Genomic DNA, 72,089 nt, shown 5'->3' on the forward strand with positions numbered 1-72,089 from the left:
TCACCAGTTCGATTCAGTTTAAAACATTGTATAGAAAAGAAAATTAAAATCGCAGGAAATTGGAGAACGAGTTAACTATCTTTTTGCACAAAAACTGTACTACTTAAAAAACTTGAAATTTCTGAAATTTATGGGAAAATGTACAGGAATTTCAATGGAATAAAAAATAATTTGTTCGAAAATCACTGACTGTAAAACTTTTTGGAAGAAAAAAAACATACGGCCATAGAAATCCGAAGACTGAGTTGAAATTTAGTATGCTGAAAGGATCATATTTGTTTATGAACTTGGAGTTTTTTGTTTTTCAAAATTCAAATTTCTTCGAAAATTATTTAAATTTTAAGTGTTTCTACTTTTGCGATTTTTTTATTGTTGTTTAAATTACATTCTCTTTCGCTACTCAAAATCTATATGACTTAGAAACTTGAAATCACGAAGGTGTGTAGAAAGTGTACAAGGAATTCGATTGAATAAAAAAGCCAATTTGATTGTTTGTTCGAGAATTATTAACTGCTAAACTTGTAGTAAAAAGAATCATGTTTATCGACCTACTTTTCGTTGAAATGCAACTACAGAGTTGAAATTCCATGCGCAGATAGAAATATTTTTATTGCAATTTTACGATTTTTTTTTTAAAATTGCAATTGATTCAAAGTAATTGCAAATTTTTATTTTATAGACTCTCTTTTGAGTAAATGTCATGCAAAAAGAAACAAAAGAAAGAAAGATTGCATGCTGTTAGATACAAATCTTAAAATTTATGTCAATTTTTAAGAAAAGAAAAAGAAGAAAAAAAAAGCTGATAAAGAGCGATAAAAATCATTCTTTATATGAATTGTTATACGTTTCGTCAACGAGTATACTTGTCATTTATTTCTTATGTTCAATGCCAAAGTTTAACTTCGTTGTCATGTCATTTTGAACTCAATCAGAAGACAAAGGGAGCTCCTACATCAAGTACTGGAAGAAACTTTGCCTTCGTGGAAGACTTTTTGATAGAATTAACCCGAATTTGCGTTGCATAAAGAAGATAGTCACGAAAACCCTCCACGGTTAGCCTGACGGAAAGAGGACTCTAACCTTTGATTCTTCTACCACTGAAGAAATTTTACCTCTGTACTGTGGTCGGAGCAGGCCGGATACGGAATTCGTATCGACCAGCCATCGCTTGGATTCGAATCAGAAATTTTGTAAGAATGAGGTGGTCTGTGCCAATTACTGATTAAAGGGTCACAAGATTGCCGACTGTAAGTCAAGAAGCAGATGCATAAATAACAAAGACACCAACGAAATATATAAATTAACTCTGAGTATTAACCACAGTACTCCTTATAAATTCTGAGAGTCTTATCGACGGGAACAGGTCAACAAGCGAATTAATTATGGATAAGAAGCAAGAACCAATCTCTCATATTAATTTAAATCATATGATGAACGCTAATTCATTGCATGTAGCAGACTTTATTTTTCTAGATATACTCAATGGATCGATTAATGAACAGTATTAAAATACAGACAATTATTTCTCGGGATTTCAGACAGATATCCAAATAATGGCAGGAAAAGCGAGAAGAGCGGTAATTTTTAAAAAGGTCCAGATCGACATTTTTCATGTAACTATTGTGAGGGACTTGGTTGTGGTTGAACAGACAAAACAGATTCTATTTCGCTTCCACCTATGTACCTTCTTCACTGAACTCACGTGAACATTAAACAATATACAGTTTTATCTGCAGAAGTTCGTAGCTTATTCATTTATAATATATGGAGACTTCAATGCTAAAAATTCATTCTGGGATGGAAGCGACGACAACAATGGAGTGGAAGTGATGGAATTTATGAGCGTTCGCCTTCCAGTGAGGTGTATTAATTTCGAATCCGTGCAATGGCTGGTCAATACGAATTCTTCACCCGGCTTGCACCGACCACAATGCTGTGGTGAAATATCCTCAGTGATAGATAGACGGATTATGGGTTAGAGCCCCCTTGCCATCAGACTAACCGTGAGAAGTTTGGTGGTTTTCCTTTCTAAGTAACGCAAATGCTGCTTAGTTCTATCAAAAAGTAATCCCTAAAGGCAAATTCCTCCCAATGCTTGATCCAGGAGTTCTCTTGTCTTCTGCATTGGGTTAAAAATTGCACGGCTACAGAATTGTGCATTAGTAATCGCAAATCCAAATATGGGTCGGCTGTTCAACAACGGTTATAAATATAAAGTAACTTTATTACATGGTAATAGTAACAAAAGTAACTTAATAATACCATGTTACAGAGTTAAAACTAATTCACTTACTGAACAACCTTTATCGCATGGCATTCGTTAAAGAAAACTAAATATCCTGGTCTAATGGAGAATTCACGCAGTACTCATCTGATAGACTGCTGTAAAGAAGAAACTCTTCTTCTCTTTTAGTAAACTCCATTCATCGTATTTATTTCCTATCTATTCTTTTCGATTGTATTCTTTCTTGTAAACCATTATAGGAAAGCTTTTCGGCGAGAAATACATTTCTTTTTCAGTAGAGAGTGAATTGTGTGAGAAAAGTAATCTCGCGGGTATTATACAGAACTGATCATGAACCACAAAAACGCATTTCATCCCCAGAAATATCGTTTATCTTTTCTAAGTGCCTATTGATTTAGTTTTACTTTCTCCCTTTTTTAAAGGAAAAACAAAAGCGGAAAAGTTCCCCCCCCCCTGCATTTCTCGTAGCTAAATACGAAAAAAAATGATGATGCGAAAAAGGATAGCTAAATATTTTTCAGCGTGTTTATTTGTAATTTATAAACTTTTTCAAACGGGCCCTGTGCGAAAATTGGCTTTTGTTGAAATATATGGAAGACATTTTTTTCACTCGAATTTTCTGCTTTTTGAAGATTAGGGATTAAGTTATGAATCTTTTTTTCCCCTTATTTTAAATGAAATTAGTTACAGAAATTGTTCATTTATTTTGTCAGCTTTACAGTATGTTGCAGTGCGCTTGTTTGTCAGACATTAGGGGCATTTTAGTAATCCGAATCTAGCTATTTATTATATAAGTTCTATGGTTCGAGGATTATGAAAAAATAAAATAGAGTCGTATAAAAATGGAATTAAATTTTTTTTGAAGATTTAATTTAAATGACTTGGCGTATAATCACAATCTATCTGTTCATGACATTCAAATTGAGACTAAGCTTTCAAAAAAATTATTTCGAAGTTTAAATAATGCCAATATCTTTCGACATTACGAAATTTTAAGATTCGCTGATTTGGTTGTTCTACTTTACGCTACGTTTTGATTCGCTGAGCGGAAAATATGGTAGTTAGAAACGTCTCAATACAAAGATGTGTAGCAACATGTAGTACATGGAGTAACATGTAACAAAAAAGTGACATTTGATAGTTAGATTGAAAATTATTAGCTGTTAATTTTATATTTAAAAAAAAATGTGTTCTGCAGCACGCTTCCGCAAATAATGCAACTGCAGAGTTGAAATTTGACGTTCTTTATATAATAAGCTAAATAGAGGTTTTTCGTTTAAATAACAATTCATTCAATCATAGTTAAAAGGGGTTTTTTTGACAATTTTTTACATAATTTTAGTTAGCTTCACGCTAAATTTAGTTTTGCTTCTAGAATACTGTTCGAATAAAAAAAAATAACTACGAGGGGGTGCAAACAAATTGAAGTTTGGTGCAATAAAAATATTTTTTTTATAATTAGTTCGAGAAATATAAAGTATTTTAATTGTAATAAAAAATATCAACCACTTTTCAGCCCACAGAATGCAATTACGAAGATAAAATTGAAGGGTTATTTTCATTTATTAATTTAAAGAATTTTCAAAATCCCAATTTGTCACTTCAAGCCTTTATTTCCCAAATTATTGCTGTTATTATTTTAGTTTTAAATAAGGACTGCCAATATTTTACAGTAGGAAAATCCATTATTTATATCGTTCGAACCTTTGTTTTCGCTGTTCGCGTTTAAGTTCACGTCGAACAACAAGACAAATAAAACGCACAAAAACAGGTAAAGCGACAGATAAAGAAGTAAAAACTGTTGCGATTTGTACTCTAATTATGATACAGAAAAACCGTTAAGGATCAAAATTACTTATAATTCATTTCTTTTTATTAAAAGCTTGTACTCGGTATTCCTATGCTATTTTTTCCATGTACGATTGATTAGTTTTCAAATATAGGTAATCCTTCATTTCGCTACAATTCGTTAATTTCATTTCATTACAATTATTTAAATGTTCTTATATATAATGATTTTTATTACCAAAATAATTTTTGCATTTTCGAAAAATAATAACTTCAAAAAAAGCTACGATGCATTATGGGGTTGTCAAGCAGGGGGCGGAACTTCCTAATATTGCTATCATCATCATCATAGTTGATCAGACAGCCCAATGTGCGCCAATGTCTTCCCCTGAAGATTTCTCCACAGCGACTTCCAATTTATCTTTGATCTCCAATTGTTTTCATTAATTGCTACAAAAAAATCAGACTCCCCCAAATCAGCCCATCTCAACCGCGTCCTTCCCCTCTTTCTTGCTCCAGTGTATCTAAAAAGCAGTATCTTTTTTATCGTATTGTCATCACTCATTCGAATCACGTGGGCCATCCAATTCATTCTATCTATTATTATGTATTTAATAATAATTTATAATAATTATTTAATAATAATTCATATCAGGGGACTGGCCCTCCAGGTTGGGGTTGGGCATAGGATTGACACCTCTATCCTGTAGAAACTTCTTGTTACGAAATCCTTAAAATAATATTTTTATGAAGAGAAGAAAAAAAATTTTAGACTCAAAATAGTTATTTAGCTGTAAAATTAACAAACAACACGCGGAATTTTCATGGAGCAAGTTATGCAGTAGCATGAAAGAGATTCTTAATTTTGTGTTAAATTTTACTTGAATGCAAACTACGGTTTTCTAGGAGTCATGGGATCTATAGACCCCAAACAAAAAATATGACTCATTGAGTAATATAATGCACAGTAAGAAAGTAATAAATAAATTCTTATCGAAGTTTGTCTCAGTTGATTGAACTTTATCCCTCTTTCTGCGGTATTTTACATTAAAATTATTATTTTACATTTATCTACATAACAAGACGCGTATTTCTTACATGGGAAAATGTTTTTAAATTTAGAGTAAACAACTTTTTTTTAATAATTCAGAGAATCGATATCTATCCCCGAATAGTACTTTTTCATTTATAGTTTAAAAATTGTTCTATCACACGAATATTCTGAAAATACTTTCAGACGAATTAGTGAATCAAAATTCTTTTATTTTTTCAGATGAAATTATTAAATTAAGACATTCAAAGGTATATATATATAGTTTTTCTTAGACAAAGTCAACCCACAATGGTTTCTAAATTTTTGCCAAAATATTTGCATTTAAGCAAAAGCATTCTTCATCAATACCCTTACATGACTTGTACGCATTAGAATATTTTGAAAGAGATTTCGCTTATTTAGGGATTTGTAATACGTTTATCAGAACCCATTCTTTTGTTGTTAAAATTCTATAAATTAATCATTTGCATTACCAAATATTTGGTTTGAATTAGTTCCTTTTCATTTTTACGGAATGCATTGAATAAATGCGTTGATAAATATTTTGCCATTTTATTTATGTTTTATAAAGCATGAAAGTACATTAATAAATTATAATAAATTTACAGATGAGAAAGTTCAATTTGCATATTTATTACTTCATAAAATTAGAATTAGAATGAGTAAAGGTATTCCAAATATTAGTTTGTGTATTTTATATTTCAATGGCATTTTTCAGGTAATGATATATGCTTAGTTATTTAAAAATGCTTCCATTATAATATATAAATAATGCTAAAAATATAGCGATACTTAGGTACATAATTTAGCAATTCATTAAATATTAAAAAGAAAGGTTATTTTTCAGAATATGTTGCTGCAAAAAATTTTAATTTTGCTAGTCCTCTCTCGGCATGAAAAATTCCTAGAACTTATGATCAAATGACAGGTTTTTATTGTACAAAAATATGCAATTTGATAATAAATATTTATATGCACAGAGTATCTAAAATTAGGCTGATGATTTTCTTAAACTTAAAACTAGAAAACGATTAATGTTGGGAAAAAAATTCTTGCCGCATGTTAATTCGACATAATATATATCTTTACTCCAGTTTAAAAAGTTTGCGGTAAATGGTGTTTTAGAAGCTATATAATATTTTATAACTATTTTTAATAGCTATAGTTATTAAAAACGGCAGAAAAGTTTGTCTACGGCAGATTTTGTTCCGTGGGAATTTGATCAAATATCAATTTTTTTCTGTAAATAAATGAATAAATAAATTAAAAGAAACTAATTTCATAAAATTTAAAGATTCCAGATCTACCTTCTAAAGCTCATACCTCATTATCTAGAATTAATTTTAAAGTAAGAAAGTTTTAAAGCTTGATCCAACATTTTAAAGAAACTGCTCAACTGTTTGGTTATTAAGAAGAGTAATTTAAAGCTGTCAAAGACTTTTGAGAAGAATCACTTTAATATTGATTTTTCTATTAAAAAGATATTTCTGCCATCTGTGTATTTTTCAATCAAAAAAATTTATATATCGGTTCTGATAGTATCCTCAATCATATCCACATTAATTTTCCTGATGCGAGAACTCTCTGTTATCAAGTACTATATTGCTTTAGAAATACTATGAAATATATTAAATAAAAACACAATGTTGATTTATAAAACTGTGTTTAAGCTGCATTAAAATAATAAATCTATATAAAAGATATAAAACGTACTTTAAAATTTATTTTAGCCATTTATAAACGGACAAATTTGAAATTACGGGCGCCATTGAAAATGAAGTAAATTGTATGAGTTTAAAGTGTACATTGAGAAATAAAAGTAGGACTTGTTTATTTTTTTAAACAACGAAAAGACATTTTTATGCGCAAGATGGAGGTTTTTTTGGAAATTGAGATTTATTTAGGGAAAAGATCATTCAGGAAAAAAAAATGCGTTGCAAAGAATTATAAGTAAATTTAAAAATAGGACCTTGTGGGGGAAGTCGCATCGACCATGTCAACCTTTATCTATGACCCCAAAGAATCAAGCTAACATGTCTTACATACTAGTGAATTGGAATTGTATTTTTGTAGTGGTAGACAAACTACAGTACTCCCTCTCTAGAATTATAGCTGTGATAGAATTCGATGATCGGATACGACTAGTTGATTCATTGCTGTTTTGTGAGAAGCCGGGAGAGCTGTATTAAGATCACCATACTTTATAAATACTGTTCGTGAGAGCTGTATTATTAAGTTCACTGTCGTGGTTGCTCCTGTGTTTCCATTAGCAGTCGAGTGTATACAGGCCAACGTTGTGTGTGATCTTGACTGAGTAGCAACGACGCCAGGGGTGGATAATGTCACAGTTACAAGTAGCAAGCCAACTGTTCATTGGGGAATCCATTGAAGTAGGAGTGTTCAAATCGAAGTGGGCGTTTCCGTCAAGGTAGGTGTCCGGGTCACCAATGTGGGAGGAGTCACATCGATCATGTCAATCTTCATCTATGAAAAGGTACTCCGGCATAGAATCGAGTTAACATGTCCTATATACTAGTGAATTGGAATTGTATTTTTGTAGTGATAGACAAAGTACAGACCTGTTAACCATATTTCTACCATGTTATACTATCTCAAACTAATTATTTTGTGCATTTTTAACAACTAAATTAACTCTACGAGTTTTTAAAAAAAATGCTTTTGAAACAGTAATTAGTGATTTGTTTATTTTTAAGTAATAGAAAAAGTTTTTTTAATAGCAAACTCTTCAATATTTGTAACACTCGAAATTAAATTGAAACGGAAAAAAATTGGTAAAAATACGGTACTGTACGATTATGATATTTCTAATAAAAAGAAAACATAATTTTGGTTAAATAAACTAAAATATACGGCATTTAAGCCATTTATTAATTTTTCTGTCCAACTAATAATGGTTTGCCAGAAATAACGCTTTTCAAAATTACAGTTTTTATTACTACACATTTAATAAAAAATACTAAACTGAAATGTAAGTTTAACCGAATAAATGGTTTGTATGCCATGCTTAATGGTACGATAAAAATTACCATTTTTTTATCACGTATCATAAAACCATATTTTATTGTTCATTTTACCAAAATCATTATCAAAGCACTTCGATAAAAATTACCGAGCTTTTTGTTGTTCCCATAGAACCAGAAACATGGTAAAATTTACCATATTATGCTAGTGTTGCAAACACTTTTTTTCAGATAAAAGTTTAAAAAATATGCATCTCGATGGAAAGTATGTAACATTAAATGAATAACTTATTTATTTTTATTCATAATAATAAAAATCAGAAATTGCGTGTCCAAGGTGCAGGGTGCAAATATAGGCCGAATCAAATAATTAAAAATTTTACGTTGTGCATTCGAGTGGAAGCATCACGCATGGTTGCGACATAAAAAGTTAAAGTGGAATTCGTTCGTTTTTGGTTTATAAAATAAAAGTCATTCTCACAAAAAGTCAATCTTTTATTATAGTTTACTGTAGTTTAACTATAGTTAATTATAGTTTAATTATAGTTTACTATAGTTTATATACTAATTATAGTTCAAAAAATTATTTTTAAAAATTAAGCTCTACGTTTTAGGTAGTAATATTATATTTTAATCGAAATTATAACAGTAATTTATAACAATATTTTATAATAATAATTTATAATAATAATTTATAATAACAATTTATAATAAGAATTCATAATAATAATTTATAATATTAATTTAGAATAATAATTTATAAAAATAATTTAGAATAATAATTTGCAATAATAATTTTAATAATAATTTATAATAATAATGAGGATAAAGAATATTTCCTTTTAGCCTGATCCGTAAATTTATTATAGAAAAAGAATTGGATTCAAAACAAAACAGCTATATATAAAGAAGTAATGTTAACTTCAGGAATAACATTTAGTTAGAAAAATATTTTTCAAAAGATTTTTTAAAAAAATAGAGTAAAAAATATTTCACTTGAAAGAAGAGTTAAATTTGCCCATTAAACCTTTTCAAAACATTTGCATAATAAACAAGAATTTTTCAAAACCGCAATTATGTAATAGAATGAGAAAAGCGTTAAACCGTAATTATGATCAAAAAAAGTTAACTCCATAGATAATTTCATAAAGAACAAAAACATTCTACTTGAATTATGTCACATAAGTATGCCACCCCCTTCACTTGGTTTTTTATTCACCGCAGCTCTTCATTTAATTATTTTATTAACAGAAATGAGATACACAACTACTTTACGAAATCTTGGTAAAGAGTTATTCTTTTTTTTAAAAAAAAAAGTCTGGAATATGGTAGAAAAATTTGAATATGTTTCTTTTTATCTTGTGAAATTAACGGTCTTTTTTAAAAACCTAAACTCGTATAACACGTATATTTTCTCAAAAAAATATTTTTATTACTTTCTGAAGTATCAGATTTGTAGATTATTACTTATAAAAAACTAGAGTTTCCATTTTAATGAGGCTGTTTTTCTAAACTTAATTAAAGAAATAATAGGTTAAAATAGTTTGTTTTCCTAAAATATCTATCTTGCGTGTTAAAAATATATGTAAATTATTTTTTAATAAGTAAATTTATTATTTAATCACTTTGATTAAACAATTTATTTCCTTGTAAAATAAGCAATTGTTTAATATGTTATTCGTGTCTTTTTTTTCCTTCTCCCAGTACAGTTTACGTTAAATCACTTAATTTCTCTTTGTTTTCCTTTAATTCCTTAATTCCCTTAATTTTTTTTGCATTTAGCCAATCATTTCAGTATAAAAAAATTAAATAAATTTAACTAAATTCGACATATTAGGGTAAATTTTTTTAACACAACTAAAATTTATGAGCTGTAACTGAATTTATGCATAAACTAATTAGTATCTTTTATACAAATTAAATACCAATATCTCTCATATAATCTAAACATTTATCCTGACATACATATGAAACAGAAGTATGAGGCACCCTTATCAATTTTGTGTAGGATACCTAATTGATTGAAAAATTAAATCAGATTTTTACCAGTGTGCCACATATTTAGGATTAAAATACTTATTAAGAGTGAAAGAGGGAAGATTGTAAAATACAAACTTTATCCAGAATTTTGCTTTATTTGGAGTTTCATGTTATATAATGTCACTCAAGAAGATATCTTTATACATGTATTTTGGTAAAAAATATAAACATATTTTATACAAGGAACTTGTTTCAAAATTGTCAATTTATGTAATGAGTACCATGAAAATGTTTGCTTAGAAAATACGTATTTGCAAAAAAGTTGAATTGGAAAAAATTTACGTCTTTTAACTTTTAAAGTAATATAATTTGAAAATAAATAAAATATTTAATCAATTTATCTAACAATTTTTATTGTATCCATAATCCCTTTGCCGGGGTAAAGAGCTTCTATTTTGCTGAAAAGCCAATTGACACATTTTTTAATCACTCGTTGAACAGTTTTTCTGCATCTGAGGATCCAGTGTTGTTCTCTTAGAACTGACGTTACAATTTGAGTTCCGGCATGATTTAGTTCCTTGTGTTTATCAAGTATAAGACAGTGAGTGACATTATGGTCAGATGGTAGAACAATAGGATACTTAAATGTTCTCAAATCCTTCCGCGTGGCTATTCTTGTTCTGACTCGTATAAGGCCTTCATCATCCGTTATAGTTTGTAATGAAGCATAGCAAGGCTTGGTTTCTTCTGCTAGGCATCTGTTCTGCACGTACTTTAAAATGACCATTTCAGCGTCTTTCATTTCTTCAATAGTCAGCTGTTTTTCGAGGTTTCGTTCATCCGTAGCACTCTTGATGTTTCGATAAAATCTGTAAATCCAAGCAGTTACTCTTATCATTTTTCGATATGATGTTAAAGTATCATATAACAGAATTTGCCCTTTGAATAAATTTGCTGAAGTCACTACCGTTTTTCTTCTTTCAGCGTTGATAATGTCCAAATCTGGATCGATAATATCTTTTGGCCAGAGCTGTGGTGGATCTTTCAGCCACATAGGCCCTCCCACCATTTAGATTGCTTAAGATGCTCTGCAGAACATCCTCGTGAGGGAAGATCAGCTGGATTAAGAGTTCCGGGAACATAATTCCATTCTTCTGGCAAACTGAGAGATCTGATTTCTTGAACTCTGTTGTAAACAAAAGGGGCCCAATTTTCATTCCTTTTTATCCAGAAGAGGGCATTTACTGAATCTGACCAGAAAAATGTTGGAATATTTTCAAGTCTTAAGTCTGATTTAACTCCATGTGCCAGTCTAGCTCCAATTGTACAGGATAAAAGTTCAAGTCTGGGTATTGTGACGGGTTTTAGAGGAGCTACTCGAGATCGAGCTTTAATGAGCTGTCATGATGTCGAGTCTTCGTTTTGGCTTCTCAAGAATATGCATGTAGCATAAGCTACCTTGCTCGCATCACAAAAAATATGTAAACTTAAATTTCTCGAACCTTCAGGATTGTCCGAGAGACATCTCGGAATCGTTATATCTTTCAATTGACTTAGTTGTTTTTGCCATTTTTCAAACGTTTTTCTAATAGAAGATGGTAATTCTGCATCCCAAGTGCATTTTAGCTTCCAGCACTCCTGAAGCATGATCTTCGGTATTAATGTTACTGGACACGTGTAACCAATGAGGTCGAATACTTTGTGAACTTCAGACAGGATTTTTCTTTTGGTTAAAGTCTCAGAGGCCTGTGATGTTTCCTTTAAGTCCAAAGTCAATGAATCAGTACTTAACTTCTAAATCAGTCCCAAAACTGGCACTTTTCCTTTTTCTTCAGGGATGGCTACTTCTTGTGAATTTAGAATGCTATGCTCCCACCCTCTTAGATCGAATTGAGCTCTCTTCAATATATACTGCGATTCAGTAATGAATTTGTGCAAATGTTCTCTATCTTCAACACTGGTTAAGCAATTATCTACATAAAATGATTCTTCTAATTTAACTGCAGTTTCCAGCATTGATTCTGGAGCTTTCTTCAAATGGTACCATAGGGTGACTCCTAATAAATACGGACTACAAGTCAAGCCAAACACCACTCTTCTATGTTGGTAAATTTTGATCTTCGAAAGGTCTCCATTTTCACACCATAGAAATCTTAGGAAAGGTCTATCAGCTTCACTAAGTTGGATCTGTAAGAAAGCCTTTCGAATATCTGTAATGACTCCAATCTTATTTAATCTAAATCTGTTGATCACTGAAGGAATGAGCTCCACAGGATTAGGTCCTTTTTCAAGACAATTATTGATAGAGGGGAAATTTTTTATTTTGGTCGAACCATCAAAAACAGGTCTGATCTTGGTAGTAGAATTTTCTTTTATCACTGCTCGGTGGGGCAAAAAATGTTCATTGGTGGCTGTATCGTCTGGGTCAACCTCTTCGATAATTCCCTCTTGCAACCATTCTTTAAATACCGCTTCATAATCTTCTAATATTTCTGATTTCTTTAAGGACTCAACGCAGTTCTTCAATCTTCTTTCAGCAACACTTCTATAATTAGGCAAAGTAGGGTGATTTAAGATCCACGGAAGACTCACTTCATATCTCCCATCTTCAAGTACCTTTATGTTGCGATTAAAATGGTCTTCGGTAGCTTTTGCAATTTCTTCTCTTGATTCTTTTTCACCTGGGTCTAATATTCCTAACGTATCTAGTTTCCAGAGATCCGAAATTTTAGCCTGAGCCACATGAAGGGACAAAACTGTGTTGGTACTATTACTGTTTTCTGGCTGACGAGTTTTACCCATAAGTGTCCAACCTAATCGCGTTTCGAATGCAACTAAACTTTCTGAGACCGATTTAATAATACCTGTGAAAAGTTTACCGCAAACGTCGGCTCCGATAAGTAAATCAATTTCTTTAGTTTCCGAATTCACCCCTCCTATGTTTTTATAATCGCAAAATTTAATTCCTATCTTATTCGCTTCTTTAATCCACGAGCCGTCTCTTATTTTAGGAATTTATGTACAAATTTTTTCCTGATCATAAACTTCAAAGTTACAAAAATAATCCCGATTTAAATCACTCAAAAAAATTCTGTATTTATTATGCTGATTAGTTCTTTGTAATCCACCGAAAAGACTATGATTTAAGTTTTCTTGCCCTATTGATTTGTAACCTATTTTATTTATTGTTTCTTTTAAAAGATACGACTTTTGGGACCCCGTGTCTATCAATCCGCGTATAATTATTTCCTTTTGTCCGTTTATTAAGCGAATTGTTAACGTTTGCATTAATACTTCCGGATTACAAGTTTCATTCGATAAAACCGTACTTTCCACTTTACTATCTGTTTTCTTTTCCGGACACATAAATGTATAATGACGTCTAAAACAAATATCGCATTTTACAAAACTCCTGCATTTTTTAGCCGTATGGCCAAAGCGAAAACAAATAAAGCAACAACCGCTTCTCTTTAAAATATCCATTTTCTCATTCATTTCTTTCATTTTAAATGCATTACAATCCCATAAATTATGTCTATCGTTACCGCAAGAAATGCATTTATTTTTCTTATTTCTCGATTCATTCAATAAACGTGACGCCGTTGATATGCGATTCTTATTTTGTTTATGCGAATTCTCGCCTCCACTGCTACGCTTTGAGGAGGGGAAGGGGGAACATTCTGAAACTCGTGTTATAGACGAACTCAAGGCCGTAGCTTTTTTTCGGCTTATTACTTCTGTTTTTAAAATATCGAGGATCTCTGATATTCTCCACTCATCATCATTGCTATATTTTTTAGTTATTTCTAACACTATATCTGAGGGAAGTAATTTAATAAGTATAGGACAGAGTAAAGCCCCGTAATTTTCCTGATTAATTCCCAAAGATTCTAAATTTCTTATTTCAGTTTGACAAGAATCAAAAAGTTTTCTTAATGAAAAAAATATCTGTTGATTTTTCTACTGGGGTTAAACTCAACAATTTATTCAAATGAGAGTTAATTATCAACGTTTTCTTGCCAAAGCGTTCTTTTAATGTTTCAATTGCTGATACATAATTATTATTTGTTAAACTTAATCCCTTAATCGCATCTGAAGCCAATCCCACTAAATATGTTTTCAAGTAATTAAACTTTTCAACATTCGACAAATCAGTGTTTTTATCTATGGCAGATTCGAACTGATCGTAAAATCTTTGCCAGTCTGAAGGATCGCCAGAAAATTTCTCTATAGTTAAAAGAGGCAGTTTCACAGAAGAAGTTTCATTTATTCTTATATTAGTGTTTATCTTCGGTTCGGAAATGTTCGAATTTAACTCAGAAGACACTACCGAAGTCGACAGTTTTTCTATTTTTCTTTTTAATCTGCTTTTACTTCGTACAATATTTGTCAAATATTCATCACACTTTATAATTTCTGTATCGATTTCATTTACATCCGTAATACCCTGCTGAATTTCGAGATCAATTTCTTTCAATTGTTCTTGTTTTAACATTAATTCAGACATTAACTCATGCAATTCATCTATTGTCACCTTATCATCTTGATATATGTTTTCGATTTTGGTTAATAACTTAGTTGTTAATGACCTTATCGTAGTACGTTTTTGTTTGGATTTCTCCATCTTAATTTATAAGCGAACTATTTATACACTTAAAGTCACTATTCTATGAAACTAAATTTCTAATCGAAAATAAACAAGAAATCTCTTAATGGCGGTCCCTGTTCGGGCGCCAGAAAATGTTCAATCTAAATGAATTCTTGTTTTCAATATGAATAGTGGAAAATGTTCCACTTACCTTTAGACCGCCAATTTGATGATTCATAAACCTTTATTGGTTTTAATTACAAATAGATGAAGATGAATTTACATGAAATGGTAAATGATGATTATAAAGTGATGAAAACATTAAGTTAAGTATTAGCGCTGCATGGCGCGTCTCTAGTTACATTACATCAACTTCTACTGTTTTAAAGTTTTTGAAAAATAAAAAGTTATAACTTCTGTTGCGCCAGCGGCGCCATCTGGGGATAGTTTTCTGGTATGAGGGGGATGAGGGCTCGTTACACCTGCTATGTTTTAGATTCCTCAGATTTCCTGCTATGCTGTAGCGTGGCGGACAACTGGCCACCTTTGGCGGCTAGTAGATAATAAACGGAGATACTGTGTTAAAAATATACTTGAGGGTGCCCCTTGGCGAAATTAGCTACTTATGTTTGGCACCATACTTGTTTGCCCGGAACGCCGTGGTAACAGGAATGGCGGTCAAAACATAATGATATTTCAATGAAACATAGGAAAATTTAAACAAAACTTTTCAAAATTGCAGTGAACACAATAGAATCAAAATTAATAAACTCAATAAAATGCACTTTGAATGTAATGAAAATGCACTTTGAAGAAATGCACTTTAAGCACAGAAAGAAAAAGAAAAAAATAATTCACTTCTTCATAAAGCTTGAATATCCTCAGATTTTGGAGCACAGAATTCTCTAATTACAGTTAGGTACTGTCTAAACTTATCTTGAGTAGAATCGCTGTACCTCCATCGCCATATAAATTTGGCAAAATATGAGTCGAAAATGGCGTCAGTGGTACCGGACTGGCGGTGACATTTTTTTCTGAAGTCCCTTTTAATAACTGCCCACAGAACTTCAGTCTTATTGGTATGAGCACCGTTTCCGGATCCTCAAATGTCTCAGAGAGGTTTACTGATAAGTGCACGAACCGGCTTTCCGAAAGACAGTCGTACGATTTCCAGCAATCGGACATTATCGTTGTTCCGGGTAAAATATTTTGTTGAATTATAATCAACAAAGTTTTTTTTTTGTACGATCTGGAACAACTTCAAAAAAGCGCCTTCTACTTCCTCTTTCAACTCCACCAAACACCCACTTTCCATCCACCCGTTTACCCCTATTGTATTTTCATTTCCCAAATTTACTTTCGTCTATTTCTACAAATGTCAGGTTCCCCAATCATTTCACGCTTTCTTGTACATATATCCACACACACATCCCTACAAAAATTCTTCCAATCCGTTATAGTTTTTTCATTGTTTATATTGAGTTCTGTTTTAATAATTTCGCAATTAGCTTCATACACCCACAACCAAGTAAAAATTAAAATATAAATCATACTCAAATGACTCTCCTCAAACCACGATCCCTTTCTAATGGATCGTTTTATGTGATGAGCATTTGAACCTTTCACACGACGAACCCATTCAAAGCCATCTGATCCATCTTTAAGTTCAACGAAAGACATATCTTTCCCACAAATAGGACATTTATATCTATTACTAATTAAACCTTCTTTCATACACCATTCAATCACTGCTTTTTTCCACTGTTATTCAAATCGCACAGAAACTTAAGATTTATCTTATTGACAGTATTCATTTTTAGTACCAGAAGCAAAAGTAACCTTACCAGCCGGTATCCAAAGTAGAACTAACGGATCTCTGAAATTACATTTAAAAACAACGCTAAATTCTAAACCAATCAGAATCACAATTAAAATCTAAACCAATCAGAATCACGATTGGTTTTCAACATCGCCCAGCTTGGCGATCAATCGCGATCACAACTTGGCGAGAATCAAGGGGCACCCTCTAATATAGTCTACCCCACATCTATAATGGGAAAGTGATGTTACTTTAAAAATTTATATAAAATCACAGAGTGGGAACAAAATTAAAAGAAAGATATCGCTCATTCGCAAACATTTGAGAGAAATACATATTAAAAATTTGGCTAAAAATATTAACGAAAAAATATTAATTTTTGTGTACAAAGTAAGCATTTACAAAGTGACGATCTTCAGCATAGCGAAAGCCTATACCCAAGTTAAGACATATTTTAGAAAGATAACTATAGAAAAAGTACCAGATGGCCGGAAAATAAAAACTATATAAATTTAGAAAGGTAATCGCATGGGCAATTGCAAAGAGATATTTTAAATTAGAATTGAAAATGAAAAAGTATGAATTTGAGAAGTCAAAGTTAGCGATAGATTCCACTCGCAGTGGATGACATGTTAAAATGGCGATCTGGTACTCTAAGCCTAGATCAATGGAACATCGGATTTCAAACAATCAATTAAGGAAAAATAGGCCTCCCAGAGGTGCTTACCAGAGATGCCTTGTTGGATTACATACTGGAATTAATTAACTTTGTGGTGGAAAATTGATGTTTAATTCTTTTAGAAGAGATTATTTGGGACTCCAATGAAGATGTTGTTACAGAGATGGAGATCTAGATCAGTAGAGTCTAGTAATCAGAGTACAATAGTAATAGCACAAATCAGAGAAGGACATCACAAATATGCACTCAAGTTTACTGTGATGTGTACTAGATAGGTAGGTACTTTATTTGCGTCACACAAGAGCTGATGCTCAATGAGCTATTGGCGAAAGTCAAGGAAACATCCCTGAGGATTATCAGATGACATGCCATCACAGTTTTGATCTTCTGCAGAGTGATTGGCTCCCCCGCTTTGATAGCCCGTCGACCTGCGTCAGAAGTTCAGTGCTTCACAGGCGAACAGTTTAAGGAAAACCGATACCGCGCACCCTCGGTACTTACGCTGGCTGATCAAAGTGGTCACCCACCCACTTACTGATCTCAGCCAGTAATGCTTGACTTCGGTGATCTACTGTGAACCGTTTCTTTACGATCAGTCCACTGTGGGACTACTGTGGTACTCGAATCCGCTACTCCGCTCGATCCCGCTTATATTCCAGCTGAACTTCGGCAGCTAGCTTTGGAAATTTTAGGCGAGATTTCCAGTGACACCGTAAAAATTTACACAGACGGTAGTAGACTGGGAATCCTAGCTGGTAGCGGCGTCTTCATTGAAAAATCTGGACAAAATTACTCCATCTATCTCCGTAATTCTGATTTCACTTCAGTCCTTCGAAGTGAATTAATCGCAATTGAACAGGGCATCGATGCTATAACCAACGAGAGTAACTTCGGAGATATTTTGATCCTGTCGGACAGTCGCAGCTCCCTTCAGCAACTACACAACTGGACTAAATTTGGAGACAAAACAAGCCTCTCCATCTTTCTTAAACTTCAACTTATTTCAAAGCACCACGACGTTCATCTTCAGTGAATACCATCCCACGTTGACATCCTTGGAAATGAGCAAGCGGATCGCTTGGCCAAGAAGGGCTGTAGTCATTTAACATCTTCGTCCTCAGCCCTTACCTTTTCAGAGTATCAGTCCAAAATCAAAAGTCATCCATCAAAAAAGTGGAGGATCCCCCCCCTCTCATCATTGGTATGCGGCTGAGGAACCGGGCTCTTCACTTGTTCATATAGGTGAGAGAGCATCTCAAACAGCTATTTCCAGATTGGCAAGTGGGCACACGAATAGTCCCCGTACTTTAAAGGAAGAAAGACTTATGTGGAAGAAAGACAAATGTGAAGCCCAGCAGAGGCCTCAGCCGAACATATCCTCGACTGCTTGGGCCTTTCCAAGGAGGACTTATATGCTTCTCCACTTCTTGTCATCGACTTTTTGAGGGTCAACAACCTACTGGATCTTGTCTGACTTCGTCAGACAATTAGAGGATAAGAAACAACAGCAACTCCTAATCCAGAGTGTGTTTGGAGGATCAGTGAAACCGTTCGGCCATGGTGGCACCCTCTGTTAAAATGAAAACGTCAATTCTTTGGTAGGTACTTTGGTACTTTATTTACGTCGCACTAGAGCTACACAATGGGCTATTGGCGATGGTCTGGGAAGCATTCCTGAGGATGATCTGAAGACATGCCATTGCAATTTTCATCCTCTGTAGAGAGGATGACCTACAATCCTTTGACCTTCAAATATAGAGTGGTCCCGCAGTGGACTGATCGTTAAGACACGGTTCCCAGAAGATCACCGAAGTCAAGCATCACTGGCTACAGTCAGTGTGCGGGTGGGTGACCACTTGGATCAGTCTGCGTAGGGACCGAGGGTGTGCGGTATTGGTCCTCGTTAAACTGTGCTACCGTAAAGTGCTCGACTTCGCGTGCAGGTCGTCGGGCTGCCGAAGCGGGGGTGCCATCCCCTCTGCAGAGGATCAAAATTGCGATGGCATGTCTTCGGATCATCCTCCGGGATGTTTCCCAGACCGTCGCCAATAGCCCGTTGTGCAGCTCTAGTGCGACGTAAATTAACAACAACAATCAAATATAGAGTGCCATGGTAGCCATGTGGTTAGAAAATTGGATTCCGGTCTGGAGGTACAGAGGTGCGATCTTCAACTCTACTAATACCTACCGAGAACATGCGAAGCTCTTGCTCATAAAATCTGTAAAATCGAAAGTCCTATGGTCTGTCTCTAAGCAGTACCATGGGAACAAGTATTTAGAGAACATTTCCTTTCTCTTCAGATATATGTATAAACTTAGACCTCACAATTGATGTCCCCTCGGCAGAGGATCAAAATTGTCATGGCATGTCATTAGATCATTCACAGGGAAATTTCCCATACCGTCGCCAATAGCCCGTTATGAAGCTCTAATTCGACGCAAATAAAGTACCTACCTACAAAATATATAGCCAACTTGAAAGATACAATAATCCCTGGGTAAAATAATTTTTTTGTCCGTTTGAAATAATTTAGAGTAATTTCTTAAGTTTCAAAGAGTTGTGAGATCATAGTTTGTACCAGAGTTCGTGATTTTTTTCAACAAAAAAAATACTTATTGGAATTTTTTTTTCACGAAATTTCTTTATAGAAAATATGATAATGTCAAAGATTAAGAAAACATATTATGAGAAAGAAATACTTATTGATAAAAAAAACAGCACAATTCTAATTCTGGGTTATTTAATTTAGTAACATAGGCATTTTCATTCTGTGATTTGAAATTATTGTACATAATATTAAGGCTAACATAAATACAATAGTTTGTTATTTGTAGCTAAACTGTAAAAAAGAACGAAAATTTTACAGTTTTCTCATTTCCTCAGCGCACAGTTTAGATTGTACTGTACTATCAATATATACATAAAAAATCAGTTGATTTAAATAAATGATTTTTTTTTAAATCATTTCATATAAATCATGATTTAAATCGTGATTTAAATCAAGCTGATTTAAATCAACAAACCATGGTTTGTACAGGGAATATGTTACGCAGTAAATTTTCCATTTGACTCGACCTATGAAGGAGACAGAGGGTCGATAGTTTGTTAGACTCCAATGTGATTTTTAGTTATAATGCAAATTACTAAACACTGTAACTTTTGGAGGTTTTAGCAGTGACTGGTTGTTAAATAAACATGGTTTTCTAACTAAGGGCATGAACCTATGCCATTCTCAGTTGCAATAAAAAAAACTAAACAAGTAAAAATTTAAATTGTTACTCACTCCTCATTTTTTCCGGATTTCTTTCAACCAAATAGTATCTTTAAACAGTACGAACAAAATAAAAAGCTAAATTATGAAATACAAGAATAAAATATTTTTTTCAAGCAACAATAAAATATTCAAGATACTCTCAAAACAGTTTCTACTGAATTTATTGCAGCGAAATTAAAAACATACTTTGCTGTAGCCATAAATTACAGTACAATGGCTGTCCATAGCTAAGCACATTTTAGAACACATTATAGTGTAGTCTAAATCTTTGTAGTAAATAAGCTTCAATTTAAAACTTATAAATAATGTCAAACTGTTATCAGTGCTACTTATACGCTAACAGCATAAATTATTACCTCCTACACACACAGTTCCGCTTTTCTCATGGAAAACCGTAAATAACTTCTAAAATATTTGACATTTTTATTATCAAACAGAGAGTAATTTTCTTTGATTTTTAAATTGACAATTTTAAATGAAATAAATTCAACATCGAATCTTAAAAAAAAATGTTTTTCGTTTATTGCAAAAAATAAGCTTTTTGCTAGCTATTCAGCGATTTTTCTTGTCTCACTCTGGCTTCATTTCTTTCTTACTAAAATAATAAATAATCCATCCTAACTTTGATTTGAAAACTTTAATTTAAAATTTTGCGTTTAGATTCCTGCTCATTTTTTTAATAAAGAAAGAGGCATGTTAATAAAATCTATAAACATATCTAAAAAAAAAATTTATTTGTAAAAACACGTTGTATGTCTTATTTATTTAATGCTATGTAAAAAAAAATTCTTCTACTGCCCTGGCATTATGGTGAGTCACTTCGCCTTTTACGATTTGGGCCGAGGTTCGATGCCTCGTACTAAATAAAAATAATTCTCGGGCTACACTTTCTTTGATCGTGTCGTAGTCGTTCGCAATCCATTCTAATTGTATGTTCGCGGAGGTTTCATAGCTGGAAAAGTCGATTGGGAGGTTGAGAAGCCTAATGCGGAGGCCAGGTGTTTAATAACACCATCTTTCTACTATGCTTATTAAGACAACTGAATCTTGAAAATAACATTTAGTTTGAGTTTAAAAACTTACTTGAGTATTCCAATAATTTTTTATAAAAAAAATAAAGAAGTTATGCGTGATATTATGAATAATTATACATTATTAATAATATATTATAAATAATTGAATATGATAAGACTGTCGGAAATTGTTTAATTTTAATAAACAATGAATATTTTAATTGACCAACGTTCAAGGAAAGCTGAAATACTTGTATATTTTAAAAAATACTTGTAATACTTGTAAATTTTTTAAAAAAAGACATTAACAAACTCACTGCTTTACCTTTCCAATTTAAAATTCTAAGACCTGAAACTGCTGGCAGTTATTCTCCCTAAGAATTGTTTTTGAATAATTGGATAATTCAAGGTCTAAAACATGCAATAACTTTAACAATAGAAAGTATTATACTTCATTAGAATTGAGTTTAAATACATATATGAATGCGCATTCCATCATTTTTAACAGTAATAAAAAGAGCCAAGCCTAAACTTTATGAACAAGTTAAACTTAACTAATTTTTATGAACAAATTTTATCCTAACTATTTATTAACAAGTTCAAATCTCATTACACCCCTTAACAACTGATTTAAAAATTTCCAATTATTCAAATACTAACAAAGTCTGTGTTTAAGATATGATGTCATTTTGAAACAAGTAACACTAGAAAATATTAAATGGACCACGGAAAGATGTTTCTTTTTTAAACTTAAATTACCACAAGCTTTCTCTCAAGATCAAAAATGATTTAATTTTTTATATGATTTCAATAATTATATGATTAAAATTTGCCTTCATTCTCAAAGAGCTAATTAGGGAAATCATTTTTTGCATATGATTCTGAATGTGTTTATTTCATTTATTTTTTCGAAACTTCAAAACAAAGATAATGAAATTTATCCGAGAAATGGAAGATTTATTAAAGAGTTGATATCTCTCTACTTCAGAAAACTGACTGATCATACAATACTTTTAACTTTGAATGCAGAGACAGATAAATATTAATAAATAAATAATATAATGATAGGTAGGTAGGAACTTTATTTACGTCGCACTGGAACTGCACAATCGGCGACGGTCTGGAAAACATCCCTGAGGATGATCCGAAGACATGCCATCACAATTTTGATCCTCTGCAGAGGGGATGGCATCCCCTCTTCGGTAGCCCAACGACCTGCGTGCGAAGTTGAGCACTTTACAGTAGAACAGTTTAACGAGGCACCACTACCGCACACTCTCGGTCCCTAACGCAGACTGATCCAAGTGGTCACCCACCTGTACCCTGACAGCAGCTAGTGATGTTAGACTTCGGTGGTCTGCTGGTAACCATGTCTTAACTATTAGACCACTGCGGGACCTGAATTTTATGTATTGCAATTCTTTGTAGCGCTGTTAACGTGACCTAAATATCTGTAGTTTTTAAACTAAAATTTGTCATTTTTAAAAATACTTATTTTAAACTTTAATTTTATAATTGGCGATGCTGCTGACCAAATAGAAAACTAAAATTTAAATTAAGCTTATTTTAAAAATAAAAAATTTCTTAAAACACATGGCATTCGTTATTTTTTAACAAAACAGTTTTAGTTTCTTTTAAAAAATACTGAAATATGATTTTCCCTCATGTTTTAATCTTTTTTGTTGACATAACAAATATAACAATTCCCCGATTAAAATGACTCTTTTTATCTTATTTGACAAGAGAAATATCATACATGCTTTCATGTATACTTTCGTTTTTTCTTCACTTCGTTGATATATTGAGAGAAATCTGAGATGAAAAATACTTTATTTGAATCACGACAGAAACAGTTTCATATTTACGTACACATGAAACTACCAAAATTTACCACAAAAAAGACCTTTCAACACAAGAGATTTGCCATTCATATTTCAAGCATTGACTCAATTCTTTTTCACTCCATCTCTAACAACGTAGAAAAATAATATTCCTTTTTGCGAACATCGCCCCCACCTCCCTCAGTATACAAAAGAATGATGCGGAACAATTTCCGTCATGCCAATCTAAATCTATTTTAGTTTTTGCCATGTAATTTCGAAGCCCCTAAGAACGATATTAGGTTTTGGAATGATGCAATGCATCACAGGCTATTTATATTTCTTGAATGGTGTCTCGTTCAGAGTAAATGATTCAAAGATATTGGCAGAGGGAGAGTTATTTATTTACGTTTTATTAACACTTACCTCAGAAAGTAGACAACAATTTGTTTCTTATATTTAATTCGTTCTTAGTCATATCATATTCTCAAAAATACTCATTTTCTTCCAAGATTTATCCTGTTATAATTTATAAAATGTATATTGTTATGATTGTAATTATTGAGTAAATTGTTTAATATTCAGCTTGAATGAAGTTATATAACATGAACAGAGTACAAACATTATTTTTATCTTATAACCGTCGTTGAACAGCAGACCCGATATTTGGGTTTGCGACTACTAGTGCTCAACTCCGTAGCCTTGTAATTTTGAACCCAATCCAGAAGACCAGGGAACTCCCGGATCAAGTGTGGGGAGAAAATTTGCCTTCGTGGATAACTTTTTGATGGAGCTAACCCGCATTTGCGTTACATGGAGTGGTAGACCACGAGATCCTCCAACGGTTAGCCTGACGGCAAGGGGACTCTAACCCATGATCCGTTTACCACTGAAGATATTTCGTGTCAGCACTGTGGTCGGTGCACGCCGGATGCTGAATTCGTATCGACCAGCCATCGCCGGGATCAAACCCCGGTTCACCTCATTGGAAGGCAACCGCTCTATCTCCTGAGCCATCGTGGCTCTGTACAAACAATATGTTATAAGCGGACGAACAGTGAAGAAAGACTAACTTTTGATCAGTGGATCAAACTTTCACCTACTAACGCTCAATATTAATGGCCTAATCTTAAATATTTAACGACAGCAAATGATCATTTGAAGTACGAAGCATAAAATGTTTTTGAGATGAAGCGAAATACACTCAGAGGGAAATTAACATTAAGAAGCTCAAACTTTCAATCGCTTTCTTGCTTTAATTATTAGAACCATAACTTTCAAAAGATGACTAACACCCTTAAATTGAGGTCCAAAGATCAAAATCCGTACAAAAAAAGTGTGTTTATTCAGAAAAAATTATTTTCTGGACCTAATTTCGTAACTTGAAACATCCTCTGCACTAATTAATTTCATTATTTAAGGTTACTTTCGCTTTACATCGAGCTTTTATATTATTTTAGTTTATAATCGGAATTAAACAGCTGACCCAATTATTAGTTTGTGACTATCAATGCTAAATTTCGTTGCCTTGTAATTTTAAACCCTTTCCAGAAGACAAGGGAACTCCCGGATCAAGCATTAACACAAACTAGATTTAAGGGGAGGGGGTTCTTTTGATGGAGCTAACCTGAATTTGCGTTACATGGAGAGGAAAGTCGCAAAAATTTTTCTTGGTTAGCCAAACGGCAAGGAGATTCTAACAAAGGATCCGTTTTCCACAGAGCATATTTTACGTCAGCACTGTGTTCGATGCGAGCCGGGAGCAGAATTCGTATCTACCAATCACCACGGAGTTTCTAACCTCACCTCATGGGGAAGTGAACGCTCTTCCCAATAAGACAACATGGATCTAGCTATATCATCAAATAAATTATTCGAATTTTTATGAAACGTTCCGCAGTGCACGGATTGTTAATACACGGTTCCTAGCAGACCACCGAAGTCGAGCATCATTGGCTGCGGTCAGTGTGCGGATGGGTGACCTCTTGGATCAGCCTGAGAAGGGTCCGAGGGTCCTCGTTAAACTGTTCTACCGTAGAGTGCTCGACATCACGTGCAGGTCGTCAGGTTACCGAAGCGGGAGTGCATCGCCTTTGCAGAGGATCAAAGTTGTGATGGCATATCTTCGGATCATCCTCAGGGATGTTCACCAGACCGTCGCCAATGGCCCATTGTGTAGCTCTAATGCGACGTTAATAAACAACAACAATAATGTAAGCAGAAAGAAACGCAATCGCAAAATTTTAAGTCCTGCTACGTAAAGTGATAGCAGCTTATTTCGCATTTTTTTTTAGGGTATCTCTCTTTTTCGTTAATTCAAATTTCAATAGTGCTTTTTTTTAATGTATTCAAACGCGCACAGAGACGAAATTTTCTAATAACCTTGCTATTATTGTCAGCAAGAACACTTCTTTAAATTAAAAAAATTAAATTTGTTAGCGGAAGTTTAAAAAAAAACACTCTAAAACCAAATTGACCCGATTGAGAGAGTTTTCCGGATTGCGATCTTCACTTTTTAAAATTAGAACCAATGATGCAGCAGGGTGCGCAGCCAGATTTTTCAACAAAAAGCAAGTACTTTTTAAGAACTCAAAAAATGTTTTTAATCATTTTCCAAAAAAAAAAATTATTCATAATTAGGATCTGTACAGTAATAAAAATTATATTTTTTCAATCGTTTCACGTTCTTAATTTATGAACATAAAATCAATGAAGTTAAAAAACATTTTTACGAACTTCACATAATCATGATAAAATAACTAGTTTCTGATAAATATTGCAGAGAAAAGTTTAAAAATCATGCATTTTTTGTAATTTCGAACGACACTCGACATGGCAAAGAAATAATCTCTTTTCAAAAGATAGAAAATTAAGCACTCTTTACAAACCCAGAATTAAAAAAGCACCTTTAAGGGCTATTAAAAAATGTAAATAAAATATATGCTCCTTTAAGCACTTTTTAAAAAAAACGGCGCACCCAGTTTCAGAAAGAAATCTACTATCAACAACAAATAGCCTTAAGATCCTCTTTAAGGATGGCATTGGTAAAATGATAAATTTATTGGCATTGTAAACAAGCTTGTTTACAATCAGCAGTGTAAACAAGTTTTTGGTTTGCGGATGATCTGTAATTTTATAAAGGTAAACTATCAGAAATTCAAGGCCAAATTAAGGTAAAAAGAAATGGCACACTGTATCAGTAAAAACTGTTTTATCATAAAATCTATTTTTATCGTAATTTTTAAAGTAGTATTTATTTAATTACAATGATTCATTGATTTTACAGTAAATATTAATGTATATAAAAATTACTGTACCGTCTATCGAAATTTTTCATATGTTCCTTTTTTTTAATTTCAGCCACTGAATTTCTTAATTTTTGCTCTTCACCTCCGAAGGTGCCGGAAGTGTTGCTCATTTATCGTTACCCAGTGGGCACCTGCGAACCTATGTCACGGAGGCGAGTAACATCACCCACGCCACACTGCCACAGATATACGTTTATAGGGTGGGCCACGTTCATACATCCCACAACAGAGAACAACACAGAGAGATGCCCTGAGCGGGATTCGAACCATAGTCAGTCAGGCACATTGACAGCTCGGCCACCTGGCTGGCTTTTTTATAGTGTAGTGTAATCATAATTAGGAGTAATAAGAACGTCTAAGAACCGAAAACACTTATTCATTTCCAGCTGAAACATGAACTGAATACGAGGACTAATAGGATTCATATTAAGAATAGGGTTGTGGTCAGGGTTGTCTATGAATGGGAAACAATCATCAACATCTTGAAATGGGAACTTAATTAAACCTAAGAATAGGGTCGTGGTCAGGGTTGTCTATGTATGGGAAACAATCATCAACACCATGAAATGGGGACTTAATTAAACCAGAAGTTCCACTTCAAAGTAATGCACAGACAGGTCACTTAGAAAAGAGCTGAGGGAATTATTCAAAGTTAAGCAATCATTTCTACGATAAACTTTACCGAAAGAAGTGAATAGTGGTCGAAAAAACTACATTATTTTTGTAGTTTACTACAGCTAAAACTACTTTGTTACGAATGTAGTTAACTACAACTACTTTTTTTTAAATGTAGTGACTACAAAATACTTTTGATTTGTTATAACTACTTTACTACTTAAGGAGACGAACTTTGCAGGCGAACTTAATTTACACCTACGTTCAAAATTGTTTGGAATAGAAAATTACCTCACATTAAAATATAAAGGAATAATAAAGAAAATTGAACGAAAATTAAAGAAAATTCAGGGCAGAATGTCATTACTCTCAGTGGTTGATTAGAGTGTAATTGTTTTTGGTTATCTAATCAATGATTGGCTTTTCATACTACCCTTTTGGACCATTGAAAACAGATCGTGAAATAATTTATGCAGTAATCCCTATTATCATCTATAATTAAACTGCATAAAAATAGAATAGAGAAAAAGGAACAAGCAGACTGAAGTGGCTGTTTACTTCTAGAATAGCCCTTTCTTTCATTGTTGTTTGTCACACAAAGAACACATAGAGAATAAAACAAACAGGAAAGACAAACGATATTGCAAAAGAAACAGTACTTTTGTTGAGGTAAAACTCTGTTTCCTGAAATTCCCCTTGGAGATTATTTGTTTGATGTTGTCCGGTCAAGTGAAAACAGTTTCACCAAAGAAATCTTTTTTTCGTAATGCTTTCCCAAAAAGAAGTAGTCATGGAACAACTATATTATAAAGATTTCATTTTCTCACGGTATGTCAAAACTAGTTTTTCGACACAATAAGCTTGAAATAACTATTCATTTTAGGAGTAAAACAAATAACGCAGTTGAATTATAGATGTTAACTTTATTATGAAGCATTGTTAACTTTATTCTAGACATTTATTAAATTTTTACAGCACATTTCTTTATAGAATTTTTACAATATGTTACTCAAAGTAATTCTTAACGTCAAAACCTAACATTTAATATCATTAGGAGTAATTTAATCAACTCATTAATGATAAAAAAAAGAAACTCATTAATGATAAAAGAAATGATAAAAAACTCATTAATGATAAAAGAAATGATAAAAAAAATGTCGACCTGTTATAAAAAATATTATTTTAAAACTAGAGTCTGAAATGTGTGCTCCAAACAGAACGCAGGTAGGCGGACAAAAAGTTAAGAGGGAGTAAAAACAAAGAGCAGCTACACATAAGTGAGCTAGTATAACGGCTATTCTATTAACTTATTTATTGCGCTGCTATTCTATTAAATTAATTCTGGAGCACCTTATAACAAGCTGTTTAAATATTTATTCAAGTACACGTGCGCCATTTAACTTAATACACATCTCGTTATTTATTTCCGAAACTACGCAGAAAGAGTTCATAATGCTTCACGGAATCGGATTCCGATCGAAATGAAGCTCTCGTGACGTCATAAATCCGTGAATGTCAGTTAGGCCGTATTACGAGCTCTTGATTCCGCTCGGAACTAAATTCCGATGCGAAATAATTACGAATCCGATTCCGGCAGGTTTAGAGCAAGCGAAATCTGAATTCCGATAGGAGTTTAATTCCGATAGGAGTTCCGATCAAAATGGCGCTGTTTTCTGCCATTACTACCGAGTAAAGCCAATCTGAAAAACATTTAGTATGTAGTTTTTCTTAGCGTGTAACACAAAATCTGATAATTTTAATTTAATTTTATTTAAAATAAGATATTTTTATAGCTTTCATAAATATAATTGTATTTTGATACTTAAATTGCGGCTTATTTTGTTTTACGGATTGAGTTGAAAAGAAGAGCTTTTCGTTATATTCAGATGATAACTTATGTATTTCATAATTTTATAACTCTCGTTGAACAGCCGACCTTATTTTGTGTTTACGACTACTGATGTTCAACTCCATAGTCTTGTAATTTTAAATCCAACCCAGAAGACAAGGAGAGTCCTGTATCAAGTATTGAGTGAAATTTGCCTCAGTGGAGGACTTTTTGATGGAACTAACCCTCATTTCCGTTACATGGAGCGGAAAACCATGAAAACCTCCCACGGTTAGCCTGACCTCAAGAAAAATCCAGATCTCCTGAGCCACAACGGCTTGCATTGATCAATAATAAAAAATTATTGCTTATGAAAAAATATTTTCATTGAGATAATGATGAACATTTAGTTGAAATCCAATTATCGCCAAGCAATCTGAAAAACATTTTCGTAGTTTTTCTTTGCGTGTAACGCAAAATTTGATCATTTTAATTTCAACTTAATCATGGTTAAAATAAATTATTTTCGTAACTTTTATAAACTTAAATTGCAAGTTACTTTGATTTTTGGGATGAGTTATAAATATAAATAAAAAAATATAAAGAGCATCTCGTTATATTCACAAATATAATTGGCTGTCTGTCAAAGATGCTAAGAAATGATTCATGATATAAAAAAAATCATTACGATACCTGAACATTAAGCTGGAACTCTCTAAGCGTCAAGCAATCTGAAAGATATTTTCGTGGTTTCCCTTTACGTGTACCGCAAAATATGATTGTTTTCTTTAAAAAAAAATAATAAGATGAAAATTAAAAAAAAAAACAAATGTTTAAATATTTACACATATTATGAGTTATTTTATCTTTCCTCCTTGTTAAAACAAAACAAAATGAAGAGCATTTGATTGAGGGCAATTCATTAGCAGGGTAGATAGTCTTTTGCGGACGTTAAGAAATGATTTGGCAGATTTCTTCATAATAAATGCTACGAATAATTATTTTGATGAAAAAGATTTTTATTTTTAATTCTCGTAGGAAAATTTAACAAATTTACAGTTGCATTATAATAGAACTAAACGCCTCAAACTAGTAATTATGGTTGAATAAGCAAATATCTTTCCTTCGGTTAATACCAAAATTGCTTGCAATGAAAATAATTGTAGGCAACCTTGATTTTCCTTCGGGAATTTTATTGTAATTGCATTCAGTGGTGGATATTGCTAGCGAATATTGATTTTTGTATTGGAAGTCATTTTTTAAAGTAAAACGTATGAATTTTTAAGCTTTCAGTTCTAAGTTAATGCGAGTGTAGCTCGCATAGAAGAAGAGAAAACAAACATATCGTTGCCAGATTAATAAATTAGAATTATAGTAATTTTCTAATTGGTCAAAGTTAGTCCCGCCTACAAACTCCAATTTCACTGGAATCGTGCGGAATGGCGATATCGATTCCGGATTCCGATATGCTCATGTTACAGCAAAGTGGGTTTTACGAAATTGGCAATCCGATGAAAGCTAGTTTCCGATCGGAATCGTTTCCGAGCGGAATAAATTTCGATGAGTTGGTATTTGGGCCCCAGGTCTTTAATTTTAAACAAAACACATTTTTTTCCTCGAAATAGTCCATTAGTTGCTATATGATCCCACTAGCCGTGGCACAACTCTTTGACTTTGTCTCAACCTAAAATGATTTCTACAAAACTAATCATTTGCTAAATGATTTCTATCTCTTGAACGGCACCTTTGACTTCTTCAAAACCTCTTCTCTAAATTTCCAAAAATGGACCATTAGTTACTATGTTGTTCTTTATTCCACCCTTTAACATTCTCAAAACCCCTCCAAATTTCTGCAAAACGGAACGTTAATTTTCTTCAATTTTCTGCAAGACTAACCTTTAGCAGGCTTTGCGATTTCATTATTCCAACCCTAGTGCAAACCTTTAAAATACTCCGTCCTTTCAATTTACTGTAAGATAGACTATTAGTTGCTACGAGATTTCATTATTTCACCCCTAGTGCAAACCTTTAACTTTTAAAGTAGATATGAAACAGCTTCTTAAAACAGCTATGTGTTTAAAATTCTTAGAATTAAAAAAATTCACTTCCTTACGAAATCAATTCGAAGTTGTAGTGCCTCTGAAGCTTTCCTAAATTTCACCTAAAAGGCGGATATATTCTTTAACTTCATTAAGTATGCAATTTTTAAAGAAATTATTTTAAAACTTTTAGAGCATTTATTTTTGTTCACTTTTCTCTAATTTTTAATTTCTTTCGCAAAGGAGTTTTTAATAATTTTTTTATTAATTAATTTTTTTAATGTACTTTTTTCTTTGTTTGATTTATGTGTGTTCTCCATCCCTTTATGTTTCAAAAGTATACTATCAAAATATAACTTCCAATATCCGACTGTAAACTGTTATTATTAATACTTTTGATGTTCTTTGACTTCATTTCAACTATAAGGAAGTGATAAATATATTTGATTAGATTTTATAACCGTCGTTAAAGGTTACCCAATTATGAGTTTACGACTAGTAATGTTTAACTCTGTAGCCTTGTAGTTATGAACCCAAACCTGAAGACAAGGAAACTCTTAGGGGTAGTTTGCTGTCTTGGAGGACTTCTTGAAATAACTAACCTGCATTTGCGTTGCTTGGGGAGGAAAACGGAAAAAGCCTCCCACGGCTAGCCTGACAGTAAGGGGATTCTAATCCTTGATTCATCTACCACTGAGGATATTTTATGTCAGCACTGTGGTCAGGACGAGCCGGGAGCGGAATTCGCATCGACCAGCCATCGCTGATATTCAAACCCAAGTTACATCATTATGAGACGGGTGCTCTTACAAAAGTTATTTTAAAACACTTAAAGCACTATTAAAGCATTATTCTACTTATAAAATTCAATATTTACACTCTTATGAGACTAAAACCTAAATGATAAAATACGAACTTAAAACGAGTCATATTATGAAAAGTTAAGAAATTGCACTATTTTAGGTTAATTATTTTTTGAACTCGAAAAAACAGAAAGGTTCACATAGATTCGTCCGTTTTTCTAATTTTAAAGCATTCTAAAATATTAAATAGTGTTCTCAACCAATAGTGTTTATTTTTCTTCAGTTGTGTGTTTTACGTAAATCATTAAGTAAAACCAATACAAGTATTTTTTCACCGTCTATGGAACAATGTTACTTAAAAATAGTTACTTTTCTCAATATAGTAATGGTATATTTTACAATGGAATATTAATCTTATAATGTATAACATATAATCATCCTGCATTGATGAAGAAAGGTAAAGTACCCATGCAGCAGAGATAAGTATTAATTACGTGAAAATAACGTTAAAATGCCACAAGGTTTAGAGCAAAAAAACGTTTATTTAACACGTTTTATTTCCGTTTCGAGTGGTAGTCTCGAATTAGGTAAAAAAGCGTTTATATTTGGGCTGTTTTTAACGTAAAAATGACGGATTTTTGCCGTTATTTTGACTAAGGTGAATTTCGTAACCAATTTTTAACGTATTTTTTACGTTTTTTTCACCAAACTATTTACGTATATTTTTGGTTCTATAAATTCGTTATTTTCACCAAGAATATTTACGTGTTTTTAACGCTTATTTTTATTAAAATAACGTATATTTTACGTTATTTTAACCAAAATACAAACGTATTTTATCCATACTATTTACGTATTATTAACGCTTATTTTGAGCTTTATTTACGCATTATTAACGCTTATATATCAATATTTTTAACGCTTATTTTGAGCTAGGTGAATTGATAAATTTTTCGCGAAAATTTAACTAAATTAATTTCAATTTATCGTAATTTTAACCGAATTGTTAACAATAGCATATTTTAAGTTTTTTTTTTTAACTAAGAAGGAAAGAAACCATTCCGTATTTTAATGTTTACGCTGCACTAATTACACTAAAAAATATAGCATTTACTTTTTATTTAAAAAAAAACTTTTAATTCTTTTCGAACTAAAACTAAAATAACGGAAAATAGCAGATATTCATGTTTTTTTTTTAGAATCCTAGAAAAAGCTTTTGTTTTTAATCTCACACTTTCTGTAAATTTTTACAATTCAAATTATAACTCAACGAATATGGAATGCAAATCTTTCCACCTCTTCACAGCAGCATACTAGTTTATTTATGAAGTTTCATGTCCCTCAGGAATTTTTTACATTTTTAATTCCTAAAAGTTTGTAATATAGAGAATTGGTAGAAGAAAAAATTACTCAATACTTACATGATTTTCCAAACCCATATGGAAAAAAAATATTTTTTTTGTTGTTTAAATTAATAATTAAGAAATCTACTGCTGTCCTGAAGTCCATGTTTCCAAATTGCTTGCTGGAAATTATCTACTCTTCTAGAATGCTTTTGGGTTCATTATTTTTTTTTTAAATGCATTATATTTTAATTTTTAGCTTGAAAAATTTGACTAAAATTTACTTTAACACACACACGAAGTAAAAAAAAAAATATTAACCAAATTTACCATTTGATTTGTTTACTTACTAAAATTACAATTTTTCTAAGTCTTATGTTCGTAAAACTAAAATTTTTAATCCAGAAGAGCAGTTAACTAAATAATTTTAAATACAGAAAAAAACATTAAATCAAATAAGATTTATTAAGTTTTATTTATTTTACAACTATCATACAATATATTTACAATATATAGATTTACAATTATAACACATCGCCACAGATCTGAAACATTCGTAACTTCTTCCATCCCGCTGTTACTATCACCTCTTCACTGCAATGTTCCTGGAAAACAAATAAATATTTTAGCATATGAAAAAAAAATATACCGGACAATAATATTAAATTGTTACAAGCAACAGTAGATTTCTAAAACGAAGCAATACTGACTAGATAAAATACAGTTAAATAAAAATTTTTAAAAAAATATTAAAACTGTTTATTATTTTCATGGAATTTCTACTAAGTATATATCGATTGAGTACATCCAAATACTTAGATATAAGAAAATCTATTTTACAAATTTTAGTCACATATTACACAACAAAATTACATACATATACAGCACAAATCTGAATTAGAATATTTCATAACTTTTTTTAATCCTAACTAAATCTTACATTGAAGCCAGCAGTAAGTTATAAACAAAACATAAAATTATTTTTCGTGTGGCTTTGAGGAGAACTCCTCCAGAGTTTTAGTCTGGTGCTGTTGGCTGCTTTGGTAACAAGTAAGAGCACATTTCTAATAGGGGAACAATGAAGGAATAAAGGTGTCAATTGGTTTACCCACGCTGACCTAAAATCAAGACAAAACTATTCACAAAACACTCCTATTTGAAATTACTTTTTCTCATAACCGCAGTACTTGCCACGACATGTGCCCATTGTCAGGTAAAGTACTCCTAAAAGCTGCCCTATACTTTCTGTTTATTTACTTATCATCAGAATTTTATTTTCCTCTCTCATTCTTTTCATTTTTTTATTGCTCCTTGGCTGCAATTTTCATTCCTCTTCAGAATATTTTGCAAGAACTTTGTAGTTCAGAAACACAATTCGATTAGTTTCAGTTACGTAATTTTTAATTTCTCATTTATTAAAACAGTAAAAATACTATGCCTTTTAACACTAACAGTATCTTTAATATACAAAAGGAGTAATTTTAACAAATTCAGTAATTTGTTAAACTATATAATATTTAGTTCAAGTGAAGAATTACATTTTACAATTGCCTCTGTTAAAGCTTTTTTAAACAAAAAATGGTTATTTTGAAAATTCTTTAATTTCTGTAAAATCGCTGCTAAAACGTAACACTTTACTCCAAAATACATTAGAAAGCTGTTTGGTGATATAGAAATTCATTTCCACAACGGAATTCTTAGTAATGGTGGGAAAAATAGGAAGGGTGGGAAAAATAGGCTCTGTGTTCCTTGACCCTAGTGTGTTACAATCAGGTTGCTTGGGGGCAGCAAAAACTTTATTTGTTTAAACCACTTAAAAAGGACTGGATAAAAAAATTTCAAAAAAAAAAAACTTCACACACAAAACACAGTTTTTGGAGAAATATTTTAATAAATATTTCTTCGAAAAATTTGATTAAATGAAAGGAACACAATGGTGTTAGTTAATTGTAGCAACATGACAGAATGTTTGGAGTAATGCAGTATAGCAATTTTGGACTATAAAAACAATTCGGAGGAACAGCCTTAAACTTAAAATTGTTTCAAAAAATAATAATTTTATGCTTGGAACTAATTAGAAATTATCTTTTTTAATGCTGCATATATATATATATGAGCAAAACAAAATTACCAACTTTCCACACCCTTGCAAAAAAATAAAATAAAAATTTTTTTGAACAAGTATAGAGCAGATATATCAAAATTTTTTTAAACTTATTTACAGATGTGAAAACAAATATATATTTTTTTGTCAAACTGTAATTCATATAGTTTGTAGTAGTGATAATTTCCATTGCATGAACTACTTAACTTACAAGTTTTCTGCAATATTAGACATTTAACGTAAATTTTACTTAATAGTTTTTGTTAAAATAAAAAGTTGGAACATAAGTATGCTAAATGTATACAGTAAAATGCAAGAAAATATAATAAATTAATGAAAACTAGTCAGTCTAACTCTTTTAGAGAAAAGTAAGCATTTTTTGCAACCTTGATATACACAATGAATCGTGTTTCAAAGCATTTTAATCATTAATACTTCAACACCAAATAATAAACACAAAAACATTCACTTGGAAAAATAAGATATTTAAATAAAAGATGTTTTCAAACAGTATGAAATCAAAAATTTTTTCATTTAATGTAAGCATAATAATATAGTGCAGAAGTTATTGAAAAAAAAAAAACTTTATAAAAATAAAGTGATGATATCATAGACAGATATATCATATAAATAGAAAATATCATATGTATAGTCATAGATATAAAATCATTGATTAAAGTTAACAATATTGAAAGTTCAATTTCTAATATGCGGAATTGTAGAAAACTGCAGATGTACACAAAAAAAATAAACATATATACAATTGGCTTATTTTAATTAAAACAAGGATAATTTGAAATCTTGTGGCAGAATGTTTTTGAGCTATCTGCGACTAAACTCTCCAGCACTAAGATCTAATTGCAAAATACTTTTAATACAAACAAACATATATGTTGCTAATTTAAAATGGAAAAAATATGCTGTGTTAACAAAAAATAATAATAATGATTTTCTTAATTTAACACGAAATAATTTTTTTAAAATATTATGGGTGATATTCTCACATTTTGTTGGTGGGAAGACACACACTTTATTAGCTTCTTCGCATTTTGTAAATAATCATCACAATAAAAAAATATTAAATATCATGAAATCCATAGTAGCAATTGCCCCCCCCCCCAAAAAAAATATATATAATGTAATTACGTAAATTGGACTCCTCAAAAGCGTGTTACACTTTGAAATTAGGTTGTAATAAATAATATCGTATAAAAAATATGTGATTTAAAATTTAAGGAGAAATCAACATCTATAACTTCTAAAAATTCAATAGAATTTAAAAAAAAAAAAAAAATAGGTAGCCTTAAAAAATAGATACTCAAATGCTCGATTCGAGTTTTCCATATTGTTTAAATATATCAAGATGGTTAAGAACCAAATGAAAATCAATATCAATAACTGCCGAAAATACTATCAAAACATTACGTCGATTTATGATACTATCGGTGAAAATTGAGCGTGTCAAAAACTGATTATCTAAATGCATGATTCAAATATTGCATGTTCAAATATTTCTGTAAAAAAGAAAAGTAATATTTTCTTCTTTTCAAGAAAAAAATCTTTCTGCAAGAGATCTGTAAAATTTTGCAACAATGTCGCCGTTTCGCTGCGATTCTGCCACGGAGATTTAAAATACTGAGCAATATGCATAAATCTTAATTCCCCGAGAATTTCTAATTGATGTTGTTTATTCATTTTATAATTCATTTTAATGTTTGCCAAATGTTTGGTTTGAGTAGCCTTAGCCTTTGAGGGATTCATCAATCTGCATAATCGCTGAAGAATTCTCAAAAGCAAAATAGAAGTTTCAGAATTTGTTTGAACTTATGGAGGACTATGAATAAAAAGACTAATTTAATGCAGATAAAACACATTTTTTTTTTAAGTGTCAGTGAAATAAAACATTGGAACAGCAAAAATAGTGGTGGTAAAAACAGTAACAGTTTACCATTCTACTTGATACTAACGATGAAACTTACACCAGAAACTTCTATTATAAATTAGTTGAATAGTGCAAAGGCTGATGATTGTGCATGAAATAATTAGGATTCTACAGTACATGGAAAATATATTTACAATATATGATAATTCATTTTAAGAGACAAATTTTTGAGTACTTTTATTTGTTGTTATTGAAGCATGGGCAGCCTATGTAAACAGTGTTTAATTACTTTTTTTAATATCAGCAAAAGTAATCTGAAATAATTTTTAACAATTGATTTGATCATGTTTATAATTTCACGAATTTTTTTACCCATTTTTAAGCACAAGAAAAAAGGAAACAATTCAAATACAGTTATTTCTTTAGACATACTTAATTCAGGTACCTTCAAATGAGACTTGATGGAGGTTCATTCTCAAAGCTAGATCCTTTTCAAAGATCTTCCTCAGAAGTACATCAATAGATTATGAAAAAGAAAATTCATTCAGTTAATACGTTTAAAAACATAGAAATAATTCAAACATATTTTGTTTTGTTTATACGGGCACATTTATTATTCAAAACTAGAGAAGTAAGGAGTAATGGTTTGGCAGAATGTTAGCTAAAAAAAATGGTGAAATGCAGAATATATTTTTATAGCAATATTTTTTTAAAAAAAAATTCATTAATAAATATTTTTTACGAATAAATAAGTTTATTTATTATTGGAAATTACTCTATGCTTATCTATATTAGTGGAATGGGCTAAAGGGAAAACAAAAAACTAAACCAGAAATACTTAATAAAGTTATGAAGTAAAATAGAAAGAGAAAAAAAAATTATCATAATTGTTACAACAAAACTTCCATGCTAAGAATAATATTTTTTGTAAAGCAGTATCCATAAAGCAACATTAACTAAAATATAATCTATTAGAAATATGTTATTAAAATGCTGTGTTATCTTAAAAATGCTAAAAAAAACAAAAGATTATATACAAATGTAAAACAGAAAAATCTATTTTAATTCTCAAAATGAAATTTTAAAGCTTTACATCTCAGTCTTTCCAATTATTAATATTTTCCAGATAAGAATAAAGACAATAGAAACATTCTTAATTACTGTGTCATACAGTTAATAAAAACAAAGTTTTTTAGAAATGTAAAAAGCTAGGTAAAAACCAAGACAAAAATTGTTTAAAAGAAAAATTTAGCAATAAAAATTTCAATTGAACTTTTTCACCTAGCAAGGGTCTGTCTAGGTTTTTCTGATAGGTACCTATTTTATGAAAATTTAGACATAATTTGTGAAAAATTAAAAACTACATTAAAAAATCAACACAAAAATATGGATTTATCGTTTCTTAAGGAATACAAAAATAAAATTATAAGAAAAAGTATTTTGTGAAACTAATGTTTTTTCTAAAGTTGAATTTGTGAAGGTACTGCTAAACAGTAGTAAATTTGGCCTTGACAGACCTCTCTCTGCCTAGGCATATTTTTAGAATACAGTGACTATAAAAGAATTAAAAAAGTTTTAAACAGCAATGTAAATTTAAATAAAAGCTTGAATAAGAATAATTCTAAAGATAATTTAATATTGAAAATTACTGCAATTATTTTCCATATCGTTTTAGCTGATAAATTTCAAAAACTGTTTCAAAAATAAGAAGAAAAATTTCCAGTAAATGTTCAACTGGGTGTTTTTTTTTTTCTTTTTAAAGATATCATGTTGCAAAATAAATAGTCAAAAAACTATTTTGTCCATGTGAGATTTTCTCTTGCAATAGCTTGTTAAGTACTTCCACGACATTTTGGTTGAAGAACCATCTGCTATAGACTCTTGTAAAATTTACACCAATCAAGCGTGTTTAACCCTTGGTTCTTTAAAAAGGTAAAGTTAAAAGAAAATGCCACTACTCAACTTTTTTAAAAATGCAACAACTAATAGTTTTTATACTTTATAAGACAATAGTAGGTAAGTAGATAAGACAGCTCAAATTAATAACAATATGATAGGACTGTTTCACACATAACACTTGTCTCGTCTCATTTGCTAATAAAAATGCCATCTCGTACTGAGTAGGCAAAACAGTAAGAAAAATGCCCGTATCATGATCTGCCGGTGAATAATCACTATATCTTCTAAGCAACTTCCACGCAGCAACCAGGAGGAGCTAAAAAAAATTAACGAACGGAGATCAACTTGAAGAGTATAACTCGTAGCTACCTTTCGCACACCTTTACATATTCTTTTAAAAAGTTAGCAGTTAGAAATCTATTTGGTGCCTGGACGATAGCAGTTGGCATAACTGCTCACAATACAGAAGTAACCCTAATAGGGAATTAAAAGTTTAATGAGTATTTATATGTTGTTACCTATGGATAAATATTTATAAACTTCCAGCGGTCCACGAAAAATTAAGAAAATATCTCAGAATGGGAGTAACTCAGAGAATATAAGTTGAAGCAATCCTCAGGAAAACTTCTACATACTTCTTTTTAAATTTTTGCAAAGTACAAAATATATATTTTTTTTCTTGTTTCAACATTTTTAGTTGGCACAATCTAGTTCAAATAGGGAAACATCCCCTTTTATTTGATTCATAAAATCAGGGGAGATCTCTATAAAAGGAACAATGGCAGAATAATCAGCACGTCTTGGCAACTTCTGGTATCGGAGAAACTGAAAGAAAGTTAAAAAGTCACAGAAAGGGACCAACTCGAAAGCCATTTGGCAAACATTCATGTTTTTTTCAAAAAAAATTTCAAGTTTATATCTATTTGGTAGCTTGGCTATTGTAGTTAGTGTGACAGGTTAATATATGGAAATATCCCCTAAAATTAGTGAAACAGAAAAATTTACATTATAAATCTAGCTAAAATTCTTTTCCACTCCGGAAAATTAGTTTATCATCACCTGTGGCAGAATAATCAACAGGTCTTGGTAACTTCCAGTGGCTATCATCACACTGAAAACAAAACATGGGAAGAAACTCAACAGGGTATATCTTGTAGCCACTATCCCCTGGCAAACCTCTACAAGTTTTCTTTTATAAATGTATGCAAGTTTGAAATCCACAATAGTAGGCGCAGCAAATCACAGAAGGAAAATATCCCCTCTACTCATATTTTGGTGTGTAAAGTCAACCATGATTAATGTACATTACATTTAAGTATTATCTTCAGAATAATGCTTATAATTGTTACTTTTTGTTAATTATTATTTATTATAGCAACAAAATTTGTCAGGTGAATAAAATAATGCAGCATTAATTTAATAATTTTGATAATTAAAGCTTTAAAATAGAATTTTTTTTTACATAAGATCGCAACTAGTTTAACTCAGTATTTCAGATTAATATTCCTTGATTAAGCTTAGGTACCATCAGAAAACTTTCCAAAAATTCATGATTTTATTAAAAATATCTTAACTGCATAACAATCGTATATAACGGGTCTGTATTTCGTCTCTTTACATTAAGCACAGTAAATGAGATTCAACAAATTCTCTTGCTTTTTTCCAAAATCGTTACGTTTTGTCATAGTTTGTTAAACTTCGCAAATGATAGGCTTAGAATATTTGTGTTTATTTCAAGCAGAATTAACTACAATAATTATTTACTTTTTTTGACAGTGAAGCATTATAATGAATTAACATTCTAAAATAGTAATAATTAAAGTAAGGAATAAAAGAACTTACCATTGAATTCGGCGTATGTAAACACACGCGTGCAACAATGTAAATAAATGTAGGGGTAGCTAGTGTAGGGGTAGCAATCCTTGTGTAGAACTTGCTCCCACGGAAAAGGAGTGAAAAGTTGAAACTTAGTATCGTTTAATCCACTTGTAAAACAAAAACTCAAATAACTGAAAGCAATGTGGAGAGTACTTTTGAATCTATATTGTTAATCAATTTTTTCTCTATTTTTGATTTTTCTTCTTATTTTTCTTATTATTATTCTAATTAAACCTGGAATAAAATGCTACATTGTAGAATAACTTTCATATAATATTTTTAAAAAAGTTAAATAAAACTGTCAAGCTTTTTTTTTAAAAAATTATTACTATTTTACCTGATGACTTAAAGAAAAATGGAATTATATAGTTATGTAATGTTATTTTCATTACAGAGATATAATAGTATTTTATTTTTACTAGTATAATATTATTTGAATAGCTTGTACATAAAAAAACTCGATTTTAATGCTTTTTATAATTTTCATGAATTCATAAAAATTGCTGTTTTATGCTCTGGAAATTTAAAATTATTATAACAATAATTTATTATTAAAAGATAAATATTATTAATTAAGATCACTGATTCGTAAGACATACAAGATTATTTAAAATACGTGATTATTTATTTTAAAACTTTACACTTTTTTGCTTCCTCTAACCAGGAACTTCATATCCAATCGTTAGGAATTAGAGGATCGTACTATAGTAATTTAACTAAATGAGACATTAATTATGTTATATTTTAAAACTGTAAAACTAACAATATACATTGATTTTTTTGTGCATCATATAGGCTGATCAATGAACCACAAATTGTAGGATTTCCATTTAATCCGAAATGAGAGTAAGAAAGATATTGTAGAATACATTCTACGTTAGGTCTTCCATCAAATCAAAAAGATTTAATCTAACTACATCCACCAATGTAAAAGTTTTATCGATTAACATAATATGGGATCAACATGTACATTTATTTATCTCTGGTTAATTTTAATTATTATATCATGATTACATGTTATTTCTCAAATTTCGTGCTTATTTTTTGTTTTTCTCGTCTGCGTAGGTGAAGATTTTACATACATTAATTGGCATGCATAAAGGCATGGTCTCACGATTTAGGTATCATTTTTAGTTGTTGGTGATGATCGTGTTAAAAATAATAGTTTGAAAAAATTCATAAAATATTTATTACATAAAAAAATACACATTTAAATAAAAAGCACCTTTTAAATCACGATTTCATTTGGAGAAAAGAAAAAAAAGAGGTAATATCATGCATTTGAAAACTTGATTATAACAATAAGGGTAAAAAAGGGTGTCAAGTTGTTAACATTTCTAGTGGATCAAGTTATTTTCATATAATATATTAAATATTTTATATTTAATTTCAGCTGGAAGGATCCATTTTCGTTAAACGTTCCGTTTCCCTCTTCAGTGCTTTAGATAAAATAAAAAAAAAGTAAATTCTTATGAATCTGTTTTTTCGCTTGCTGATATTTGTCTTCATTTTAAAAGCAATGTATGTATACATTAAAAAGATTTTGTTGAAATTTTATTCCCAGATAACACAGTGTAAACAGATAATGTGTCAACGAATTAATGAAGGTAGGAGTTTTAGTTACGTCGCACTAGAGCTGTACATTAGGCTTATCATCCATTTAGACTTAAATCTGAAGGGGTAGGAAATTTTCTCCAGATCCCTGTACATTTGGCACAGTAATGCGATCGACCACAGGCCTCTCGATTCCACAGATTTTAATAGCACATATATCGCATGTACTCGGTGGTGTCAAGGACTAGAATGGCCCTTAAAACCCCTATTAACCGGGAACTAAGCCTAAATGAAAAAATCTTGGTCAAAAAACAAAGAAAAAAATTTGTCGCACTGATGTCAAAATATGAAAAAAAAACAAATATTTAATTTCTCTCTTCTTTTTTTTCTTGCTGTTGTTGTTAATTTACGTCGCACTAGAGCTGCACAATGGGCTATTGGCGACGGTCTGGGAAACATCCCGGAGGATGATCCGAAGACATGCCATCACAATTTTGATCCTCTGCGGAGGGGATGGCACCCCCGCTTCGGTAGCCCGACGACGTGCGCGCAAAGTCGAGCACTTTACGGTAGCACAGTTTAACGAGGACCAATACCGCACACCCTCGGTCCCTACGCAGACTGATCCAAGTGGCACCCGCACACTGACCGCAGCCAGTGATGTTTGACCTCGGTGATCTGTTGGGAACCGTGTCTTAACGATCAGTCCACTGCGGGACCTTTTTTTTCTTCTTAAAGGTGGGTTTTTTTTTTTTTTTTTTTTTTTTTAGGATCTATGTATTAGCATTGCAAAATTTAGGTCTTAACTTCAATTTTTGAGGAACTTTCTCTTTTCCTTACTTAATTCCTTTTCTTTTTTATTTATATGATCTAAATAATTAAAAACAATTTATTTAACTTCATTAACTATTTAAAACCTTCCAAGCATTGTGTCCCTAGGTAAATTTTACTAAAATTCCCTGTTATGTAACATTATTGCCCGATATGATTAAAAAAAAAAAAAAAAAGACTATTTAATGCAAGAAAGCCTAAAACTGACAGCTCGGAAAAATAAACCGAACTAACGCTCTAACTATTTTTAAAAGTACTTCAATTTCACATACACAAAAACTCACTCATAAATAATATTTTGCAAAGAAATAAAGAATTATCATTACTTGCTCTTATAAAAAAAATTATTTTTCTGACATTACAACAAAACTTACAATTATTATTTATATTTTATGCTATTTTATATTATTTTTAATATTTTATAAATTTATATTATTTTTTACTATATATGATTTTCATAAATAATTTACTTATTGCAATTAAGATTTTATAATTAAGCAATTTCCAGATTATAAAATTCAAGATTCAAAGCAAAATTTAATAAATTTGTAAAAACGTTGTTGTGTGTAAAAACGTCTTTTAATAACGACCAATATTTTAAAACTTCCCACACTAAATTTTATTACGAAAACTAATTATGAGAATTATCTTTTTACCTGTTATTTGATATGTATTTTTTTTTCATTAATAAATATTATATACATTAAAGAATCAAGATTGATAAATTTTTCAAAATACTTTAATTCTATTTTTACAATTTATGAAGTTTTTGGAAGGAAAAAAAAAATTAAATCAGTATTTTAAAATAAAGTAAATGTCTCTTTCATGCAGTAAGAACATGGAATTTAAAAGTAGACACATTTCTTAGCAATTATTTTGAAAAAACTTATATACGGTAAGCGATTATTGCAAAGTAAGAAATTAATAAATAAATGTTAACAAAATTAACCAAAAATAATCGTTTCTATTTAATGTTGATTGAAGTAGAAAATAATAATTAGAATATTGTATATTATAAATTATTTTTTAAAAACTCGTATGGCGAGCGATAATTGCAATATAAAAAAATAGTGAATCAATTTTTACATAATAACAAAAAATAAATTTTTTAAATTAAGATCTTTGAATAATAATAATTATTAGTATTCGCATATTAACATCCCACTCTAGAGTAGGCTCGAACCTAGGACGCCGTACCCTTGAGGCGAACGCTGTAACCACTACACCACGACTCTTGTTCCGGACAGAGATAATTTAAATTTAAGTATAATGTGTTTTTACGTTATGTTCGTTGCATGTCAAGTAGTGGAAAATTTTTACTTTATTCAGTATTTTGGAAAATTTCTTAATTTTCATCATAGTTTAGTTATATAAGAATTAAAACTCATAGTTCCCTTGTCAGTTACTGATAATGAGCCGACTCAATATTATCAACAAGCAAATATTTATAACCAGTTTAATAAAACAAAAATAATTATAAGTATTAAAAATTAAATATGAATTGTAATGAAAATCTGCAATGTTCAGTTTATTCGAATTCAAGTGAGACGTAAAAGATTATCTTTCTTGGGCTCTCACAGGTTCATCCTTTTTGCTTGAAACATTTTTACCACTAAATTTACGTTTATAATCCCAAACAATTTACGTAAATATAACTATGCAACAAAACGTCAATTTTTCGTTAATAACACGTTTTTAAAAAACGGTCAAAAAATGGATAAAATGTACACGTTAAAATAACGTATTTTAAGTACGTATTTTTAACGAATTATTTAAAGGGAAAATTGATAACGTTAAATTGACGTAATTTTAACGTATACGTTTTAACGAATGAAGAAATGGTGAAAATCATTACGTGAAATTAACGTAATTTTAACGTATGCGTTTTAACGAATGAAGAAATGGTGAAAATCATCACGTGAAATTAACGTAATTTTATCGTATACGTTTTAACGAATGAAGAAATGGTGAAAATCATCACGTGAAATTAACGTAATTTTAACGTAAGCCCAAAACCTTATAACGGACGAACGGATTTTTAACGTTTATTTGCCCTTTCATGCTGCATGGGTAAGTTACATTGGGGCTTAAAATATCAGATTTAATAACAGAAAATGATCGAGAATAGATTATTGTCTGTGTTTAATGTTATGTCAATTCTTTGTTTTCGCAACCTATTTATTTATTTATTTATTTGTATTCCTTACATTATTGAATTCAAAACTAACATTACTGTTTATGACATCTTAATTTCCTACTGAATATCTTATAACATCTTTTTAAATATTTTCACTTATTAGGTAGCCAGCCATATTCATGAATGGTTTGAGAGAACTTTTATTTTTTATCATATTTTACTATCATTTTTGCGACACATTTTCTTCATTTTCACCCATTTTTTCATTGGAGTCTTTAGAAAAAGAAGGTGTTAGTTATATCTTTTCCGCTTGAATAATTCTCACCAAATAAGTTTTTTTTTAAAAAAAATAAGAACAGATACTTTTATGTCAACGTAAACTAAGTCTGCTTTTCAAGAGTACAGTTTCCTCAGTTTTCCTCGCTTTCACCTTTCTCAGAACAGAAACAAAGAAACAAAACTGACGAAAATAATTATTTCTCACTCATCCAAAATCTAATGCTAAGATAAAGTAGTTTTCATTATTTTTAGCTAATAAACCGAAGGAATTTTAAGCACATTTCCAACTGCAACTTATGTTGCTCATAAGCACTACTGTAAATATAAAAAAAGAACATCATTTTGAAAATAAGTGTCATATGTCATAATAAAGCAAATTTTTCAACACAAAGATGATTTATTTTGATCCGTTTTTGGCTGGCATAAGCTTCCGGAGAAACTTTAAAAAAGTCTTTATTTATTTTAATTTTAAAGCGGTTAGACGTCGATTGATGGTGTTTCTAGTGCACAACCAGAAAAATAACATTAATGGTGATTTTAATTAATTTTAATTTGAAAATTAGAAATTTATAATTTGAAATTCAGTTATCAGCAAATAATGCATTAAAATGTTCAATTTTGTCGTTATGACTTTATCTCTGGACCCAAAATTGACCCAAACAAGACGGTTCACTTGAACCCACCCGTTGCCCCCAACTGTCAACGTCTTGTCCGGTTTCTAATTTGGACAACTCCAGAATTGCAAGAAATTAAATGCACTAAGAAAGTAAATTTTGGAATGGAATGTTTTTCGTCGGACTAATTTTTTAGCGCACATAAATATGCAAGTTCGCGTGAAAATTTCTGCATAATTACTATCAACTTTTAGAACTTGTTGTTTCATAACACAGTTCAGTTGTTACATAAATAGAGAAAAAAGAATTAAGTTAAAATTACTGTACTGTATCGCAATGGGTTATGCATATGTATGCTAAATTGCCATATGTATGACGGGAAAAAAATGTGTGATGCTTTCGAATATGAGGCTTACTAATTCCGCTGGAAATGCGAGTCATTGTTCTTGCAAAGCAGTTGCAAGCATGGAAAGGGTCGCCTAAGGAGAAGAATGGAGAGCAGCTAAGCGTTTTCCGAATGCATCCCAAACATGCTCAGTAAAATTCAAGTCCGGTGATCGAGCTGACCACTTCAACGCGCTGCATCGTTCGCTGAAGATAATCATCCACTACCTGAGCGGCGTTGCATTATTGTCCTGTAGGACGAATTAATCACCTATTGCACCAACAGTACATAAACATCAAAGGATGTCCTCTCTAACCACGTGAGCATTCACGGTTCCATACAGGCGTCCACACAAAGAGATACCACCCCCATTCGCAGACACTCATGTCTCCTTTGACTCCACCATCTCTTTCACGGATGTTTGATGAATGATACCGGGGTCCAGGCTCTTACCAAATCAAGCAATACATAATATCTCTTTTAGAGGCTAAATTTGGACTGGTATGAGAAGAGTAAAGCCATCCAGTGGTCAGCCGTCTTGGCGTTCGTTCCCTTCTATGGAGTGACGAGTTTAGCCCTCAAATGGCTGGTCACCTAGCGAAAAAAACGCGTTCGTGAAGCCTTCTACACTCAGTAGACGTTAACACTTATCTTTCGGTAGTTCGCACCTGGCTCGCACCGACCACAGTGCTGACGTAAAATATCCTAAGTGGTAGACAGATCACGGGTTAGAGTCCCCTTGCCGTCATGGTTTTTGAAACACAAATGCGGATTAGTTCCATGAAAAAATTCCTCCACAAAGGCAAATTTCTTCCAGTATTTGATTTATGAGTTCCCTTGTCTTCTGGATTGGGTCCAAAATGACAACGATACGGAGTTGAACATTAATAGTCGCAAAATAACAATTCGGTTGGCTGTTCAACGACTGTTATAAAATAAAATAAAATCTTTCGGAAGCGAACCGTGATGGCTCAAAGGATTGAGCGTTCACCTTCCAATGGGGTGTACTAGGTTCAAATCTCAGCGATGGCTGATTCATACGAATTCCGTTCCATCAGTTGTAGTTTAAAGTATCTTCATTTTGAAAATTAAATAATAGTAATGATATTTTTAAGTTTAAAATAGCAGTTTTTTAGTTACTAAGTTAATCTACAGTAGAATATTTTTTTTTCATACAACATATTTGTTTTGCAAAAATTATTTCGATTAAAAAGAATATTATCGAAATTTGCAAACAAAATTATTATTATTCACATTTGCCACTCCGTCTCTCTCCTCTTTTAAATTAATCTAAACTTTAAAAGCTCTAGAAAGTTTCAAATTGCGAATTTCATACAATTTTTTTAATAAAATTTAAAAATCTTAAACTTTTATTCCAATTAATTTTGCAAGGTAAATATCAGTTAAAGCTAATATTTGTTAAAGAAATAATTAAAATATCTCCAGAAAATATATTCATTGAATTTAATTATTAATTACTTAATCGACAAATAATTCATTCGAAAGAATATTGCTGACGATAATGTTTTAAAAATAAATTAATCGTGAGGAAATTTCCAAGCATAAAAGGAAACTTTATTAGTCGGAAAATTCAAGTCATAATTGTTTTTCTTTTCAAACAAGCAATTAAGTTTTGTTATCATTAAAGTTCTGTTGAGTAAAAGAAGTTCTGAAAATTACTCAATACTTCTTCGCAGTTTTTTCCGAAAAATGTATAATAAAATTAAATATATTTAAAATCGAGAAATTTCTAAGAACAAATTGAGAAAAGTGTTACAATAAAAGATATTAATTTAAAACAATACTTACGTTTCAAAAAAAGTAAGTCTAGTAGAGATTATTGTGTTTATTCTACATTTAAAACTATTTTTAAAAGAATATGATTATTAAACATTTTATAGCACTTCCTCCACAATGCAAACAATTATCTTAAAAGCGCAATAAATATAATGTGCCTTAGAATTCTCTCCTTAATATATGAACCTGCGACGCGAACCTGCGACGTTAGTTGTAGAAGAATCAGCAGTGGTAGAAGAATCACTAGTTCTATTCAACGACACTTTTTCCTGCTCCGTTTGCTTCCGGTGCTCTGTAATCACGGTAATATTGTGCATTTTTCATTCGTGGACCTCTTGAACCAGTGGAAGTGCTTGTGGTTGCCTCATCGTCTCGCCCTGGAAAATGTATTTGTATTAATAATGTATGTGAATGCGACATAAGGTAATTTCAGAAGAGAAAACCTAACAATCAATTGATATTCTCAAGAGACGTACCTTGACATGACCTTAAATCCGTCGCATTGTCCGTGGGATTGTTTTCTCTCATTTCTTACAATTGTTATCCACTAAATTTGAAAATAAGAAACACTATTCGCGATCGCAACGCTCGAGTACGCCGTCTAGCGGGAGCCTGTAAATATCAGACATTAAGTTATCATGTTTTCATTTAGTTCCATCAAAATCTTTGACAGAATAAGACGCCATTTTTAGCAGCAAATCAGAAACAAAATTTCCCTAAGGAAAAGGCCGAAGAACTTGAAAAAAATCTCCAGAATATTAGTAAATCTTTCAGGAACAGATTACGCCAAACATTTGAAGAAAAATTCCTCAATAATTTTTAATTTCTATTATCAACAAACTTGCAACCGATGACTTCCGATTTCGGATCCTGTTACAAATGTGTGTATTAAGGTAAAATGCATTTCTTCTGCCTTCAATTCATTACGAATTAAAGTGAAGTCAACATTACTTTCGTCATTCCAGTGAATTCAGAACATACAGAATTGTAATAGTTATAGAATATTCTTCGTCGTTATAGAATAGTATATATTTCTGTATCCATATAATTCGGAAAGCAACAATAAAAAATTATCCAACTTACTTGAAATAGTGCCATTTGCTGATTCTTAATTAATTTTAATCGTTTTCTTGGTAAGTATTTTTTTAGTTTTGAAAGAATAAGTTCAACTAGAATTCAGCTATTCTGTTTTTAGCTACATATTCAAATTCATATCAATTATAAAATTTTGCTGTGTAGTATGTTATCTAAAAGTAATGAAGGGATAAACTATGTATCTATTATTTGAGAATAAAGTTTTCAAACAAGGAACTTATCATTTTGGAATTCTCCGGGAATTATAAATCAGGTAAGTGCAATGATTTTTACAATAAAAAATTTGCTTGTAAATATTTTTTTTTCATTTGATGATGGTTCTCTACAGAATGGTTTCTTACGTCTGATAAAGAACTATTAGAATAATAAAAAAAGAAACAATATGAAAGTTTTTATTTCAATGTAAAGAATTCTTAAAATCGTTTTTTTATCCTAAGAATTCTTTATTTTCCGCTTCTTAGTTTATAATTTTTTGATAAAAATTGTTCTCAAAAAACTTTTTCTGAAAAATTAAATGGTATAACATTATGTGTTTATGTATACTTCTTGTATATTCCAATGTTTGAAGTAATATGATTCAGAAAAGTATGGAATAAAAATTCGGTACTTACGTATTAACGCCACCGCCGCTACAGATTTGGCGGTTTTTAAGTGCCGCCAATCTACACTTAAAATTTTTGCGACAATTCCTTAAAATAAAACACTTTATTTAAAATCAAAATAGTCAATCGGATTTCGGTGGAAAATGAGCCGATATAGAGTTTAGCATAGATTCAAAATAATCATATCGCCATATGAACTCTAATAAATAAGATTCCAAATGAAATAACATTTCCAAAACGTACGTTTACCAAGATAAAGTTTCATGTTGTGGGAATTGGTACATTTTCGTTTTTTCGGTGAAATATTTCCCTCCTGAAAAAATAAAATTGCATCTTGTTTTGTTTTTGGCAAATCCCAAAGACGAATTTTCGTAGCACTAAAAATGGCGACAAAAAAGAATTGATTTTTTGTTTTTGTTTCGTCAGCATTCTTTATTTTACGTTTCTTAGTTTCTAAATAATGATTTTTATTGAAACTTGAAATTTTTTGATAAAAATTGTTGTCAAAAAACTTTGTTTACAAAATTAAATTTCATAAAATTTTGAGGCTTATGTATACTTTTTGTTCATTTTAATTTTTGAAGTAATATGATTCTTAAAACTATGGAATGTAAAGTTTAAATAGGCCTTTCATGTTATATCACTAAATTTAGTACAACTATTTCTCGGGCATTAGGTTTTAACTCTTATAAGAATATACATATTTTTTTCTGTTAATGTACAAATATTTTTCCGATGTGTTTTGGATATTCCTTCTCTAATAAAAAGGGATACCATTTTGTTTTCGTTTGCATAAGAAAGAATATCAAGCATTTTTCTTTTTTAAATTTAATTAGCCACAATAAAGAAGGAACGTTGCAATGCTACGTGCTACATTAACGACGACTCTAGAATAACTGAATGACTCTTCATATAGAAATCGCAGGTATTAGTCTCATACAACAACGCCCCCTATAGTTCGTTGCGATCGCGAATACTTTTATGACTTTTATTATTTTTATGCTAGTGAGAACCAAAACAATATGGAAATGAATGAGGGAAAACTGGATCCTACCACGCGATTTCCTGGCCAATAAAAATGTAGCGTTAAACGTTTAACGCAACCTTGTTGGAAGTCGCATAAGAAGTATAACTTCAAAAAGAATTTCTCAAAATTGAGTAAAAATGTACCTAAAAAAGTTTCGAAACAAATATAGTAACATTTGAAAACCCCATGTACTCATTATTGAATATAGAGTAATACTCAATATTAAAATAGCTTTGAGAATCAGTCTTCATTTGTAAATAAACATGGTGTTTGTTACCGTTCTGAAGACATTCTTAATTCGAAAAATAAATCCACCGTTAGAATGAAGATAGTTTATTAAATTTTCTTTTCGACTCATTATAAAGTCACATTTGAGGATGATGCGTCATTTTCCATGATATATGCCATTGTTGAGACTATTCAATTTTGAACATATCTCAATACTCAATAATGAGTACATGGGTTTTCGATAATATTTATTTCGGAGCTTTTGGGACACATTTTTGATCAATTTTGAGAAGCACTTTTTTACAGTGCTGGTTGTAAAACAGGTATTGCTATCAGCATTGCATTGGTATTGTCATCAGCCACCATAACCCGAAACCATATTAAATTTATTGATCTGAACAACAAATTTCTACACCTAAGTAGATAGGCTTTGAAGATAAATGAAATACAAAATAATCTTTTTTTTTCAAATTTCGCTTAAACGCAATAGCTTTTATCACTCATTTTAGAAGTAACAATTTTATTTTGTCTATTATCCTGCGTGTTTTGCTCGTTCAAAAAATGTATAGTCCAGCATAACAATCATTCTGGTACGAAATCAAACGAAAACGTTATCTAACCTTATCTAACTTAAACATTATCGAAACGTTGTAGAAAACTAGCTTGATTGATAACAAAAATTAAACAAATTTAAGAAGTACTTTAAGCATTTTTTACGCTTAATCAATTCACCACGTAATTCATATCATTAATCCATGAATGAAATTAATAAATAATTAATTTTCTCTCTCTCTCTCTAAAACAATATATACAGGGTGGTCCTAAAATATATGACAAAAATGTAAAGTTATGTAGAGGGGACATAAATAAACATATTTCGGATAGGAGTGTGTGTACGGTAATGGCACATTAAAGCACTAGCTTGTGAAGCGGTATGAATCAAAGGAAACTGAAAAGACAAATAAAGAGAAAAGAAAACAAAAAATTATCAACAGTTTACGAGAGGTGCTCGAAAGAGCAGCTACCAACAGCTATACAAGATTCACAACGACGGAGCATGGATCAGCGTACATTAGAAAAAAGGTCAGGCATGTCGAGCACATCTAAAGGAGCAACAGACAAGCGTTCAACAAGATCTTCTTCAGATGTGACGGGACTCCCATACACCAGGCTTTTAATATGACCCCAAAAGAAAAAATCCAAGCAGGTTAAATCAGGAGACTGTGGTGGCCAGGGAACTGGACCACCCCGTCCAGCGGGAAATGATGATTCAAGCTAGCAAGCACTTTTATACGCCGCAGTCATCAGCACTCCCTACCGGCTGAAGGCGGCATTACCGCACACGCAATCGTATACAAAATCTGCTTATTTAGATCCCCTCTACCTACCTTAACATTTTTGACATATATTTTAGAACCACCCTGAACATATATATATATATACGAGGGTTGTCCATGAAATAAAGTTCTCAACAAATTTTCACAATGAAAAACATGTTTATTGGCATTGAATAATACATGTTTGGAAAACTCAGACTTTCCTCTATTTTTCGAGATAATCACAGTTTAGATCAATGCATTTTTGCATGCGGTGTACCATTTTCTTTATGCCTGAGTAGTAGAACTTTGCCGCCGTGCCGTGAAAATAGCTTAAAACCTCCTCTTTCAGCTCATCGCCGGTAGTGAAATGCGTCCCTCCCTAGTGTTTCTTTAATTCAGGGAAGAGATGGTAATCACTAAGGGCCAAGTCCGGGCTATAAGGGGGGGGGTCTGACAGTATTTCATCCAAATCTGTTGATGAGATCAATTGTGACACGGGAGGTATGCGGACGAGCGTTGCATGCTAACAAATGGAGACGCACTCCATTTGTGAGTAGGCCTCTCCTCTTGTTTTCAATCGCTCTCCGGCGGTTCTTTAACGTCTGACAATAGTGATCCGCATTAATTGCTGTGACGGTAGGCAGGAATTCGCACAACAACAACCCTTTCCTGTCCCAAAAGACACTCGCCATCACTTCGCCGGCAGACAGAATTTGCTTAAACTTCTTCTGCTTCGGCGAGCCTGGATGTTTCCACTGACGGGACTGTTCTTTTGTTTCCGGTGTCATGTAGTGGACCCAGGTCTCGTCCCCAATGACGACAGAGTCCAAAAATTCCTCACCATCGGTTTCGTACGCATGAAGAAATTCTCGGGCTTCTTCCACACGTTGCCGTTTGTTGTCATCCGTCAGCATTTTCGAGGCCCACCTTGCACAAACCTTGACATATCCTAAGCGGTCTCTCAAAATGTTGTGAATGCAGGACTTGCTGACATCAGGGATCATCTCGCTAGGATCTCGAACCGCCACCTTTCGATCAATCAGTATTGCTTCTTCCACTTTCGCAATCGCTTCGTCCGAAAACAATGGCCGGCCAGAACGATGTTGAACTGTACGTCCGTCTTTGAATTCTCTGCACCATTTGCGCACATGTTGCACACTCATACACTTTTCCCCGTACACCTCACACAGTTGGGAATGAATATCCACCGGAGGAACGTTTTTCGCATACAAAAAATGAATCACAGAGCGTAATTCGCACCTGGTGTGAGAAACAAATGGAGGCTCCATCTTTCACGCTTACCAAGACAAGAACGAAAGTTGTAGACAGCTCGTCGGGGCGGGAACTGGGAGAAAGGGAGCCTAGCTACACTCCAGTCTCGCCATATCCCGACTAACTCCTTGCGTCCCCAGCTCCTTAGGAACCTTATTTTAAGGACAATCCTCGCATACATATATATATATATACATATATACAAAAATCACGAAGAAAATTAAGAAAAACAATAAGTTTTATTTATTGCGCAAAAGCTGCAAGTAAATAGAACTCATAGTATAAGGAGGAAAAAAATCCAAAAAAAGGTCAAAAATTTTAAAAAAATCCTGAAAAAAAGATCATATCTTTTATTTTCCGGATATTTTTAAAATTTTTGTCCCTTTTTCAGGAATTTTTTTTCCGGTTTCTTGTTATTTTTCTTATTATTTTTCTTTTATTTTTTCTCCTTCTTACATTGCTCTACTGTAATTTTTTCTTTGTATTCTCTACATTTTGAACTTATATATCTGTACATATATATATATATATATAAATTTGAATGCATTTTTTTGAATAAATTAATTAAGATGTAATTATGTCATTAGAATTTTAGAATTTTAGACTGTATCAAACTACTTTAAATTAACTATAAATTAACAATATTGCAATGAATTAATAATATTAAATAGATTTCATTTAATTAATTAGATTGTATTAATAAGATCATAATTAGTTTAAAATAATTATTTCAGAACTTATTTTTTTTATTCCAAGTGCAATTAGTGAAAAAGAAATAAATAAGTCTGAATATTTTTATTCAAAGTAAATTCGAAAGTGTTTATTTAAATGTTATTCAGCTATAATGCTTTTCAGCTATATAAAAAAAGCTTAAATGTTTTATTAAAAAATATTTGCAGAATAATTTTAAACGCTTTTTAAAATGAACTAAATATTGCAGAATCTGAATAATACATTATTGTATAAATTTTTAAAATATTACTAAAACTATCTAAAATGATGTAAATAAGCATTAGTATTTTATTTTTTAACCACATCTATTCATAAATGAAAACTTCACACATTTCAATAAAAAAGTAATTTTTTATTTTTATAGTAGACTTAATAAACATTATGCGATAGACAAAATTTCAAACGAAATCAAAAAATTCATATTTTCAGAAAACGGCACTAAGAGAAATTCAGGATAGTAACGCACCATTAACAATTCTTTTGTATTTAGAATAAATTTTCTTGAAGCTTCTAAATCTCTAACGAAGCTTTTGAGATTGCTTTGATCTGTTTTAAATAGCAGGCAACGGTTATTTGGCCTTTGATCTAATGTCCATAGGAGTTAAGTTTACGTTTCAAAAATAGAATTCGTTAATTTCGATCTGGTGAAAGAAAAAAATTAGTTTAGCATATTTTTAGCTGGAAATTTCAGTACAAATTAAAGGTTTATAATTTATTTTAGATAATACATGAAAAACTACTGTTAATGTGTATAAAAATAAAGCGTTTTAAATAATTGCATTTAAAGCATAAATAATAGCATAAAAATGAAAATACTCCAGTTTCTGTTAAATAAACTGAAACGAAAATTTAAAATGACAGTAGAAAACATGAGACAAACAGGATGCAATGTGGATAAAAAGTGGTTTAACCAATTAGAGAAAAGGAACAATCTGGAAAGAGGAGAAAGATATGTGGCAGTGAACTTTAAGTGTGAAAGATGTAGAAATCAAATAAAAACAAATTTCCAAACTTTAGGTACGGATGAGATACAAGAAAGATCATTAGCTGAATTATTAATTTTTTAAAAAAAAGATATGGAAAGATTACTAGAAGTCAAGGTTAGTAGCTGAAGAGCAGTGTTGAATGATTTTAGCAGAGGAAACCTCAAACCTATAATTAGAATTCCAACTAAATAAGGTAGTGAAAGATTGCTTAATATCACGATATTAGATTTTTGTACGCAAGATTGCACACACACGAGAAATTTGATATATACACCAGCTATATATATAATTTGTTTAGAGGAGAAAAAAAAAAATTTTAAGTCTCAAATTTATTCCAAATTTTAACAATTTTGGGATAATAAGGCAAAACAATCAAATTGTTTAAATTTAAATTAGAGAGTTTACTGGAACAAGTTTTAAATTTTATATAGATAGTGTTTCGACTTTTTTTCATTACAGATGGTGCCACTGGATTTTATTAATAAAGAAAGATTTTGTTATTATTTTTTTTCCTTCCCTTTTTAATTAGATTTTATTCGCTATGTTCGTAGATGAGTAATATTATGTTTAGCAATAGGGCCGATGAAAGGTCAATTACTCATTTATTATTCAATGAAAAATATCGCAATGCTATGTATAAATCATGCTCTGTTAATCAATTAAAGAAATAGAAGTAAATTTCGGTAAGATTTTGAAAACTTTCTCTGTTGTGCTAAGTTGCTATTGTTTCATTTTCCCACATTGTATTTGTTTATTTAATTCTTATGATTTTCTACTTAATTTTTATGATTTTTCTATTATATAAATTTTATGATTTATTAAAAGTTCATTCCAGATAGAATATATAATATTGGAAGAAAATTTATGGTCAACAGCGATATCTTTATGGTAAAAGAGCGCTTCATTGAAATATGATTAGTTACTACGGGCATTATTGAACAGTTACTTTTATTTAACTAAATCATCCTAATTTCGTGTCATTTTTCTTTTTTCTTCTAATTATTATTATCGAAAATAGCGTTGAAATTGGTTCAATATTAGATTCTTAATTTTAGTTTAAAGATTTGGGGACTGATTCGACACTCTCGCCAAATCTTGGAAATTAGGATTAAAAATCTAATACTGAACCCATTTAAAGGCAATTTTCAAAAATAATTAGTATTAAAAAAACAAAAATTAAGATGATTAGGATGAATAAATTAAAATTTCATTTTCTGACAGAAAATTAATTGCCTTAAAATTAATTGTACACACGTTTTTTTTTTTAATATTTTTTTTAATTTTTTTTTTTTAGTTTTTAAAGTAACTTAAAACTACAAATGTATACAATAGTATTTTAAACCAGTATTCTTTAAAATGTTGAAATAAAATGTTGAATTTTATTCCATACAGGCTGTTATATTATACTTTGAATAGTCCGTAAATGCTGTAGTCGTCAAATAAAAATTAGATTTTTGATAAATTATGTTGCCTGAGAGAGAAAAATCAACAAAGTATATAAAATTTCTGGAATTTATAAAAAAATAAAGAAACGAAATTAGACTAAAAGCAAAACGTAATTCATAATGTAAGTTTTAGATGAATGTAAAACAATATTATTCGTCATCGTTAAACTTCAACTCAAAATCCATATCCTATTATCGGAACATTGGCAGGTTTAAGTTTAAAAATGCATAGGTAATCAACGCTTGAAATCTCGTAATGATAAATAAATATGTTTCTAGAAAGAAAACTAAAAATATTTGTTTTAAAGCCAGCATCCCTCTCTCACATAAAGATAGAATAAAATTCTGTTCAATTACCATATGCAGAGTGATTCCGGTGAGCGAATTCAAATTTAGATTAGAATTGAGATTTGCACAGCAACCTGCGCTCGAACATGCCATCGTATGCTGATCGTACTTTTTTTATAACCGTTATTGAACAGTCGATCCAATTTTAGGTTTACACTTACTAATTATACTCCGAAGCGTTGTAGTTTTGAACCCAATATAGAAAACAAGGAAATCCTGCACCAAGTATTTGAGGGAAATCTGTCTTCGTGGAGGACTTTTTAATGAAACTAATCCGCATTTGCGCTAAATGTAGAGGAAAACCACGAAACCTTCCCGCGGTTAACCAGGCGTCAAGGGTACTCTAACCCATGATCCGTCTATCTCTGGTGATATTTTACGTCAGCACTGTGGTCGGTACGTGCCGGGTGCGGAATTCGAATCGACCTGCCATCGCTGGGATTTCAACCCGGTTCACCTTATAGTATGGCGAGCGCTCTATCCCCTGAGCCCCACCGCTCTATCATAAAGATTTGATTTTATAATATAACTGTCGTGGAACAGCCGACCAATTTTATGGGTTTATGACTACTAATATTTAGCTCCGTAGCCTTGTCATTTTGAACCCAATCCAGAAGACAAGGGAACTCCTGGATCGAGTATTGGGAGAAATTTGCCTTCGTGGAGGAGTTTTGATGGTGCTAAGCCGCATTTGCGTTATATGGAGAGGAAGACCACGAGAACCTCCCACGGTTAACCTGACGGCAAAGGGGACTCTTACTCATGATCCGTCCACCACTGAGGATATTTCATGTCAGCACTGTGGTCGGTGCAAGCCGGATACGGAATTCGTACCGACTGGGATTCGAACCCGGTTCGCCTCATTCGAAGGCGAACGCTTTATCCCCTTAGCCATCGCGGCTCCTATCATAAAGATTGTGAACAGCAAAATAGCCATGAAATACTTGTTTTACCCGCATTTTGTCTTTGGTGACCAATGTGTCAAGTCTGCCCTGTTCACTGCCAAAGCATAAAAGAAAGAAACATTGAATTCTGAATATATTTGATTTAAATTTTGATAAAAGAAATTTTAGAAAGTATGTAATTTACAAAATATTAGTACCAGTATAAATTCCCACGCAAGCCAACCCATAAAGGAATTTCGGCCGGTGAAATTTTCTGTAATGGTTCATCAACAAATTTTCAATTCGTTTGTGCACCACATTCACTCGCAGTTTTGAACACTAGCTTCGTAACGTCCTATGCAGATATAAAAATTTTATTTTATTTTATTATCAATTGACGGTTTCACTTACATACTGATTTTTGCATTCATCAATTTTTGTGTTGTTAAGCGTAATTAGATTTGATATTAAAGATTAATATTTTATTGCAATTTCAGAGATCTTTTGCAAGGCAAATAACAGTTCATAATCTTTCTATATCAATTAAATTATCAATTATATGATATAAAAATTTGCTTCTCCTATTATTATTCGTAATGCTTACAAATAAGAGACAATCATTAAGAGATAGAAAATGTTACTAACGGGAAGCATCAGATATATTTGGATGAACCAGTAATACTATCTGAGTAACTGAAAGAAAATTAGAATACAAAAAAACCATTCTGATCTAATTTGAAATAAAAGAATGCTTTTTCGTACGAATGAAAACGAATCTAATTAATTTAATAATAAAGCTTTCCAGGAAGTATCGATGCCGAAAATTTATTTTTGTGACATGAACAAAAAACATTTATGGAGATGGATTTGTATTATTTTGTAATAATTACTATCCGAAAAAAAAATTGATTCTCTATCAGCAGAAAAATTTAGAAATGAATCTCCTTCAAAAATATTTGCTTAATTTGGTAAATTAAAAAAAAAATATTTGTATTCTGATACGAAATAAAAACGGAATGAATTTGTACCTATTTATATTAAAAAATCGTATGTGCCGGAGCAACAATTTTGGATTTATATTTTGTTCAATTGCTCAAAATAGAGACTGGAAGAAATAGAAATTTGAAATTATGAAGTATATGATGGTGTAATACAGTCGAACCCCGATTTAACGAATTCATAGGGACCAAAATTATGATTCGATCAATCAAGGATAATTCCTAATATCGGGGACAAAATTAAAAACAAAATACCATGCGGAATATCCGAACATCTCTAATAAGCAAATACACAAAAAAAAAAAAAAAAAAAAAAAAAAAAAAAAAAAATAGAAATCTTACACTTTTTATTCATGAACTTAAAAAAACAGCTAATAACTACGCGCTGATTCATTTGAAATTTTAAAGCATTTCGTGAGTAAGGTTTGCTTATTTCCTTGATTTCTCATTGTAAAAAGTTCTTTTTCAACGTTCTTTTTCATCTCAAAACACTCTTTCATTTACTGTATTAGGGTCCAAACCGTGCAAAGTATCAGAAAAAGTAACACTGGAGATTCATTATCATCGGCTTCCGTGTCGCTATTCATTGTTTCCTATAAATCTATTTCTCTAACTTCATAAAATTCGTTAACTCGCGAAATTTGGTAAATAGGGGTTCGTTAAACCGGGTATCGACTGTACATACATTGTATAATACATATATGGTTACATAGCAACTTAATGAGAAGGTCCTTTCTTAATGAGAAGGTAACTTATCTCGATGTCATGAAATTTAAAACAAATTTATAGAAAAATCTCACTTTGGAGAGCATTAAAAAAGGGGGCAGAGTCGTCAATTCTTTCTCCGACAGTGAGAAAATTCATACGCGTTCTCTCAACAATGCGTTCGGAGAGAAGTTTAAAATGTGATGGTTTCGAATTAGCGTCCGATCGCAAATTTTCGCTCTCTTTTCATAGATATTCGAGTCTGGATCTATCTGAAATATTACCTAAACTCTTTAAATATTTCATAATTTCAACTGCATTTTTTAAAAACTGTTTTTGTGATAGAATTGCTAGTTTCATATAGATTAATTATTTTAAACGATTTCGGATACGATGATGATTAATTTTCATTCTTAAGATTTTCTTTATTAAACATTTTAAACTCATAAGATTACAAATTTTGAATTATCAAAATATGAAAAATGAATTTTTTGGCATATTAGTTAGATAATAATTTGTAATTTCCAATCTTTTTACAATTGTAAAATTTTATGCATTTAATTCTAACATACATCTAACCGGATCAGAAAAGGAAGTCTGTATCAAGACCTTAATTGAGATAATATAATTGCAATCACATTATCGAAAATTATAATTAATCAAATATTGACATTAAATAATGTCAAAATAATGATCATAAAGTCATCAAATAGTGACATTATTATTTTTGGAAGTAATAAATAACAAACATGAATTAAAAGCGACTACTGATGAAAATAGAATCATAATATAAGATTTCAATCCCGAATTTATCTAATGCTAGTAAGTATTTCTCTTAATTAAAAACTAATACAGCATTGTTCAATTAGCGTATTATTTATATAAAATTTTCTAAGAGTGTTTGTAACATATTTCTAAGATTTTCTCTTTCTATCCTTTGGTTTCTATCCAAAAATAACGTTCAAATTTTTGGCAAGTCAATTGACAATTCCTACGACACTTAAATTTTGAATCTCATATAAAATATTATTCTTGATTTCACTTCATAGACAAGGGCAGAAAATACATCTTATTACTCCTATTTTTCATTACACTTTATCTTCATTAATAAAAGAACCTATAGAGCCATCGCATCCATTTTAAGATTAATTAAAAGTAACTCATAATCATTCTTCTTTGCAATTACTTTTTTTGGTTCTTACATGACTTTATTTAATTGTGTCAGTATAAAGATTGAATGTTAACATAGTTTTGCGTTCCTTTTGTTAAAAAATTGTATGAAGCTTTCAAGAGCTTTTATTTCATTGTTCCGTTAATTACTTTGCTTATTTAGCCTTCAGGTAAACAGCGCTTCTTTTGTGAATTAATTAAAAACCTGGAACTATTTTAAAATGTACACTATTTCAAACATTATTTTTAAACCAAAGATTCTTCTAAACATTTTTTAGCTGAAAAATAATTTCATAAACTTTTAATCAAAGCATTTTATGCTTCTTATTTCTTAATTTTCAAATTTTAAATTAAGAATGGAAAGTAAATATTGCTTTTTTACTAAACAGTAATTAAAATTAGCTATTCAAAAGAATGTCAACTTTGTTTAATTTATGTTTATTTAATTTTAAAATGTCGAAAAATTTAAACTAACTATAGTGATGATAAAACTATTAGATATTGCATGCTAGTTTTCTAATATGATATTTCACATATTATGCTTAGTAACAAAAGATTTTATCTTCCCATTAGTGTATATAACAACAGACATTAACTTTTATTACTTTCCGTTATTTGTAAAAAAAAAAAAAAATCAATTACGTTTTTCTTAAAATCTATTAATATTTTTGAAATAATTATTAAAGTAAGGTGTTTTATTTGCATGATAAGTAGTAGTATTTTTACGTTCTATTTTAATAATGGGTTCTTTTAATGATTAAGATTGATGAATAGATACAAAAATGATTTATTTAAAGATGAGGGGAAAAAATGAGCAGACATATCGTAATGGGCACTGATTTATGCATCGATACTACACCGTTGAAACCACAAGATATTCTGAGAGATTCCACCTGATATATTCTCCTTCTAAAGGAATATCTCAGTCCTGCGATTACGACTTTCACTGGTTTCCATGGAAAAGTTTGGTGCATGATTATTAAAACTCGATAGGATAGCTAATAACTCACTAAGAGCAATTCATGTAATTACTAAATCTCGCCAAAATTAAAACCTTTTTAATTATGATTATTATTAGTTCCGAAGTACCAATCGTCCCCCTAGCTGTGACCTGAAATCAGTGTTCGAAATAACTTCGTTGTTCTACACTAAAAATTTAGCTTATTTCTCGCCAAAACTAGTGGCCACTGCTTTACATCAAAGTGGTGTAATAAAGATAATTTTTGATTCTTGATGGTGTTTCACTATACAAGAGTGGTTAATGCCAAGATAATATTTTTTTTTTGCACTTTTTGGTGTAAAATGGCTACCAACAATTTTAGTGCTCAGTGACACTAAAATTGATAATCACAGTAAGATATGATAGATATTAGAGTCAGTAAAATTATTTTTACGATATAGTAAGAAACAGAGCCTGACTAAAGCAGTTGCATACGGGCCATTGAGGGCCCCCACTGATGTGTGAAATCGAATAGAGATTTTATTTTACGTTTCCTTCTTTATTGAACTTTTTTTAAACAAAATATCAGTACTGTGTAAAACCGTCAGTTTTATGTTAGCTTCTTCATTAATCTATCGCATGAACAAAAAAAATCTATAATTCGTAAATCCATGGCTTCCTAGAGCGGAATTAAGCTAAATTTTCGCAATTAGGATGGATAAATTTAGCAAATCAAATTTTAGCCACAAAATCCTGCATTTTTACATATCGCAAAATGCGATATGTTTACAAAAATCCGGGCTTCCGATTGGCTTAATTGAGCAATCGTAATTGCGAAAATTTAGCTGAATTCCGCCCTAATGTCATCCGGGATATGAATTTTTCGCAGCTAAAATACGAAGTTAACAATCAGAAAACTGCATTTCGGAAACTGCCTTCGCATGATGGATATAGAATTGTCACAAAATCAATAAAATGGACAGAACGATATTTCGTCTAACGACTGGAGGTGGGTGGGGGGGGTGCTCTATAGGTATTTTAGGTTCTAGTCAATTCTTTTTGTTATATTATTGTGCCTAGAATGAGGCGAAAAATTTAAATACCTCCATGAAGTTCGATTCTTTATTTCAGAAGTAGTGAACCAGAAGAGGTCCCCAAAAAAAGTTTCTGGCCCGGGCCCCAATTAGGCTAAGTCGGGATCTGGCAAGAATAATTAATTTAGGATGTCTGTATACACTCATTCTCAAAACAAAATTAGTGTGTAAATCAAATATTTGTATGGCGCACAAGAAAAATAAAAATGATTTCGAACTAAGCTTAACAGAGCAGACAGAAATTATACATTATAAGCTAATTTAATACAGCTCACAGATATATAAAAAGTTAAATGTCATTGCGCTTATTGCTCAAGAGTAAAAACATACTTATATTTTGAATTAGTAAATTTTTGTTTTTGTAAATATTTAGCTGTCTGGAAAAGCATAACAAATTCGCGCCATCTTGTCCGTGATTGTAAACTATCTGCTGGCGATATCCAGTGTGTGCCAAATTCAGTGTTTCCGAAAGTGAAAATAATTCAGAAATGGTGTGAATGCGTGGATCTTGGTTTTCAATTTATCCGCTATTAATGTTAGGGCCGGGATAACCTGGTCCTATGTCCACGAGGTCACGGGTTCGATCCCCGCTGACCGAAGACTCCCCGTGCAGTAAAATGGTGACTGAAACACGTTAAATCTTTCGAGTCACAAAGTCCTCTATATTCCCATTACAAATCATACCTCTGGGGGTACTAATCCAGGAGTTTCCTTGTGTTCTGGATTGGTTCAAAATTACAAGGCTACGGAGTTGAACATTAGTGGTCGTAAACCAAAAATTGGGTCCGCTGTTCAACGACGGTTGTAAAATTATCTGCTATTGATATTTCAATTTTTCTCTCCTTGTAGAAAGTGTGTGACTAATTTAACATATTCTTTTTTTCTTTTCTTTTCTTTTTTTATTTCAGAAGTCAGGTGTTTTTTAACACAATCCTTTGGAATTCGTAGAAATAGTACGACACATTTTTTACAGGGTGAGTCAGCTGTTAAAACGACTTCACGGAACAAAGACGATCATGGAAAAGGCTTCGCAGTTTTAGCCTGTCACAACGTAACGGCTTTCCAATCCAAATATAACGAATATAATCCAACTATAACGACTTTCTAATCTAAATATAATTTCACCAAAGACCTATCTTAAGATAAGTGTTTATATTTTTAGCACTCACTTCATTACTACTTCGTAAAATGCAAAATATTGGATTTCGTAAAGAGTAAAATATTATTTCGGTAAATAGATTGTTAAAGTTTTCTATGAAACGGAGTCATATCAATAATCACAGGAGTCTTATTTGAAATAAGACAGATAAAAAAATAATAACAAAGAAATGTGTGAATTAATATAAAGCGTTTAACTAATGACCTAACTGTTACTTTCGAGAAGTGATTAGTAGGCTTTTCAACCCAAGTTAAAGTTGCAACTCATACACGGAGGAAAGAAAATTCTAGAATAATTACCGCACTGTATCGTAAAGACAGTTCCGGTTAAGAAAAACATTTTTAAAAACATGGTTTTGGTAATAAACCCAAATATAAGGTATTTAAACCATTCATTTTGTAATTTTTCCATCAATATGGTAACAATTAACCGGAAATTCTGGCTTTAAAAATTATAATTCTTATTAGCATATATTTAGTGAAAAATACGAAAATGAAAAGTAAATTTAACTGAAAAAACGGTTTTTATACAATGCTCGGTTTCATGATAAAATTAACAAATTTTGCTAAATTAGCAAAATCTTAGCACAGATTATAAAACATTTATAGTTAATTTTACAAAAATCATTAACAAATCTCTCGGGTAAAAATTACCGTTCATTTTTGCGTTCTCACAGAGTCAAAAATGTGGTAAATTATAGTAGTCTGGCAGTTTTGACTATACTTTTTAATTCATTTTGAGTTTGGAAAATCCCCAGTCTAAATATGAACTATTCACAATTTCAACATTTATTCGCATTAGTTCTAGAATTAAAAATCAACGCAAATTTCTGATAAAAGGAATATCGTGGCAATTATTAAAGCTACTAATAAATGGCGGAAAAATAAGTATTTCACTTTATGTGGTTTTTAAACTTGGCAGCATTAAAATATTTTTCTCACGGACAAATATTTTAATGTTAAAAGAAAAATCCACAAAAATGATTGAATTAAGAAAAAAATTTGAAACTTATATTTTTCCTTCAGCTAATATCCGCTAATAACTAGCTGTTAATTTATTTAATAATTAGCTCTCGGAAATTATTAGTCAAGAGAGAAAAAAACATTTATTAAGTCATGGAAATATATTTTTCTTTTTATGAGCCGAAACTAGACATTTTTTTGGAAATATATTGAATTCCTTTCTGCAAAAATATTGCTTTTAATTGTTTTAATAATCCCAACTTTGAAAAAAAAGTTTTAAAAATAGTTTTTAGTTTTTCTATTATTTTTAATTTTTCTTATTGAATAATAAATTATCATTTCGTATAAATTTGTATAACTTTCATTCTTTTTTGTATAACTTTTATTCTATAGTCGATGTGGATGTGATATGGGTATGGTAAAAGTCGAAATGTATTTGGTGTTACTCACAAGGAGACTCCCAGGATGCTTGTTGGGTAATTAAAATAATGTCATTTCTTACAGGATGGATTAAATACAGAAAGGATTTCCTTCTGTCTGGATACGTTCACACTTCCAAAAATACATAAATAAAACTTAGAGGCACTCAACATGGCACTAAGTGCGCCAACTACGGGGACGCCTGTGAGCATTTCGCCAAATGCTGTGTGTCTACGATCTCGAAAAGCTTATAATTATCAGAAATCCTTAGTTACAAAATTTATTTATTTTACCTTATATTTTAAAGCAGGGATTGTTGATTTCTTTAAAAATACGTAAATCGAAGACCCCGAAAAAGGTAACAATAATAATAAAATAAAATTTGATTTATTTCACTTTTTTGTGTCGTCATATACCTAACAGTTTTGTTCATAATTTCGCTGTGTTCAGTTTGAATTTAGTTACATTTACATTGTATTATATTACATTCTTAATCTTTCAAAGAACGGACATGTTTCTCTCAATTATAAACCCAAACACAAAAATTTACTTTTCCTTAAGGAGCTCGCGTTTTTCCTTTAAAGGAACTCTTTTGAGACTGTCAGTATCTCCATATTTAGAAGGTGTTATTCACATTACTTTGAAAAAAGCAAGTATTTTAAGGGCAATTTCAGTCGTTCTTTGTCCAAGGAAAGTTAAAAATAACAATTGTGATAGCTTTATTACGATCACTGGTTACCCATTGGTCAAATGGGTTTTTATTTCTTTTCTGAGTTGACTCCGATAAACGCCACAACATTTCAAATCATTGGTTGCAAAAACTGGATATTTGTCGTCAAATTGGTTTTCAAATCCTGCCTATATACGTGTTTCAAGACGTCACAAAATACTTTTCCTTCTTCAGTATTCATATTAAAATCTCCGTCAAGACAGTAATTATAAGTTAATAATAAAAAGAATCTAAAAATAATTTAAATTGTTATTGTATAAATACATTGGAAATGCCTGCTGGTGAAAAAAAAAGAAAAAAAAAAAAAAGAATTCTAAAAAATTATCAAACAGCGTTCGCCATAGCAAAGCATGCAATGACTACGTATGCGCACTGTTTACTATTACTCTTAGACACAATTGAAAAGTGTGATGACGTCCAAATAAGGTGCTCACGCCATCAAACCCAAAGCAACACCCATTTTGCCAATTGGTAAAAATATATAGCTTAGTTTTTCTTACACTAAAAATAAAGCTTTGATTTTATGATATAAATTGTTTGGATTCGGTAACGGCCTATTATTCTAAGAAAACAGATTGTCCATATGGCAATATTTTTCATCCTAGATGAAAATCAATGAAATCATAAAAAATTCACTATTTTGCATAATTATATAGGTTTCAACAATGCAACGTGGAAAGTTCTATTGAAATATAGAAAAATCAGATCACATAAGCTTTCTTTAGTTTTATTAAACACTGAATTTTATTCATATTGACACGTCAAAAACGTTTATGAGTTTTAAAAATAATATATTACTTTCTAAAAAACGACAGATATTATTTGCAAGTAATGACAGAGTTTACGAATAACAACAACTTCAAAAGAAAAACGGTATTTAAGTGTCATATTGTACCTTAAGTTATGATATGCAGTCATTCATCATATTTAAGATTAGCACCTCAAACCATTAGTGTTGGATATTTTAATGCATCTTCGGAGAAAAAATATAACTCTAGAAGAATGTGAAATAAACTGGATATATGCAAAATGCGTCAATTTTAATAATTTCCTTACCCCGCTTTCATTATTTTTATCCTTTTCTTCATGCAAATATGTGAACCTTAATTTTATATACTGAAACACTTTTCTTGTTTAAGTAAATAAATTTAAGAGCTGTTTAAATTGAGGTTTAAAAGGAAAAAAATCTGAGACACTTCGTTAGAATATGGAATGATTAGAAGTCTCAGTAAAAAAAAATCAAGTGTATATTTCATTTATCTTTTTTTTAATTTTCTATTTTGCAGTTTTGACTGATTCTTCAAAGTGCATATTTTTCTATGTTTTTAAGAGCTTAAGTTGTGCACCTAATATTTTATAGAATATTAATTAGAGGCATGCAGAGTTTTAAGAACTTTCATCTTTCGATATTTTTATTGTACAATCGTACAAATGATGCTTTCATTAAAGAATTTTCCTTACAGTGAGAAAAATAAAAAACGAAATAACTTTTAATCTAAGGCTTGAATTTTATCATACCGCCACGCAATCTTAATGTTTAGAAGGAAAATTATTTTAAGGTATCCGACTGATAAAAATATAAGTATGGGCAAAGTTTTCGAAATTGAGTTTATGATAAATTTAGAATCTTTGTTCTCTTAGCTTTCAAAAAATACTTTACTTTTGTCTGTACTCCAATTATTTACAAAGTTATAGCAGTTATTTGCAAGGTGATAACAGTGGATAGATGGAATAATGATTTTAAGTCTTTAAAACTAAAAATCTGATTTTTTTTCACATTTAACTTCACCTTAAACACGATATTTCATGTTGTTTTTAAAATAGTTGTTTACGATTTTTCATGTGTGTTTATGATTATAGCACACAGGTTTTGAACTACAGACGAAGAGAAAAAAAGTAGAATTTCATTTTCATGCATATTTTTTCACAAAGACAAGAGCTGACATTTTTAAAAATTTGCTTTGTTTACTTTGATCCCCAAGTCAGTAGTATAAGCACATGCTTTTAAAATAATAGTTCAAAACGTATTTGATAGTCTTCGAATTAAAATCCTCAAAGCGTTTTTGGTTTAGATGATATAAATTATAGCGTATATATAAAAAAAAATGCCTTTACCTTAAAAGGACTATTTAAAAATAATAATAATAATATTTTTTTGCCAGTTTTTGCACATGAAACAAATAAACTAGTTTTTTTTTTAAATTTATGTTAATATTTAGAAAACAAAAACGAAACTAGATGGATACCTTAATCAGAAGACGTTTTAAATAACGGTCACAAATATGCTTCATTTAAAAATCTTCTTCTCGACTGATACGGATATGTGATTAAAATAGTAGACCCAAGTCTGAGAACTATGGTCCGAGCAAATTTGTCAGATGAGTAACTGCAAAGAACTAACTACACTTTATGCGCATTTCGCTATTCATCTTGAACACGTGAAAAGAAATTTGCGTCTTATAACTGTTAATTACTTTTATCCAAAGAAAAATTTCCTTTTTTATATCACGGATAAAGAGTATTTTTTAATACCCAATTTAAGAATGATTTAACGGATGTCTAAAATGTAAAAACAATCTTTAAAAAAAATTTATCTTCAAAATCTGTAATCTTTAAAAGAAATTAAATCTCTAACAGTGTTTTAAACTTTTTTAATTTTAAATTACAGAAACTATTAGTTAAATGAAGTTAGTATAATAGTTTTCGAAGTTCAAAATAAAAATTCAAAAGAGCGAATTATCTTTGTTTTATTCTCAAGAAATTTTTATTTTAAAACTATTTAAAAAATTATTGTGCTTATACTATACAAATAAAACAAAATACATAATTGAGTTCTTGCAATTCGAGAAGAAGAGGATCACTGATACACATACGCGATCCATGACCTCGATGCCAGTTGATAGCTTATAAACAAGATGGCTTGTTAAAGTCGAGCTAATTTTCTCCAAATAAGTAAGAACGTTTATTAACGTGAAGTTCATTAAATACAACGCCATATCGCACATCGAATGATTTAAAATAAAACTATTTCTTGCCTCCGTCTTCTGTTTAACTTAGATCTATTATCCATATATGTATTTTATTTTCACCGTGATATATTTTTGTTTCGTGTAAACTTCGAAGCAAAAATTAGGGTTTTTTCGTGCTCTACATGGCTTTATGCATGCCCTTGTGTTATGCAAGACGTAACGGAAATATTTATGAAAGAATCTTTGTGAACGAATGTACACTTAGTCTGCCATCTTGTAAAAAATAAAACCCATTAATGCCTGATTTTTTTTAACTTAATCGTCTGCTTGGTTTTAGTAAATGGCGTCAAGTGTACGTAAAAAATATCGAAAAATTTAAACTTTAAAATATATTCATTTATTTTATAAAAATCAAGATGTCACAATTGTGTATTTGCACTTCAAGAAGAAGTAGACCTCCCATACCCACACATGTGACGTATGACGTCAGCGCAAGCTCAACTTTATCAGCAAATTATCGTATTAAATTTGAGCAAAGGATAAGTTAATTAAATACAGCGCCGTATATCGCACATCGAAAGAGTTGAAACACAATTCTTCCTCGTCTGCTTCTTTTACTTAACTTTGATTTATTATTTATGTATATATTTTATTGTTATACATTTTTGTTTTGTGTACCTGGCAACTTCGATTTCATAATTAGTTAATTTATGTTCCACATGGCTTCGTTCTTGTCTTTGTTTTAAGTCTCTGTATAAATATATAGTGAACGAATTGAAATCTTTGAGTAAGAATCTTTGTGAAAGAGTTTAGAATGTGTCTCTTGAAAGAATTGATACTTCACGGGCTTGGCTTACTCAAAATAGAATGGAAGGATTAGTTGCTAACGTAATTAAATGCCAGGACTAATCAGGACCAAGATACCCTCATTACGTCACTTGCAGATATCCCATTATATAATTAAATATCATATAAAAGATAACTAATCACAAAAATATATATCACTTAAAATTTACTTTGCATAAATGATCTATACAAATTCTCAGCACATTTTGTTTTGAATTTGTATTGATAGTTCTGTATGTACAGCTTGATATGCAACAAGAACAATTTACGTCAAGCTGTTTAAACTTTCGATTTCTTATGAACTGTACAATTTTGTGCGGTAGCAAGATCTATTATACAGAATAATTGTATTTACAAAAAAAGTAAAGAACTTACTCTATAATTTAAAATTGCCTTCTGTAAATTTTTCAAAATTTTTAAGTCATTCGAACAAAATCTTGAAAAAAGCTTGAATTAAGATTCCGTTTTTAAATTTGAAAACAAAATCTTGTTTAGTTCGGATTTTAATAGCCTAGAATCTGTATAAATGTTGTGCGTGTAAATTTAAAAGATTTAAATCTGAAAATGATAATTTCCTCTTTTCAAGAATTATAATTGCAATTTGTCTTTTAAACAAAAGCAAAGTCTGAAACAGAAACATATAATATTAAAGCTCAGCAATTAGAATGTAAAAACTTACTTGAATGAACTTACTGAATCTAGAATGTAAAACTTATGTAAAAACTGCAAATTTTTAAAATTTATTTTTTTAAAAAGAATCCGTAGTCAGAACATTCAGAGAGTAATTGAGAAAAAACATGAAAGTTATGATGAATCAATTCCGCTTTAAGTGTAAATAAAGATTCTGAAACTCGTAACGAATATTTTGTTTAAAACGACAAATTTAAGATCATTAAAGTGGTTTTTACGTTTAAAAGCATTTAAAAATTTACATTAAAACTCTTAGAAAAAAATTTTCTAAGCTGATCTCAAAAAACTTTTCAATTACTGCATTTATTTTCTAAACTGTATCGAATTTTTTTTACCGACAAAGTTTCGTGTTATTTAATGATAGTAAGTTTAATTGCACATTCGTTGAAATACAGTTTATTTTTACACAGTATATTTAGCTTATTTCTTATTTATATACAAGTACAGTATAATCTTCATTATCAAATGTAATTAATCTGAACAAGCTTTAGATAATTTTAATTTATAGATTATCGTCAAGATTTATTTCATGAAAGTACAGTGGAATCCTTATAATCTGAAGTAATTCATAATTGTCATAATATTTCGATTATCAAAGTTCATCATTTTAATAATTTTCATAATTTTTACATAGTTTATTTATATGCAAGTGCAGTATAATCTTCATTATCAGACGTAATTAATCTGAACAAGCTTTAGATAATTTTAATTTATAGATTAACGCCAAGATTTATTTCATGAAAGTACAGTGGAATACTTATAATCTGAAGTAATTCATAATAATCATAATATTTCGATTATCAAGGTTCATCATTTTATTCATTTACTTTCATCAATAAATTCTGACGATCGAGTTAATTCTTAAAATTAGAGTAAAATTTATAAGTACTTTCCTGCCAAATGCAAAAATGAAGATATTTTAAAAGTCAT

General features: G+C 30.8%; 1 protein-coding gene and 1 long non-coding RNA gene across 3 annotated transcripts; both read right to left on the reverse strand.

The window, feature by feature from the left end:
* Window positions 1-11,842: 11,842 nt before the first annotated feature.
* LOC147807400 (uncharacterized) lies at window positions 11,843-12,850 on the reverse strand. The gene has a single exon (XM_087168926.1). It carries the CDS (start codon window positions 12,848-12,850, stop codon window positions 11,843-11,845), a length of 1,008 nt encoding a protein of 335 aa, XP_087025052.1.
* A 20,784-nt stretch (window positions 12,851-33,634) lies between these two features.
* LOC147807401 (uncharacterized) lies at window positions 33,635-41,279 on the reverse strand. Of its 2 annotated transcripts, XR_015435680.1 has the most exons (3): window positions 40,906-41,195; window positions 37,597-39,888; window positions 33,635-33,783 (listed from the first exon to the last, which is right to left on the reverse strand). It is a non-coding gene; the product is annotated as an uncharacterized LOC147807401 (long non-coding RNA). The 2 variants fall into 2 exon arrangements; XR_015435679.1 differs by having other exon boundaries at window positions 37,597-41,279.
* Between the last annotated feature and the right edge of the window lie 30,810 nt (window positions 41,280-72,089).

The sequence above is a fragment of the Parasteatoda tepidariorum genome, chromosome 7, assembly GCF_982258835.1.
Source record: "Parasteatoda tepidariorum strain Cologne lab strain chromosome 7, Ptep-v5.0, whole genome shotgun sequence".
Lineage (NCBI taxonomy): Eukaryota > Metazoa > Arthropoda > Arachnida > Araneae > Theridiidae > Parasteatoda > Parasteatoda tepidariorum.

What these genes read in the sequence shown, in the direction of transcription:
- LOC147807400 (XM_087168926.1), bottom strand. Translation starts at nt 12,850, where the DNA reads ATGGGTAAAACTCGTCAGCCAGAAAACAGTAATAGTACCAACACAGTT.